Raw genomic sequence first — 72,089 nt, 5'->3', positions numbered from 1 at the left:
TGTGGTAAGAAAGGCCGAAGAGTAAGCTGTGTGAAGGGAACACATACAGAACAAATCATCCTTGGAGTATGCATCAACCCAAATGGAATTACAGCCTGTTATATAGACAGGACATTGGTAAAGTGTCAGGACCTACATCTCTAGTTCCTGTTACAATTAGTAACAGTTATTTGATCTTTAATTTAAAGCCATTATGATTTTTATTCAATCACACGAGATAATCTAAGTGTATTAGCTGCATTGTTTTAACAAACTGAGTGTTCCACTCATTCACCTGCCTCCCAGCTACTCGAATGAGGGCTATCTGCCTCTCCTTCTTGTCTTCTTCCCCTCTACATCAATCCTTCTTTTTCTTTCTGAGTTTTATTTTCCCACCAAACAAATAGAATGAGAATGCATGTCATAATGAATCTATGCAGATGTACATCCAAGTTGAATTTTCTATTTTAGATAGATCATTCTCTCTCCACATAGTACCTGCCTCCCTGAAAGGCAGGGGGTAGACTGAAGACCAGGAAATGCTACCATAATGATTTTTGTAGTGAATTTCACCAACAGGTTAATGTAGGGACATACAATCGATACATATTCATCATTCAGCAGCAGGTACATATGAAGCACAATTCCAGAATCTGTGAACGTAAAACAGTAAATGCAGAGTTTTCATTTATAAAGGAATAGCAGAGCAGAAGTGAGCCTGGTAACATCATCTGTCCAGTAGCAGTCGGTTTTATGAGAAACAATGAAGCAAAGGAAGTGGTGGGATTGGCCATCACACATTGGCTCTGTTTAGAGAATAATTTTATGCATTTCTGTTCATTCAGAGCCTTTTCCTTATCCACAGGTAGAATGAGAACAAAAAAGAAGGTGTAAGTGACTCACATATATTTTCCCCTTTTGAATGATTAAAACTGTCATTAAAATGTATAATGTACTTAAGTTATATATATGCATATATATTTAAATGTACATATATGCACTTTATATGTACACACATATAGCATCTAAATACATGCATGCACATATCTTGATGCTCTCTTAATATTATTATTGATTTCAAGTCATGACATTTTTCTTCTAGTGTGCATAGGTACTATTTGCAAGCCAAACTCCACACTGACACACTAGAGACCCCAATGCTGGCATACTTTCTGAGTCATAATTCTTAAATGCCCATCCTTCCTAAGTCTTGACTGCAGAGAAGTTGCAAAATAATTCTTGGAAAGTTTAGTCTTTCGGGTTTCCCACATGATTCACAAAGCCTTCAAATGTCCACCACTATATAATTATCTCACATGGTTGCTAAAAGGTAGTTAATTTGAAGAAAAACGTTATGGATTTTCTCTAATCAGAAAAAAAATAATCTCATCCTGGAATTTTACAAACAAGTATAATGATATCCAGGGAGTGAGACAGTGGCAGAGCTGGCAAACATTTTTAAGAGCAAATAAATATCTGATATTATTATTGAAGTAATGGCATGTATCAGTTGATTAATAAAATGTTTTTAATACCAGTGTACTATATATGCCTTAAGAAATACCAACAAAGTATTTTATAAAATTTTGAAAAAGGCCTCAAAAGAATTATATTGTTGATTGGAAGCCTGGTTCTCTAAACTTTGCAAATTCATGCTCTACTGCCCTCCCTTTGACTGGTGAAATTCACCATTTTCAGTTAATTTCACAATATACTTCTGCTTCACTTATTCAATATCTGCATAGAATTTATTGATGGTTTTTAAATCAGCATGATGGCTCAAATTGCAAGAGTTTAAACTTAATTTTCTCTCCATTTTACTGCTTCATTGTTGGTGGGTGACATTTGTGGCTATTTTGTTTTATTTTACTTAAAAATGAGACTCACTTAGTTTTCACCAGTGTTTTGAGGGAGATTTGAAAGTTTTAGTGTAAGAAACATATGGCTACCCATCTGTATATGGGGATGAGTGAAAAATAATGTAATAATTCTTGGGCTGATTGCACATTGGGTGTAAGCAAAAAAGAATCCAGTTGGTATTAATTTATTCATTTGTTCATGAAATTAATGAACATTCATGGAGTATCTGTTTACTTGCTAAACATTGTATAAAATGGGATAAAAATCCTAATAATCCTTTATAAAAGATCTGATTATGTAATAGGAGAAGCTAAGCTTTCTTTCCATGAAAGAATTCAGTAATTTTACTCAGAATGCGAAAGTAAAAGATCATTAAACAGAAATGAAATATCTGCAAAGAAAAGACAAATGTAATATTTTAATGGCCTTTTTAAGATCCAACAGAGGTTTGCCTTGCCAAACTTGCCTTAGTTTTGTTTATTGGCAGGAATTTTACTAAGAAAAGTCAAGATTGATGTTTTCAGTTATAAAGGAAAAAACTGAAGCTGAGATTTTCAATTTTTACATATTCTCCTCTGAGCTTTTGGTTGCAATTGAATTGTATAAAATATTAATTATAATTTGATTAAGCTGGAGTTTTGTTGATATTTAACATAGCAGATGTAAAACATTGAGGAATCCATTCATCTGTTTTACTGATCACCTTAGGTAATCCTCAATGGTATTTCAAGTTCCAGCTTTATAAAATGTGTTTTCCACTGTCCACACCACTAATTTCTAGTGGGAGTAACAGGTTTACTATCAAATATACATGATCAAAATACATGTATGTGGAAACAATAAGCAGGATCAAAGAGTGACTTTGGAAAACACAAAGGTATCTGTAATGAGATTTTGAAGTGGATACTTAAATGACAACTAATAATTAATGCAGAAGTGTGGGATAGAAAATTCTAATCAGAACTAAGAATAGAAATTACTGAATCAGCTTTTGAGCTCTTGTTAGCTTCAGATCTACTGTAAAATGGGTCTATCAGGCCAGTATGCTACTATTTTTCCTTGAAGGACAAAAACCAGATGGGTAGCATTCCTTGATGTATTTCTATGGGTCAGGTACTATTTGAAGTCCTTTATGCATATTCAGTTTCTAATTATCATAACAATTCTGAGAAGTTTTATCATCCCCATTACAGAGAATTAAACATACCTGATGACAATTAATAGTTCTTCTAGGTCAGATTCAAGTAAGGCTTTTGGCTTTATATTCCATACTATTTGTGCCTCTTCAATATCCAGGCTGGTTTTATCAGAAATCTGATGGGGCAGAAGAGAAAACAATAACATGAATTAAAATTCCACTAAGGTTTCCCTCTGCTATGTACTCCATTCTTGTCCTGCTCCAGGAATTAGGTTAAAGAAGACGAGAACATTGGCAGTACTGGTCCAAGAAAAAAAGGCTGAAGGTAGATAAAAAAACTAAGATATCATTTAAAAACAAAATGGTGTGTATACACAGAAATTATTAGCAAGCCATTTCACTTTGTATTGATTAGAAATTCACCTATGCAGGAAATGTGGCTTTGCTCAGAAAGGGCAACCGACGTTAGATTTCAAGTGTTAGCATATTTGTATGGTTTAACACAATTTTTCTAATTGATAATAGGTGTATAGAACAAAATCACTCACATTTACTGCCAAGCAACTGAAAATTTTGAAAGACCATCGCATTGTCTCATAATTTTATTGTTATTTTTATTTTAATCTACTCATAACAAAGCGAAACAGGGAAATCACATCTTGCTTGCACTGGTCCACTTCCCCAAGGTTCACAACAGCCAATGCTGGGCCAATAGAAGCCAGGGCTCAGAACGCATCTGGATCTTACTTCTGGGTGGCAGAAACCCAGGTAGATGAGTCTTCATCTTTATCTGCTCCCTCCCCAGATGAATTATCAGGAAGCTGGATTGAAAGCAGAATAGCTGTGTCTTGAACCCATACTCCAAAATGAGGTTTGTGTATCCCATCCATTAACTTAACCGGCTGCACCACAATACATATGCCTCATGATATCATTAAGACTTCGTAACTCAAGTTCCATGAATCATACTCTCATATTCCATCTCCAAGTACTAATAGCCATCGCTATTGAATCTGTGTCAAAGAAGAGCAAAGCATACAGGAAAATGGCCTCCCCCACATGTTATGGAATAAGTCAATGTGGCTGACTCCATTGGAAAAACACATTCCCTAATTTTTGCTCTGAGTTGACTTCAGAATATATCACAAAATTGCTCCCAACATACTAATATGTGCCCAAAAGAAAAGAAGCAGAACATGAAGACAAGAGTGTCATCTGTAGTGTGTAAAAAATGTCACATGTTCCTTAGCTTGTATCAACACCAAGACCAAAACCAAATGGGAGAGAATGAAATAAATAATTAACTCCACTTGGTGCCTGAGTGAGGCCTCAATATCGTATTTAAACATACAACGGAGTGAATCATTTAGGCAGTGAAACACTTTTCCAATCACTGTTTCAATAAAGTAAACACTTCCTTAAAGAACCCGAAGAGCAAATGGAACTTGAGTAAGTAGAAGCTGTCCAGTTTTCCATTCAGTGTGGTGCAGAAAGGCTGGGAAAGGGGGCTACTTAAATTAGAATCAGGTGATCCCGCAGATGTCTCTTCACTGGGAAGCTGAGGCCTTGTCCTTTGTTTTTAAGTCCCTAGGAAATGAATAAAATGATTCTACATGTAGGTCAAGAAGAATGTACGTTTTGTTATCTGCTTTTTTCCAAGTTTTTTTTTTTCAGCCAGAAATTGGTTTTACACCTTTTGAAAAGTTATTGTGTACAAGCAAGGACTGAGACTTCAGCTCAAAAAGCAGCCAATCTGCCAGCCGTGGTTAGTGGGAATCTTATTTGTTCTGGGAAACAAAACCAGTGAGGGGAAAAAGCAACTTTTGACAAAATACTAAGAAGAAACAGATCTGAGGAATCTGTTGAAATTGAAACATTTAATTCAAAGAAGATAATAATGACTGAATGGAAAATAATCTTCATACGCTCATATTTTTTTATTTGAAACACTGGAAATTCTTTTATGGTCTAGAATCGCTGCCATCACAGTAGATAATTGTGCTTGATCAGTAGTAACTTATTGAAGATATTTCTTCTTTTAACCTCAGGTTTACTGATGGCAGCAAAAGAATTAGTGGAGAAATTGTTTTAAAGATATCTCAGCCAGTTAGGAACTATGGTGTTCCTTGGGCTTCCATTGAAGGAAACAGAAAGATACAGGAGGAAAATCATAGCAGAGTTGGCTTCTAAACTCAGTATCTGAACTTGGTTCAGAAGAATGTCTTCCCAATGTTGGCATAATTACTAATGAACACGTTGACTTCATTTTTTAAAATATTTATTTATTTATTTATTATTTGAAAGCAATATTTACAGAGAGAGGAGAGAAACAGCTCTCCTGCCTGTCGCAACAACAGTTGGGGCTGGGCAGGTCAGAAGACAGGAGCATGGAGGGTCTTTGGGTCTCCCCCATGGATGTAGGGGCCCAAAGATTTGAGCCATGTTTTGCCACTTTCTCACGCACATTAGCAAGGGGCTGGATGGGAAGTGCAGAACCTGGACTCAAACCATAATCATATGGGAATGCTGGCACTGCAGGCAGAGGCTTGATTCACTACATCACAGTGCCAAGCCCATTGTTGGCTTGCCTTTTAGGGTAAATATCAGTGTAGGTTTTTGCCCCTTTGTAGTCCAACAGAGCTATGACATTATGTCTTATTGGCAAATGCAGTTGAAAGAAAAAAAAAGGCCAGGAGTCTGAATTGGATGCATCATATTTCTACTCATTGTGCATGCTCAGCAAAGTATTTTTGCTCTTTTCATTCAGTAGGCTCCTCTTCCCCAGTGAATATAATCTCTTGGCTAATATTTTTAGCAGAATTTTAATTTTTCTCAGAAGTCTCCTAGTCCTCCAAGAAAACTTGGAAAATGTTTTCAATTTTGTCTTTGTGAAAAGTTAAAAGGAAGTATAGTCAAACTTATGCCCCACTTTTTTCCAGAGAATTGATGCAATGATACCAATAAAAGTGTTGATTGTTCTCTATTCAACTTTACTTACTCTCTCAAAGTGATTTTTAAAATATTTCATTATTATAGAAGGCAGTGCTTCTGAAATTAACCTCATACTTAATATCTTTCTTTAAATACCTAGGAATCCTAACCAGTGGAAAAATTGCATTTCATGATTAAACAATGACAAAATATATTCTAAAGAAAGAACCTATTTGACAGAGCAGAAGTTAACAGTAGGTACGCACAGTTTAAAAATCTCCATCCCCTTAAATATGGAACACAAAACTACCATTAGTTATTTAAAATATTTTTTTAAAGATTGTGAAAATAACAATAGTCTTCGATTCCAACATGAATATAAAAATAGAATATATGGGCCTGGCGGCGTGGCCTAGCGGCTAAAGTCCTCGCCTTGAAAGCCCCAGGATCCCATATGGGCGCCGGTTCTAATCCCGGCAGCTCCACTTCCCATCCAGCTCCCTCCTTGTGGCCTGGGAAAGCAGTTGAGGACGGCCCAAAGCTTTGGGACCCTGCACCCGCGTGGGAGACTCGGAAGAGGTTCCTGGTCCCGGCATCGGATTGGCTCAGCACTGGCCGTTGTGCTCACTTGGGGAGTGAAACATCGGATGGAAGATCTTCCTCTCTGTCTTTCCTCCTCTCTGTATATCCGGCTTTCCAATAACAATAAAATCTTAAAAAAAAAATAGAATATATAATTTAAGTACAGTGCAATAAAATTTAGGTCCTATAGAGTTTTGGATAAATGCTATCTTGTTATTTCAAAGTCTAATCGGATGTCTGGAAGTAGACAAAGAATAGATAGTTGTACAACATTAAATAGAGATCCAACAGTATAAAAAGCAACATTTTTTATATTAACAGCCACCACTGCTGTGCATAAAAGTAAATGTACTGTCACTATAATATTAAAAATAGATATCAAATATTTGCCTTACCATCTGTGCACAAAAACATGAATTAGCAGAAAATGTACTCTTTAGGTAAGGGGAAATTGACTTAACAATGGAAAATTGTTCAATTGGAAATTGAATGGGAAAACTCTAGTAGTTTCGTAAAAATCTTACATAATTAAATGTAGATGATGATTTAGAAGTAGAAAAATAAAACAGCAAAAGATGTCTTATCTTACAAATACCAGAAGAACATATCTCAAATTAAATTATCCAAAATCCTTAACTTTATAGAACGATCAAGAACATATTAATGCAAAAGTGTTGGGTGATTTATTGCCAAATGGTAGATCCAAAATCTGCAGCATTTCTCCTGAAGTAACAACTGGTAAGTCCAGGTTCATATGGAGGCTGTATCTGTGGCATGGTTCGTTGGTTTTCTTTACTCCTACTATGTACACTTCTATGATCACTTGAAGGTTACTACCTGTAAAGCATAAAGTACTGTGACTGTTACCTTTGGAAAATTATTTAGTGTTTAAGCAGGACCCATGTTAGTCAGCTTTTCATTGTCTCAACTAAAAAGCTAAGAAAGACTGTTTAGAAATAAAATAAATTTATTTCTGCTTACAGTTTTGGAGGTTCACATTCTAAGATCAGACAGTAGTCTGGTATCTGATGAAGGTAAAATGCATGTAAAACAAGAATCACATTGTAAACCAAAAGCAGTGAGACACTGGGGGACATTCTTCCTGTCTTTGCTCTAAGTTGTCACTTTATAATGTCAATCTATTCAGTCATGGAGTTCCCACTAGTGATCTAACCAAATCCAACCACCTGCTAGAGGCCTCAACCTGAAACAACCTAATCTGATCCAAACATCACTGTACTCTGTCCACCATTAATCCATTAAAGGTTAATATTTGTATGAGTTTAAGAAGCTAGATCCTGTTCAAGTCATAATAGAAATATATTATTTCATATTTAGCATTTTTTTGTTGATTTGCCAGTTATGTCCAGACCTTATAGACAAAATTAGGTGGTGAAAACAGGTTTGAAGTTAATTTTATAGTTAAAATTCTGACCACTTGGTAGATACAACTCCTTTTTGTTATATTATGCAACTACTCATTCAAATCCTATTCATATTTAATAGATTTGTTTTACAAACACACAATAATTATACATTGAGGAACAATGTTTGTTTCAGTATTTTTATACAATGTGTGATGGTCCTAATAAGGAAGTTGGTACACCCATCATTTCAAACATTTGTCATTTCTTTGTGTTAAGAACATACAATATCCTTTCTTAGCTACTTTGAAATATACAGTTTGTGGTTGTCATCTCTACGTACTCAACTGTGCTATTGAACACTATGAGCTGTTCCTCTTACCTGACTGAATCCTGTGCTTGTGACTAACTCTAATGACCATCCCTCCACTAACCCTTCCCTGCCTTTGGCAACCACTCATCTTTTATCTACTTCTGTGAGATCAATTTTAGATTTATGGTGTGTGCAAAGCTGTAACCTTCCAATTAGCAGTGCTGTAAAGATGATGCCTTGCAAAAAAAAAAAAAAAAAACTCACACAATGATTAAAATTCTGTATGGAATACTTGTTTGCTTTAATACAGTCACTGAGCTGACACAAAAGGAAGGGCTCTGAAGCATGATCTAATCAGAGGGAAGCAGGTAGGCTCTCTTCCAGGAAACTCTCCAACAACCCCATCAGCGAAAGCCAGCTTGGGGGGAATGAATCCACCCTGCACAAGAAGATAACAGAAAAACTTGGCCAATTTGATCTTGGCACCAGGTGGTAAGAAAATAAAATCATCCTTGAGGATTTGTGACCACAAGTTAGCCCTTACACGACAAATGTTTCCACTCCAAATCTAGTCTGTCTTTGTGGTCTGAAAAATCTGAATTGTGGAACCTAAAGTAATTCCAGACTGTTCCTTTCCCCTTGGCACTAACTGAAGCAAAAGAAACTGCTCTTAGGGTAACCCAGGCCTCAGGTAATCTGCATATAAAGTAAGGATGCATTTGTGTGAGGTTTGTGTGGTACAGCGGAGGGAGCCCTTGTGTAAAAACTCCCAACAAAAACAAACTCACAAGTAATTCCAGTATTATAATTAGCAAATGTAGATCATTAAATAGCTACATTTCGTTTACTCAAGAAATAATGGAATTCTATTAATATATTTACATGGAATAAAACTGCAAATAATGACAATTTTGAGTAAAAAACAGTTTTATCCTTGAAAATAAAATTCAGGTGGTTTATAACTTTTAAAAATTATAATATATTTGTTTCTGTTTACTTTCTTTAATGATTCTGGATAGAGACACTTTCCAGGGGGTGTGCTAGAAACTGTTTATCATGCCTCATGCTTCACCTCTGTTTTGATGCCACTTTGCTAAACAGATATTCTCTTAAGTGTTCTTCTGGAAACTTTGTCTTGTTTTTCAATAATATGTCTTTCAATTAATCTAATTTTTATGTAATGTTTGAAAAGGACTCAAAAGTGTTGATTCATTTTTAAAAAAATTATTTACTTTACTTGAAAGAGTTAGAGAGACAGAGTTTCGGTCTACTGGTTCACTCTCTAAATAGCTGTAACAGCCAGAATTGGGCTGGCTGACATGGGAAACCAGGAGTTTCTGGGCGTCTCATGTTGGTCTAGGAGCCCAAGGAGGCAATCCTCCCCTGCTTTTCCAGGTCATTAATAGGGTGCTAAGTCAATCATCTAGGACTAGGACAGGCCCATGTGCCATAGGCTGAGAGGCTGATGATTAGCCTGATAAGCCACCATGTCTGGCTCTACAAATTCACTGTTAACCTTTGAGGAGCTACTAAATTCTTACACATTTTGATTTTTTCTGTTTATATTTATCTTGTTTTTTTGCGGTTCAATTATGTTGTGATTAAAAGAGACCATAATCTCTTTAATTGCATCTTTTGAAATGTGTTTAGTCTTAGTATTGTTTTCTGACCTATTGTAGGGTCCGATTTGGCAACTTATTCATTGACACATACATGGAACATTGTTGTGCACTGTCAGAGATGAAAATGTCCAACTGGATACATTATAAGTCATAAGTCTTATCGACTGATCATGTCTTGTATTGAATTTTGGTTGGCTGAATATTACTTGATTGCTGAACAGTCTATTTTTTCATTTAATTATGTCATATTTTGACATTGCAGCTACTTAATTCATGTGTAAAACTATAATTTTATGTCTTTCTGTAGAATTAAAATAACTCTTGGAGGTAATTACTAAGGCAGTTGTTTTTTGTTTGTTTCTTTAGTTGGATTTTGATCTGCCTTTTAGCTCTTTGTTTTCTATATGTGTCATCTCTTGTTTCTTCATTTTTACTTCCTTTCTTTTTATATAGATGTTATTTTTATGCATGTGAGAGGCAGAGAGAGGACAGAGACAGGCCTACAGGTTCATTTCCCAAATGCCTGTAGTGGTCCAGATGGCCAAGGGAAAGCAGGAAGCTGGATGAGGGTTTCCCACAGGGATGACACGGTCTCAGTACTGCATCCCATCTTATGCATCAGCCAGAACTTCGAACCATCAGCAAAGCCAAGATTCAAACCTAGACCCTGTATTATGTGCTGCAGGTGCCCCAACTTATATCCTCAGCTGTGATTAAACTCACACCTCTGAGCCATGATTTTAAAATTCATCGTTCCATATTAGTTTTTACTCACTACTTCTGCTCAACCTCATTCTTAAATATCTTTAAGAACATATCTGTGAACCTGTTTGTCCACCTAAGGAATGAATTATATTATTTTTTTGAAAGATTCATTTACGTATGTGTTTGAAAAACAGTGAAAGAGAGAGGGAAGGAGAGAAAAAGGCAGAGAGAGAGAGAGAGAGAGAGAGAGAGATTGCTCTTCTGTCTGCTGATCTTTTCCAAATGACTTAAATGGCCTGGACTGGGCTAATCTGATGCCTGGAACTAGAAACTCTACCCTGTCTCCCACCTGTGTGGTAGGCATTTAAGTACTTGGACTAAATTTATGACCTTCCTGGGCGTGTTAGCAGGAAGCTAGATCAAAAGTGGGACAGGCAGGATTCAAACCATCACTTTGCTCTGAGATGCCAGCCAGCATAGCAAGTGGTAGTTTACTGCATGGGATACACTATTTCTGAGTTACATTATTTTGGAAAAGATTGCAAAATTTAAAATCATTCTCATATTCTCTGTAATTTTCTAACATGTATTGTCTGTTATTGATGTTTTTTGTGTGTATTTGATTTTAATATGAGCAAAAGAAAAGTGCATACTAAATGTTCTTACCATACAGTTCTTAGTTCTGTTGGACACTTACCTGTGGCTATGTGACAAGGGCAGAAATGTTGTAGCAGCTTGATTACAGTCTCCCATAAAAACACCAACTATTTTAATAGCAAATGATTATACTGTGCAAATACTTGTGAAATGAAGACGCCACCTGGCAAAGACCTTGCAATATAATACAACCTATATTAGGTTATTTATGAATTGTAGGAAAGGATGCCAGAAGGTAAACACAGCAATAGGTACAGTTCAAGTATTGTGGTGCTCAAAAAGCCAAGAGAGTTGTTCCATGTGGTGAAAATTCAGATAAAGTTATGAAGATTTATGCCATAGAAGACAGACAGACAGACACACACACACACACACACACATCTGTAAACACAGGCCACATGCACACAGAGGTGGACACCTGCATGCTGGGATGCTTGGATAGTGAACATATATGAGACTACAGAGATTGAGGAGTGTGAGCAGGATAAGGCCCAGGTGATGTCAGGTAGCTGAGTCCATCTGTACAAAAATGTTTTAAACAGCAGTGGTAAGGTATAAACACACATGTTTGCCTCAGCACAGGGAAGATTAAAAGAAAAGTTGTTTGCATTTATTCATGAAGGATCGAGAAACAAAGCAAAGTATGTGAACAGAAAGTGATATATGATAATTGCTTTGAGAGAGAGAGAGATCACTTGAAACACTTAAACATCCTAGACTTAAGAGGTTAGCCAGGAACACCCAGCAAGGAGAATTTCAAGATAACCCTGAGGAACTCTGTCTTAAATGCAACAGAGAGGAAGCAGTACAGGTTCTTTGCTACAAGAAAATCACAAACATTCTCTAAGACGTAGCTTCCTTTGAGAAGTAGCAGGCATCATTCAGGTAGGTGTCTGCTCAAATTTCATTCATTCATTGGAGCCTTTCAAGTTTTTTGTTTGTTTCTTTTTATTGATTGCATTGCATTATGTGACACAGATCCATAGGCACTGGGATTCCCCCCGCCCCCCAACCTTGCCCCCATGGTGGATTCCTCCACCTTGTTGCATTACCACAGTTCAAATTCAGTTGAGATTCTTTCGTTGCAAGCATTTACCAAACATAAAGTCCAGCATCTTATTGTCCAGATAAGTTCAACGGTTTCTTGGGGAGACCATCTCTGGTCTGAAGGCAGAGCCGGCAGAGTATCATTTAATGTTTTTTAAAGAGCAAAATAGGGAATGGGAGAGAATCTTCCATTCACAGATTAGCTCCCCAGATTCCAGAAGCCTCCAGCTTTCTCCTGCATGGGTAGCAAAGACTCAAGAAGTTTAATCACCACCCACTGCCTCCCAGGATGCGCATTAGCAGGAAGCTGCTTTGGAAGCGAAGCAGGATCCCAGACCCAGGCACGCTAATATGGGATTCAGGTATCTTCACCGTCACACCAAATACTTGCCTGGACTGAGGCCTCTCGTGCTAACCACTATCAAACTATCCCCATTCCTTTTATTTTCTATCTTTTCCCTGCTTTATTTTTCTTTACAGCAATCATTTTGTTTGGAGGTTTTATTATGTATTTGGTAGTTTCTTCCCTTGCTTCTCACTTGTGAGATTCTGTTGAATATATGCACTTTGCTTGATTTTATTTTGAATGCATGGTACCTGACACATGAAATATGTCCAGTAAACATTTATGGAAGAAATGAATGAACTGGGGGGGAAACACAGACTTTAATTGAATAATCAGGATCTGAAGCCAGTGACCACAGATGGCACATTCATGAATCTAAATAATGAATGGTGAATAAGACAGTGACTGTGTGTGTGTGTGTGTGTGTGTGTGTGTGTACTATTCTGGGCTTGGAAAAAGACTGAAAATGGCAGAGAAATGAAGAATGACGGACAGAGCTGCATCCTAATGAAAGTGGCCTCCCACCTCTCCACAGTCTATTTTGAGCATAGCAAAACTATTAAACAGAGCAGTCCTTCTGAAATGTGTCAAATCATGGCACTTTTCTGCTGAAAACTTTCAATGGCTTTGTATTTCCCAATGAATAAAAGTCTAAGTCTTTACAGTCAGTCATCTGTCACAAAAGATGTGCTCTTTTGTGACTTTGCTGACCTCCTGTCTCTCTCTTCTGCACATTTGTGAACATGCAGCAGTCCTACTCCAGCGCACTTAGCCCTTCCTGTCTCCCTTCACAGGGTTGTTGCCTGGATATAGGCGCATGTGGCCATCTCCATCACATCTGTATTATTTTTGCTTGATTGTTAGCTTCATTATACCTTTCTTGGCCCATTATGTTAAATAAGAGCCTCCTCTTCCTGCACTTCTATGTATTCATCTGAGTTTTCTTTCCGGATATTTGGCCCATCTGACATATTGCCTACCTTACTTGTAAAATGTCCGATGCCAATTCCTTGCATTGTTTATCATGGTTCTGCCAGAGAACATTTGGATATTATAATATCATTCATGGACCATTCAAAGCTATCAGCATAAAAACTAGCCTGCTTTAGACCTGAGTGTTTCCTGCAGTTGCTTTGGCAAGGCCAGAAAGCAGGTTGCTCCCCACCCCTGCTTTAGATTATAAAAGTCCAAAGTTAGAGGTTTTCATCTCATTTGTTCACTGCATTGTTCCAAAGTCCAGCATAAAATGATGCATAACTGAAACACAAACTACATCCTGAGAAAATAAATGAGCATGTGTATAATTACCATGAAATACAAGCAAGAGTGAGTGGTTCACAAAGGAGTTGAAAGGATAAATCAAACCAGGTACTGTTGTATCTCATGAATGTCTCTTTTATCAGTTGTTCTCAAATAGACATATGATAACAGCCTTCTCCCTCCAGGAGGGTGTTTTAAAAATGAGGATAGGTAATTTTTTTGTCACCATACTAAAGAACCAGGAGAAATTTCTGCATGCTAAGTAGCTTTTAGATGGAGGACAACTCCTTACAATGAAATGAAAACACTTCTCAGGGAGTTCGACCTTGGGGCCTGGGTGCAGAGAACTTCCAGCAACCTAGTGGCTGTTGGGAGTACCCAAGCTAGGTCAGACTCAATGCTTAGGGCCCTGGCCACAGCCACTGCTGCACTCAGTGAGTGCTTGCCTAGGCCCAAGAGACTTCTCTCTTTCTTGTCAGTATGCTAGGAGGGGATCTCTTGGGAACAAAGGCCAGTATGCCAATTGGCACCAGGCTCTGCCTGCTGGCCAGTGAGCTCTGGGGTCTTAGAGGTGTGGAATTGCTGCCTAGGCACGTCCATGAATGAGACCATATGCGTATTGGTAAGGAATGAATCCTGAAGAACTCCCAACGACAGGGTAACTTTTACTGGAAGGTAAGCAAGGGTACTGAGACCTGGTGGTTTGGAGGGAAGAAACTGGGTGGTCAGTATAGGTCAGGTTGATACATGTGTGCCCTGTGTAGGACTTATGACCACCAAACAGTGCTGACCACCACATACCAGTACATGAGAAAGCCAAGGCTGGGGGCCTGTCTAGCAGGGCTAGATCCTAATACCAGACATGATATCAGATTAGGGGACAGGTCACATTAGGCGGGGCCATGACACTAACCAGCACACAAGAGAACCATGTCCGGGGGTAGATTCTGTGGGGGATGTGTGGGCCCAACCCTGTGGAACTACAAGTCCCACTGATTAGCTCAAGTTTTGGGGTGGCAATGGGCTGAGCTAGGTGTGATGAAGGAACCTGCCATCACTCACGGGTAAAGGGACCGACAGTGGGCTGGGCTGGTCCAGGAAGCAGCACCTACATGTGCATCCTTAAATGTGGTGTGGGGCAGGCCAGGCTGCAATGTTCACTAGCTCATACAAGGATAAGATGGATGGGCAAGCTATGCCAGACAAGGGCCTAACACCTGCTGATACGCAAGAGATCTGGGTCTGGGAGTGGGCCAAGTGGGGGAATGTAGGAAACTCCTCTAGTGAGTCACAACTCTGACGATCACATGGTCCAGGCCTGGGAGTTGGACAAGCTGGGCAAAGAAGCTTCAGCTGTTGGCTAATGTTTGGATTGGTTATGGAAGGGGGCAGATTGGGCAGGGCAGAGCATACCTTAGCTCACCAGCAAGAACATAGGTCATGCCGAGCTAGGCACTTATACCTATTGGTTTGCATGAGCCAGAGATGGGAACAGACTGAGCAGGGTCAGATTCCATCACCCATCAGCAAGAATCAGGACAGGGGCAGGCCAGGTCAGGTCAGGCTACAGCATCTAAGGCAAAGGCCAAAACAGGTGAGGGGTTATGCCAAGCTGGGTCAGAGCAACCACTGGCACGTGCGCGATCTATGGCTGGGAACAGGCCTGGTTGGGAAGCTAACGGGACACCCTGGCTGGGTTAGGGTTCCCACTGGTAAGTGCGAGGGCCAGAGTGGGAGTTGCATTCTGGTCTGGATATGGCTGCATTGTCCGTTGGCACAAGTGTGGACTGGGGCTGGGTGCAAGCTGAGCTCGACTCCAGCACCAACTGGTGCTCTAGAGGACCAGGGTAGGTGTAAGATGGGCTGGGTTAGGTCTCTGCCCCTAAAGAGCCATGTGTGAGCTATGTCTGGGTGTGGACCAGCCTTGGCTGGGCTGAAAAATCCAACAGTAAGAACCAGAATGGGTTGAAGGTCAGTTAAGAAAGACCACTGTTCCTGCTAGGACAGGAGGTTGACTAAGTAGGGCTGGCGTGTGGACCCACCTGTAAGCACAAGATCTGGCATTTGGAGGGGTTCTGATGGAGAAGCTTTGGAAATTCCTTTGTCAGGACACAGTCCCTGCAGGTGAGCACCAAAACCATGACAAGGAGCAGCCCAGAACGGGCCAGGGAATGTTACCCACTGGTATACTTTTGGCATAGGTTGGGGGCAGACCAGGCTGAATCAGATCACATCACCTGCTGGTGAATCTGAGCACCAAAATAGAGTGTGGGTCGGTCTAGACTCAGTCGCAACACATACCAGTACTCAGTATGGCTGTGACTGGGTGCCAGCTGTGCTGGGTTAGCCTGTAACCACCACCAGTAGAAGCTGGAATTAGGGGTGGGCCGGGCTGGGCCAGGCTACAACACCCACTGGCAAATGCTGAGACGAGGTGGGTCATGCCAGACTGAGCCGTAGCACCCAACCAGCACATGTGAGAACCAGGGGGTATGGGGGCGAACCTAGTAGGGGGAATGTGGAGGGCACCCCTGCTGGACCGCCACTCCCACTAGAGAGCTAGTTGGGATGGGGGCAGATCATACTAGGCAAGGCTACAACACTTATGGGTCTCATGTGAGCTAGATCAGGAAAAAGCCAGCCTTGGGCTAACTGTTTCTACTGGTGCAAGCATGAATCAGAGTGGGTGAGGGTTGATGGGGCTTTGCCACAGCATCAGCTGGCAGAGGCTGGCACTGAGGGCTAATTCTGCCAAGTTAAACTGCAGAACCACCTGGAGAGTGCATGATCAGGGAGTGGGTGCGGGCCCAGTAGGGAAATAGTGGGCACCTCCCTCTTGGGTTACCACACCCATTGGAGAGCATGAAAACCAGGACTGGGGCAGGCATGGCTGGCACCCATTGACATGTTTTGGGCTAGATAGTGGGGCTGGTTGGGTTGAACTAGGCTTCAATATCCATTGACATGTATGACAGCTGAATGGGATGTGGCACAGACTGAACCAGTCTGCTGTACATACTGGCAAGCATGGAAACCAGGACAGAGGGTGGGCCTGGGGGGGGGGGTTATTGTGGGTTGCTCCAACTAGGCTTGCAGCTACCACTGTTTTGTGTGAGAGCCGAGTGTGTGGTGGGCAGGATCAGGCTGGACTCCAATACTCACTGATTCATGTTGAAGGTAGGGCTGGAAACAAAACTGACACAGAAATTCCAATCACCAGGATGTACATAAGCTGATGGGGGCGACAGACTGTGCCGGACCCTGTACTGTCATACACACGCAAGAATCAGGTCTGGGATCACCTCAGATGAAGTTTCTTTGGAGATCCCCCAACTAAACTGCTGATCTCAGAACCCAGCATGATGAGAAGTGCAGGTTCCATGGTCTGCCATGGAGTGCCTGTGTCAAAGCTGAGCCCCCTCAGAGGCACATATGGAACAGTGGACAGCATATCCAGGTGCACATGGAGGATATAGCATTCTGTCAGAACCTGCAGAGGACACCTGGTACCACAACAGAGGACGGAGGACAGAACAAATTGATTATCTACCCCAGCCATGTGCTGGCAGTGAAAATCTGGGCAAACAGAGACTCTATATTGGACTGTGTCAGCCGGTGGATTCTGGAGAGATTTCATCGTGTTCAGTTTTAGTGGAAGTAATGTAAATTGGCTACCTATTACTTCATTTTGACAAGATACAGAATTCAGGTTCAAGAACTTGGTCTGGAGAGCTCTCATTGTGCTTGAATGTCGAGATTGGCAGCAATTCAGAACCATTGAACTCTCAAAACCACTTGAGCAATGCCCATCCCCTCTCAGTTGATAGGTATTCACTCCTGCCCACCTGTGACTCACCTAAGTGTTGTGGTCTAAGGAGCTGATTAGTGCTCATTGGGATGGGCAGCAATAGGAACTGGACTTGTAGCTAAAAACACCTAGACTAATAGGACTTCCAATGTGCTGGCTAATTTAGGATGAGGGGTGGCTTGAGGATGGAATTAACATTCCATTGCTGTTAGGACCCACCTTCATGACAGAGGGTAGAGAACACAGCCAAATTTCGTTTGCGCACTGTCAATGGGTGCTGGCTATTACTGACTACACCCCATAACAAGAGAAAAGCTTTGTATCTATCTCTGGAGGTGAAGAGAGGGAAGAATTCACTGAACAAACTCTGGGTAGGGGATGAAATTGGAAGAAATCAAATGAGGTTGGGGCAGAGCATGCAGCGAAGAGTGGAAAGAGAAGTATCAGAAGGCTGAGGTTGAAGCCATCCCCATAAGTAGTAGATTTTATTAAGAATGCATAAAATGTCACTGGAGGAATTTACACAGGAATCATTGTACATGATTCCATTAGAAATATCAGTCCAGATATAGTGCAGTTTGGACATCCAAAAGTGGAAGAAGACACATGAAGCAGCTTAAGTGTCCAGATATTTTATTTCCAAATTTTTAGTTAAATACCATAATTTGGAATCCATAGCGTAGTGCAGCATATTAAGCTACACTTGTAACACTGGTATCCCATAAAGGTATGAGAGATGGAGTCCTGCCTATTCTGCTTCCACATTGTCTTCCTGAGAATGCACCAGAGAAGGCAGAGGAGGATGGCCCAAGTGTTTGAGCCTTTATCACCCAAATGGAAGATAAAGGTAAAGGTCTGGGATCTTGGTCTCAGACAGAAATCTAGAAAATGAACCAGATACCTTTTTGTCGCTGTCTCTACTCCTGCCACTCTGCCTTTCAAATCAGTAAAAATAAATCTTCAAAATGTGACATCTCTCTTGTTAGAAAAATATTTGGATCTTGATTCCCATCATATATGATATAAATTATAGCACTTTATAATATATACTAGACATTAGGTGTTGTTAATCCCATGAGCTAATGTATAGTATAAATTATAAGTAACAATGTTAATAATTTTTAAAACTTTAGGTGTATTTTATGCTATCAGTGTTATATTATTAACATGTAGATGAGTGTGATTAGATAGTCATTAAATTTGGGAATGTTGCTTATATATAATTTCAAATGTCATTTACATTTATTTTGGTTTAAAATATTAGTCATGATAGCTTAATTGTCACTAGCTCGTCTGTCAAGAAAAATGTTTATTAATAAATAAATCGCTAATAGCACATTTGTCATTCCAAATAATCTTGGGTTCTTGGACCAGTTGGTCATATCTAATTGATCATCATAATTTTTACCTCATAATGTGGCTGACAAATCTTGTTACTGTAAACAAGGTAATTTTAAGCTGTTAAATTCCCTTGGTATTAACTTGTGTTTGGGAATTTTCTGTGACTATTTGTCAGTGTGAAGTGCAAGTTAATCCTCTTATCTGATTCACAGAGTTTCACTGTGAATAATCCTTGAATAGCAGAGCTACTTAGGCTGTGCAAGGGATGTGGCTGACTCAAGTTTCCCCTCATTCCTTCACTCACCTCCTCTTTATGGGACAAATGGTCCTGACACTTAACATCCAAAGCTAAGAAGCCTATGTGAATCCATTTTCTTCAGGGAATTTTTTTTTTTTTTTTTTTTGCTTTCTTTTTAAAATTACATAGAAATTGGGCCCAACACTGTAGCCTGGTAGCCAAAGTTCTCACCTTGTATGCACGGGGATTTCATATGGGTGCTGGTTCTAATCCTGGCAGCTTCACTTTCCATCTAGCTTCCTGCTTGTGGCCTGGGAAAGCAGTTGAGGACAGGCCAAAGCCTTGGGACCTTGCATCCATTTGGGAGACCCAGAAGAGGCTCCTGGCTTTGGATCAGCTCAGCTCTGGCCGTTGTGGCCATTTGAGCAGTGAATCTAACTTTTTAATAAAAATAAAATCTTTCAAAAAATTTCATAGAAATTAAATGTAATTAGCTTGATTACATATGTCAATCTTTCGATTACTCTTTCCAGTGGCTGTTTTGGCACACATGCTGTAAAGCCCAGATCTGACTTTGGACACCATTAATCTGTGTGAAAAATGATGTGAGGTTAAGGTGTATACTGGCTGAGATGAGGCCAGATCTGTCCTGTCCCAGTGAATGGTATTTCAGACAATAACCAAATGCACCTGTCTATTGAGTTGCCTCTTGGATCCTAGTGCTTTTCATTGTCTAGAAATTTAACTAGTTTTGAAAAGCAAATATTTTGAGACAATATTGAGATTTTAAATTTGTATTTCATAGTTCAGTTACTTAACTCTTTTGGAAATTATACCTTTTTTCATACAATGAAAAATTTTGGCTCTTAAAAGGAGTATCCTACTTACTTATGTTTTTAAAGATTTATTTATTTTTATTGTAAAGTCAGATATATAGAGAGACAGAGAGGAAGATCTTCCATCCTATGATTCACTCCCCAAGTGGCCGCAGCAGCTCAAGCTGAGCTAATCCAAAGCCAGGAGCCTGGAGCCTTCTCCTGGTCTCCCACGTGGGTGCAAGGTTCCAAAGCTTTGGGCCATCCTCAACTGCTTTCCCAGGCCACAAGCAGGGAGCTGGATTTGAAACGGGGACATCGGGATTAGAACTGGTGCCCATATGGGATCCTGGTGTATTCAAGGTGAGGACTTTAGGTGCTAGGCTACCGCACTGGGCCCTATCTTGGTTTCTTATTTGTATATTTCTTGATTTCTCACCCACTCAACAGACTCCAAGGTGAAGTTCAGCATATCCATGCAAGTATGTCCTTCCAGTAGGTTCCATTAATGACTTCTAAAATACTGCATTTGAAATTGCTCTGACTAGCAGAGTCAATAACGTGGACAGGGAGAGGGTCTGGGGATGAAGCACTGACAGGAGACCAGCGATGGTATTAGTGTAAGGAGTTATTCGAATATCCCACCCTGGACCCAGCACCATTTCCTCTTCCTCACAGCTCAGGGAATTCGTGCTGGTCTAGCCATCCACCAATCAGATGTAACCCAGTATTCCACCTGAGAATCCCATCCCCAATCTTTCAGCCCCTTCCCCAACCCCGCCCACTCACCAATCATCCCTAGGCATTCACCTGCAATCCCCTGGGGCATGCCCTCAATCTCTCCCAATCCCCGCCCCGGACACCTTGTAGACAAAAAGGCCCCCAGGCGTGACTGTCTCTCTCTTCTCCTTCCAGCCTCCCTTCCTCCCTCCTTCTTCCTTTGCCTCCTTGCCTCCCCACCACCACCATCCCTTTCCTGCCCCATTGGAATAAACCTAAGATCCCTTGTTGTGTCTGGTGTTTTCAGTTCATGGTAAAGAACCAGGTTGTGGGAATTAGCTGCACGTAAAATTTTGTATTATCGTATGAACTAGAACTCGAACTGTTAAAAAACAAGAAGTCTCTGCGAAGTCTCGTTTTATTGCTCCTTCACCTCTCCTTAAATACTCTTCCCCTCCAAGTCTTAATTTAGCCAGGAAGTTGAATGCAGATGAGTTCAATTAGTCCAGGTGTTTTTAGCTACAAGCCCAGTTCCTGTTCTTACTTATCCCAATGAGCACTAATCAACTCCTTAGCCCACAACAGGTCCCCCTTTTTTGTTTTAAAGCCGACTTAAATGCGCCTGTCTTAGGTTGTGAACTCTCAGGTCATCAGCCTTACCCATCATTGGGACTCTCTTTAGCATGACAGAGCCCCTGTCTTAGGTTGCTCCCTTAATAAGAAAAAAGGGGGGGGGCATGCAGTGCATGCACATTCCCCACAAAGCTGCCACTTAGAAAAGGCGGGAAATATCAGGACCTCAGTGCTCATAGGAGGAAGATAAAAGGGGGGTGTTTAACAATATACTAATATACTTATACAATATATAAAGGCCTAATATACTTGCTTGTCCCGTCAATCTTCTGACTCAGATGCCATTACCATGACCAGTACCCGAGCTTTCACAACTCCCTCAAGAATGCCCCATGGCCATTTTCATTTTCTGGAAAACACAAACCGATCCTCTCCCCCATATGAGGATGGGATCTGGGCCTTGCCACTGACCAGTCAAGGGATCCTTCCACTTCACGTAACCCCTCTGCTTCTAAGATGGATTCCAATGACGATCTGCAGCAGACCATCCTTCAGCATCCAATGTTTAAAGATTTAAGATAAATAATACAAGGTTCAAATAATCTAGGGGGAGTGCTATACTCCCCCTTTTTGTTTTAATAAGGTAATCCTTAATAGTATGGTTGACGCATTCCACAATGCCTTGTCCTTGAGGATTATAAGGAATGCCTGTAATTAGTTGTATATAGTGGGAGGCAGCAAAATCAGAAAATTTACTGCTGATATGGCAGGGGCCATTATCAGTTTTAATAACTTTGGGAGTTCCCAATATGGAAAAGCATGCATAGCAATGGGCTAGAGTGTGCCTGACTTGTTCCCCTGTCTGAGGAGTAGCTAGAATAAATCCAGAGCAAGTATTGACAGTAACATGCACATAGTTTAGTGTCCCAAACTCTGGCATGTATGTCATGTGCATTTGCAAATAATCTTAATATAATTCAATCAACCTGATTAACTGTCTCCACAAAATGGGAGATAAATCCATTGGCATTCTTGAGGCCTCGTAAGAATACCAAGGGAAACCTTAGAATTTGAAACTTTTGAATTTTTGATACCTTTTTAAAAAAGATTTATTTATTTCATTACAAAGTCAGATATACAGAGAGGAGGAGAGAAAGAGAGGAAGATCTTCCGTCTGATGTTTCACTCCCCAAGTGAGCTGCAACGGCCGGTGCTGCGCCGACCCAAAGCCGGGAACCAGGAACCTCTTCTGGGTCTTCCATGCAGTTAGGGTCCCAAGGCATTGGGCTGTCCTTGACAGCTTTCCCAGGCCACAAGCAGGGAGCTGGATGGGAAATGGAGCTGCCAGGATTAGAACCGGCGCTCATATGGGATCCTGGGGCGTTCAAGGCGAGGACTTTAGCCGTGAGGCCATGCTGCCGGGCCCGAATTTTTGATGCCTTTTTAAAGATTGCCAAAAATATCTGGGCTGTAGAAATTTTGGGGGTTTAATAAAATTCTGAAAAAGTTGAAATTCCAAATAATTAAACGGAGAAATAAGTTGTATTTTGTCTGGGGCTATAGGTAATCTTGCCTCAACTGAAGGGAGAGACGCTCAAGTTGCTCCTGTAAATCTGTCACTGCTGCACCCAGATTTAATGGCACCGATGGCACAGGCGGTGCAGAGGGCTCCGTGCTTGTCCAAAAGAGATTTTTGCTCGGCACACGCCCTATGGGCACATGCTCTACAGGTGGAGGATCCTCGGCAAACTCACTTCTATCCTCTTCACTTTCCTCCTCCTCCTCAGAAGATAGCAAATCTTTTTCGTGCAGTTTCTCCAGACTTTGTCTGGTCTGGGGTTCCTTTTCGTTTTTTATCCTGGTTTGGGGTCCCCTCTGTCTTCCTACTCTGGCTTGGGGTTTTTCTTACCCTGGTTTGGGATTCGTTCGTTCTTATCCTGGTTTGCAGTTCCCTTCCCCTTCTTATGGATAATTTTTCAAGGAAGGGTTGTACCTTCACTTGAGGAGGTGAAAAAGCATTTTTTACCAAGCGCCAGAGGGAAACGGTGGCTACAAGGAGAGCAAACCATGGGAATACGTCGCAGACAGTTTCAATGAACTTCTGCGAGGTTTTAAGCTTAATATCGGTGCCTTGTGACTGGTGCAGATCTCTGATTCCCTTAACCATCTGCACTTTAGTGAGTTCTTGCCCCATGATAAATTTTACTTATGCCCCTGCAAAATATTTAATTCTAAGCTTACCTCTGGACTTCCAGGGTTCCTCAGATTATCCCTTGTGCCCCGGGACAGGTAGAGGGTCTGGGAACGAAATCATTTATGCCCCTGCAAAATTTTTAATTCTAAACTTACCTTCATAGGTCCAGGGGTACCTCAGATTGTCCCTCGTGCCATGCCCCACATTGGGCACTGTTTGCTCTGACCAGCAGAGTCAGTAACGTGGACAGGGAGAGGGTCTGGGGATGAAGCACCGATGGGAGACCAGCAATGGTAGAAGTCTGCGAAGTCTCGTTTTATTGCTCCTTCACCTCTCCTTAAATACTCTTCCCCTCCAAGTCTTAATTTAGCCAGGAAGTTGGATGCAGATGAGTTCAATTAGTCCAGGTGTTTTTAGCTACAAGCCCAGTTCCTGTTCTTGCTTATCCCAATGAGCACTAATCAGCTCCTTAGCCCACAACAGAAATCATTTAACATTTTTGTCCCTCCATGCTATTCCCTTTTTGCCCACTAGAAGGAACAATTTTAGCCTCATCATTCCTGTTTGCCTCTTGCAAATTGTCCATTATACTGTTTTTTAGGTATAAGGATTCCTCCCTCCCCCTGCCAATCATTTCCCCCCATATTATTACAGTAGTATAGTCCTTCAGTAACAGTTACAGTTTTAGCATTCTGCTATTTAAGTATATCATGGCAATGATAGATATAGGTAATGATAGAAAATTGATTATCCAATTGTCAAAGTATATTTAACAGTTTCATTGGGAGTCCTGTTTTATTCGGGAATAGAGATGCATACTGCAGTGTGTCTTCACTTCCTGATATGATAGTCTTCATTATACAGTTCTTCGATGACAAAATATATATTTACTGATTTACCTACATGTCTGTTTTGTTTATGGAAAGAGAAATGGATGAAGAAAGTATGGTAGATTTATTCCTTGGGATACTACACAGTCATTCAAAATAATGAAATTCTACCATTTGTGACAAAATGGTCTGAATTGTAGACCATATACTCAATAAGAGTCCCAAAAGGACAAATACCATGTATTCTCTCTAACATAAGGCAGCCGTCCCCTGACCTTGCTCATAAGGCAGGCTAGCAGTTTCATGCCTTCCTGATTTTTAGTTTTGTTTCTGTTTTACTTAACAGTATGTCTTCGGCAACCATTCCATCCTAATTTCCATATGCATAAGTCTCACTTTGTGTTTAATCACACTGTTGTTATAGACTGTCACTATAAAATTCCTGTGTTGAAAACCTAACTGCCAATGCTGTGACATTTTGGAACAATGCTTTGGGAGATAAGTGGGTTAAAAGATTGAAGCCTTCACAAATGGGATGTGTGCCTGTTAAAAAAGGCTTCAGGGCCACAGCGGTGTAGCCTGCTAAGCCTCCAGCTACGGTACTGACGTATGCAATGGGCACCAGTTTGAGTCCTGGCTGCTCCACTTCCGATCCAACCCCCTGCTAACGTTCCTGGGAAGGTAGCAGAGGATGGCCCACGGCCTCGGTTCCCTGAATCACAGGGGAGACCTGCAAGCAGCTCCTTGCTCCTGGCTGCTGGCTTCATATCAGCCCCACCCCGGCCATTGCAGCCATTTGGGGAGTGAACCAGCAGATGGAAGATCTCTGTCTTTCCTTCCTTCCTCCTCTGTAGTGCTGCCTTTCCAATAAATAAACAAATCTTTAAAAAATAAATGAGAGGATGCTCAGTCTCTTTAGCACCATGTGAGGGTCTGAAGCCTGGGAAAAGCTTTAGAGGAAAAAAAAATTCTAAATTCATGCTGTTACTGCTCTGAGTTCACGGTCTCCAGATTTGTGTGAAGTACCTGTATGCAGCTTATAAACCAATTCACGGGCCTTTATTATAGTAACTTGAATAATAGCACTCTCTCATGTGGATATAAAATTTAACCAGTCCATTTCTGATAGAAATCAGAGATGTTTCTGTCCATTTACTGTCACAGTTGAACCTATTATGTTAACATTATACATGCATCATTTTATATTTGGTCAGTGTATTTCTGGGAAAAAAATTGTAAACGAGGAATTACTTGACTGTAGTATAAATGTAGGTACGCAGTTTTTAAAGACATTGTCAAACTTTAGAGTTCGGAGCGTTTCTGTATGTCTTTTAATTCTTAGAATTTCTCTCTTTTCATGTGCCTGCTCCTCACGATGGCATAAGCCACAGCTTTTATGGGTGGGGGAGGTAGATTAGAGTCATCACCCACTGTATCCCCATTTCTTCACCTTCAGGAGGGAGGTGTGATTTTGTTAACAGCAGTCAGGCCTAGCCAGAGGTGCTAGAATGCTGCATAAGGTACATCCAAGTGTGTGTGCGCGCATGTACACACATATACAAAGGAGCAGGCATGGAATCCAGTTTGCCCTGCAGGCAAATCTAAATCTCCAAATACAGGAACAGGAAAGTAACAGCATGGAATGGGAGGAAGTATAGTAAGAGATCTAACCAACAAAAGAGAGCTGACAGCTACATAGCTGGAGTGGAAAATCTTAAAAAAGTTAGAAAAATTCTCTCAGTGTATAATTAAAAAGTTCTGCATTGCAGTCCTCAGTGGGACTGGCCAGTGAGATCTACCATCTCACCCAGGGAGGGTGGAATTAACTCTGTACATGCAAAGGCCCTCAGGGAATGACCTGCTTGGGTCCAGCTAGTGACACAAGAAAGTGATCTTGACTTAGGCCCTTTGTTTCGGAAAGCATTAGGCATTTTTTTTCACTTGCTATTCAAAGCTTCATGCTATAATGTTCTTTGTCACTGACTCAATGAAAATGTCATGAGTTTGTGCTGAATTAATTAATGTAGTTATTTATTACTTGCAAAGCAGCCAGAGAGAAAGGAGAAAGTTCTGCTGCCCTCTACCTCACTCTCCAAATGCTTTCAACAAACTAACTTAGTCCACGCTTTTTTAAAAAAAATAATAAATTCATTTTGTTTTCGATATTTACCTAGTAGGAATGATACATGCCCATGTGGACCATGAATTAGGATGGAGAGGGCCAAGAAATGGGGGACAGTAGATGAGACAACTGTTTCTAATCTCTTTTGTTTTGGGGGAAAGTGGGGAGAGAAGATAAGAAAGCTGCTCCCAGGAACCCAACCGCATCAGTACCCAGGAATGAGGGATGGCCACCCAATGTCATCCTAGGGTCCCCGATGTGAGGCATGTTCCAAGGATACTGCTCAGCTGGTTTTAGTGGTTCTGAAATGCTGCTGATTTTGTTGCTCCAAGGTTGAGGAAATCCTTACAAGGTCAATTTGCTGATACAGTCCACCTTGGAGTCTCAGTTCGGCCAGATACTTGCTGTCAAAGCTTGTCTGGCAAATTGTCCTATTTGTTCTGCCCTGCATGGTACTAGACATTATCTATAGGCCTCAATGAACTGGTTGTCATGCACCCATGTGCATCTGGACATGCCGTTCACTTCACAGGCATCAGCAACCCGGGAGACCCAGTTCTGACAGATGCACTCCACAGATCCTGTGATTTTCACCATGGTTGAAGCTCTGAGTCCAGTGATCCAGTTTGGGGGTTCACAAAGAAACCTTGCCAGAAGTAACCCCAACCTCACTCTTATCTGTGCCAGTCAGTGCAGAGTCTGGCTCAGTCCATCACCCACATCAGCGAACACACACTGGTGGCTGTAGTTACCTGGTCAGTTCTGTTCCCAGCACCATCTCATATGCAAACTAATGAGTGCTGTGGCACAGCCTAACCCTGCCAACTACACACTTGGCCCTCATGTACACCAGCAGGAACTATAATTGGAGCAGTTCCAAAAAACTTCCCCCAGGCTCACCCCCAGCCCTGGTTCCTGTGCATGCCGGTATGTGCAGCAGACTGGGCCAGTTGTGTCCTGCATCCCATTCAGCTTTTGTACACATCAATGGGAGCTTCAGCCTAGCTCAGCCCAGCTGATCCCAAGATCCAGCCCAAAGTCATGTGGGAGTGCTACTGTCTGTCCAGCTAGGCCTGCCCCCCAGCCCTGGGTCGCATGCTCACCAGTGGCAGTTGCAGCCCATCAGAGGGATGCCAAGTTTCCCTAATAAGCCCACTCCCAGCCCCAGATCTTACACTTTACAGTTGTTTCTAGAGTCTAGGCTGACAGGGCTTGCCCCAGTCCCAGTACATGCTAGCAAAATCGAACCAGCTTGTACTTACTCTGGCTCTTGCATGTACCAGTGGGTATGGTCACTTAGCCCAGCCTAGCTCTTCCCCCTAACTTAGCTGACATGCAGACCAAAGGGCTTTGTATCCTTGCCCAGACTGGTCTGCCCCCAGTCCCAGATCACACACCTGTGGGAGCAGTGGGCCAGCAGGGCAGCTTCCATATGGCTTTGCCATGCTTCCTCATACCCATCCTGGGTCTTACATGTGCTGGTTGGAGCTGCAGACCAGACTGGCATGGTTTGCCTCACCTTGGCATTCACCAGTGGGTGCTGAAGCCTGGCCGGATCTGATCTGTTCCCAGTCCCAGCTCATGCTGGTGGGTGCTGCAGCCTAGCCCAGCCCAACCAACCCCACTCCTACCCGTTATATGTGAACTGACTGGTGCTGTGGCCCAACCTGGCCTATCCTGATCCTTGTCCTGGTTCTCATGTCTGCTAGTGGGTGCTATGAATCGGCCCAGCCTGGCCCACCCCCAGACCTAGTCCACACATGCTGCTTCCAGCCTTGGTTCCCTCAGGTATCAGAAACCTAGTTACTAGAGCTATCACCTGCTAGCTCCCAGGGACTGTACTACTAGGAAGCAGGACATAAGAGCAGAGCTGGGATAAGACCCCAGGCACTCCAATATGGGATATGGACATTCGAAGTAGCATTTTAACCACCAGATCATTCACCCTCCCATAGAAATATCTTTTATATTGATATCTAATGTATATATGTATATTAATTTATATATATATATATTGATTTAGTAGAAATAGAAGAAAATAGGGAATGGGAAGAAATAAAAATGGGAAATTTACTATGTTTCATTGATATAGTAAAGATAATCCTTGATGATTAGAAAAGTGCTTTGGAATTATTGTCCTCTAGTACTGAAACTACTAACTCTGAAGCAAGAAGAGGATTAGGTATACTTTAAAAGCCAAAACAATTCATTATAGTATTTTATTGAAAGAAAAAAAATACAGTGATGCTCAAAAAGCTACTTTTGTTGTGATTCCTAAGGTTAGCAGTTCACACATGCGTTATGTAACGTACACATTCATGACATTATTTCACCATATTAAATGCACCTTTCACTGCCATAGCAATAGGTAGTGAATAAGACTTATACAAATCAATGTTTCTTTAAAATAACTAACATTGTACAGTATATTTGAGATTACACAAACATTCAAAATACTTAAGCAACTTAAAAACATATTGTGCCTATGTGGAACGTAATTATCTCTAATTCTCAAAATATTATGGTACCAAAATAATGACCGTCAAAGAATAAAACACAAGCTGCTGTAAGTGTAACCAAGCACCAGTTTAGTCCAACATTTAATTCTCCACAAAACTGAAAGTTTTCTAACACAGGCAGATTGAACTGAGTAGTCAAAACAGCATCTAAAGTAATGGAGGCGCTCAGAATTGTTTTTATGTGTTCTTTGATGAACTGTTTTTAGAGAACATGATAAAAACTAGTGGTTTAGATTAAGGTTGCTTTAGTTGACAGAATTCTAGGGTTCAGACAAGACATTTCTTGTGTACTGGTGGTGGGGGAGAGATGTGGGGATGGAGAAGCCCATTTGATACGTATTTTTGTTTGAATCTTTGTGTATGATTTACAACACAGAAAGTGTTCTAAATGCTTTAAATAAATTAAAAAATATTGATTTGGCAAAAAGCTTTGAAGTAAATTTATTTGTTTACCAAAGTTTAAAAACTTATCAAATGAAATTATCATTCACACCAATTTTATAATCCAGCTGAACAGTCACCTGATCATATGAATAACTTTCTTTAATTACAGTTGCCATAATTCTTAACTTGCAGAATGGGAGCACTTTAAATGAAATGATGTCATTGCACTTTAACTGAATAGTGAATAATACAGTGAATATTTTAAAATTAGAACCAATGACTAAATGTGGAGAGACAACTCTTTAATGCATTGAATTAACTATTATTATAGTGTATCTCATTTTATCGTGTGTGTTTTGTCAAATCAAAATGCATTATCATTCCTGCAAATGAGATATAAGAATTAATTTCGAACATTATAGTTGTGCTTTGTAATTATAATTGTGCTTTGATTCATTACAATGATGTAAATCAAATAAAAATAAACATCCATATATGGGTAGTACTTCATTAAAAATATGTAAGAAGCACCTCAGAATTGGAACATTTTTTTAAAAAATTAGAGTGGGTAAAAATATAAATTATGAATTAAGTGTCTTTAATAGCTTTAGAAAGGTGAATCAACAGAATAAATCATTTTTACATACCATCATATTTAGAAAGATCTAATATTGTAATGTCCTTCAAATTAAACTTTGTGGAAAGCAAATGATTCACCTCAGACCAAGTGACCCTCAGGAAAAAATTTGTATCAGAAACCACCAGATGGCGACAGTGTCCACAATATGATTAATGCAGGTCTAACCTAACCTGTAGGTGCTACTTGAATTTGGACATTAGCAAAATAAAAAAAAGAATGTTTTAAAAAGAAAATTCATAACTTCTAAATAAATATATCCATAGCTTACAATGCCTAAATAGTATTCGACTGTTAAATTAGAACTTAGAATCCACTGGCCTATCTTTGGTGAATAATTTAATATAGAATTGTATTAATATTTCTGAATCAGGACTTGATAACACTTTTAAGAATGACTAAAAACACTACTAAATCCATGAACACAAAACACTTAGCACCATGTATTTAGCACCAGAATAGATATTAATAGTTTACAGTTAATGCAAAATTTAGTTTCCAAAAAACTTCAAAATTATACCAAGAATATGGTGATTTCAATTTATTTCCAGCACCATTAATAATTGAATTGTTAAACTTCTGAGTTTTCTATTGACCTTTTGTAAGTCAAAGCTAGACTATATAATAATTTTAAATCATTTCTATGTGTTTAAGTGGCTTTACCCACACATACAATGAAAATACATTTAAAAACTAAACCATAAAAACACAATGTTAGACATTGATAGAAATTTAACTGTATTCTCCCCAAACACTTTAGTAGGTAAAAATTTCTACCTGCTTCTAGGGTGGCATCGTATGTTATTGGAATGCCTACTGGACTTGTTATAAACTGTGAAATGTGAATAGGAATCTACACTGCAGTTTCCTTAGTGGATACATTCATTCAAGTTATCTGTTTACCTTGTGCAGTTATTTCAGTATCAGGAGAGGAACATAAAACATTTAAAAAATTGACTAAATTGTGCAGTGGATTTAGTTACATCACTGTTGTAAGTTGATTTAACACAAGCACATATAAAGGAGAAATTATGAAAATGCATAAAAACTTATGGAAAATAAATTTAAAATTAAGTTTAGTTTGATGCAAAATATTTTATATGTATGCAAGTCAGGGGTCTCCCAATAGGTCATAAAAAGTGGTTATGCTGGAAAAACTGTATCTATTTCAAAAACTTTTGCACAAGATAAAACTTTTAATTCCATCTTCCACAGACATTCTGAAGTAGCCTTGTCTGTGGTTTCAGTTCTGACATTCTGAGTAAGTTACATTGAACAAACTTGCTGTAGTGGTTGTCAGCTCTGTGCTAATTCTGCACGTTGGAACTGTCCGCTGAAGTGTGATAGGCCACAGCAGTGACCAGGCTTTGATTACGTAACAGAAGCACAGTGCTAACAATCGTCATGGTAACTGTTAGTATTATTTCTTCAACATTTCAAAGCAAACTTATCTGTCAAAAGCCAGAAATATTAAGACTATGCCAACACAATATAGAAAAAATACATAAAGAAATCTATTCACTTCATGGGTAAAATTGTACTTTCTTTCCTTTTTTTTTTTTTTAAGAGAGACACAAAAGTATTTATCATGATGATGGGTTATATTTAGTACTGAAAAAACGAGCTATACCATAGACAGGTCTAATTCTATAAAATGTGAATGCTAATTACTATTTGTTTTAAGTGAAATCTTTTCAAATGAAAACTTCAGTCCTGACTGTGAAGCAGCTCTTATGAAATGGGTTATCCCCAGGTCCTTTCTGCCTCTGGGAAATAACTATACTAGCACCATTGTTGAATGCTGTCAAATGTATGACCCACTGTGTTGGTAGTAGCACATTTCCATTTGCTTTAGCTTGGAAAATAAAATAGTTTACATGGCAATTTTATATAATTAAGTTTAAAAATTATAGATAGAATAACAAATATACCCGTTATATTTTAAGCAAAGTTGTTAAATTATAAATAAGCTTATAGGTCTAGTTGTGATTTTGAAGGTACTATTATGAAAGTATAGTTTACAAGTGTGTAGACCTCTAATCTAATCTTAATCATGTATTTGATATCAAAGCCTTTTATTTAAAGCACGTTTGTCTTAGTAAATCTTGGGAAGGTAGGGTTTCTCTTAATCCCTGATTCTAAACTTTTAGCTAATCGTAAAAATGCATTCATATAAACATTGTATTACAGCCCCTACATGAGAATTTGGGATAAATACAAAGAATTAGACAGAGTTCCTGCTAACGAGAGCTCATATGTTAATGAAAATTTTAATATTGATACATTTCTATTAGTCTGGTAAATTTACCTTTGTGGCAAACTATGAAATAAATAGCAAATTCCTTTCCACAGTTGTGACAGCAAGCTGTACAAAATATAGCAGTAGAGTCTGACGGGAGACTAGCGATCTTCTGTTGTGTAGTACTTGCCACTGTTTCCATAGAACTGCCTGATCAAAGCAAGATTGGAAGGAAATTATGTCTATGTAAATCAAGGAACAGTCTACCAATTGCCTAAGTATTTTAATTACTAATTCCCTCCAGTTACCTAAATAGCAACAGATAAATGTTGGATTAGGCCTGTTATTATTTAATTACTTCTGATATTCGTTTTATTCTCCAAAAAATATTTTTAAATAGGGTTTGGTATATACACAAATAGCAGTATATTATCAAAACATTTGGTTACAATATTTGTAAAGAAAATAAATAAGTTAATTAAAGCCAGTTGTTCACCAAGTAGACCCAATTTCCAATTGGTGGATTTTTGTCACATTGGATGGACTTAATTAACTCTGTCTTCCTTCAGTACATCCACTCTCAGAAACTGCAAATGTGTGTGCAGTTTCAGGCAAGTAGCCCTCTTGTGTCATTTGAACTCTGGAACTGACTAGATTTATTTGTTCCATTATTCTTCAGAGGCATTGTCTAACCTAAATGAAACATGCATACATTTGAAAGTTAATGTGATTAAGTGTCCAAGCCCAGATATATTCTCCTCTCAGAGAGATTTCATGAATAAGTCAATATTACATGTCCAAATCACCTAAGTGTAATTTTCATATGACTTTGATTTTTCATAGTTAATAAAGAGCTGAGAATTATTCTTTCACAGAAACATGAAATAAAATTGATAATGAACCTATATAAAATCATCTGAAGAGGGCTTGGTTGACAAAATTGTGGCTGAATATGGTGCGCTTGAAGGATCTTCATTAGGACACTGAAGCCCAACATGATGTTGATTGAGTTTCACCACGTAACAACAGGCAAAAGCAATGAAGAGAGGAAAGTATCCTTGGTATACAGCCCTCCTCCAGCCCTATCCTGTTCTGGGTCCCTTCACCTCTTGCTAACGGTCCTTAAGATGTTCCCTGCCCTCAACAATCAGCCCATCTCAACTTCTCCGCCTAGCCTTTTGGTGCAAATATCTTGTTTCTGTGACTTCATGACTTGCTGTCTGCTTGCCAAAATTAAAACTCTTTAGTTGGCTTCTGAAATCTCTGGTAGGCAGTTGTCAATTCTATCCTTGCCTTTATCCCTCCAAATGCTGTCACTAAAGTTTCAGAACAATCAGTGGCTTTACAATTTGTATAGAATGGCTGATCACGTATACCAGCTACAGGTGAATGCTCCTAGAGTGGCCACTTTCTCAACACTGTATAAAAATCAACTTGCTCTTTAGGAGGAACTGTGTCTCATTATCTTTGCACTATCAGAACTTGACCAACAGAGTGCCATGGTTGTTGTAAACACTCTACACATAGCGAGCTGATATGATTTGATATGATAATGATATGATTTGAAAGATTGTTACTCATGCATCTTCTTTGATGTACCAGATAAGGTAAAAATATCTTCAAAATTAAATCTATGGCTTCATATTAAAGTTATGTCTACATCTCACTGGGTGTTATTTTGTATTATAGATAGGTGATGAAGAACCTCATCACCTCACATGTTCTTTAGAATGTGTTTTTATAATTTCCCTCAAGTTAATTCCCAAATAATACTATCTGTTACATGGCATATTATGTTTTTATGTATATACATATGGATATGTATACAGGTAAAATATCCATTTTTATTCCGAAGGAACATATTGACATAATTCCTTAAGAATTAAAGTTTTGGAGTTGGATGCATCAATTATGTTATCATTACATAAATTACATTTTCATGTGCGATTAGAGGTCAAAAATAGAAATAGATATGTTGATTATCCCACAGAATTAAAACAAACACACTAGACAAACATTTATACAAATGAATTGTAAAAGAATAACAAGATAATCATAAAATATGTATAATATGTGCAAAATTCAATATATATTTATGCCTGTGTTCCCTCAAACCATTATCCCCTGGTGGAATAGTAAGCTTATTTAAACCAGTATAGGTAGTTTGACGTTACTCCTGGAAAACACAGGTTGTCAGTACAAGATCCACCATAACTTGGAGGACATGATGAACATGGTACCCCTACTTTATATGGTGCTTCACCAATCCAGTTGCCCCTAGAAAGTGAAAAAAAAGATAGCAATGGTTATACTCATTGTTTAAGATTTGAAGGATCTTATTTCCATGTATAAGCATGGAAAGATCTTTTTGGGAATTTTAGAAAAGCACTGAAAGTTATTTCTTTGTAATTTTTAAAGTAATATGCATATATCTTGCTTTTTATTTTAATACTTTGTGAATAAGTTAGTGTTGTCTTAATCTAAAGGTAAGGCTCTACAGTGCATGACATCATCATGAACCAAGTCACATCAGATTTTTCTTTTCACTCTGGCTCCTAGCATAGAAGACTTCTTCCACACATAATCAGATGGTTTTCATTTAAATGCAACGTCTTTTAAACTCTTTGTGGAGCAGGTATTTGGCCTGATAGTTTAACTGATGCTTTATATTGAATCTGATATCTGAGTGCATAGGTTTGATCTGAATCTACTATTGATTCCAACTCCCTGTTAATGCACACCCTGAGACAAAGTGGTAATGGCTCAGGAGGAATTTGGGGAACGGAAGAATTGACCGTAGCTAGCTCTGTCTTTATGTCTCTCTGTTTTAGGCTTAGAAATTATGTGGTGGGTGATAAGCCATCATATAAACAACCAAAAAGGTGTTATACATGTTTATAAGATTGATCTCTAAAGATTAACATATCTTAGCTGCCCAGTCTTCAGACAGTAAGATATGAAAAATTCTGCTCTTGGACTAAGAGAATAATGGCCCACACAGCAAAGGAAATGATGAATAGAATAAAGAAACGTCCAACAGAAGAGAAAAACATAATTACAAACCATCTGTCTAAAAAAATCTGTCTGACAAAGGATTAACTTCTAGAATTTATAAATAGCCAGAAAAAAAAACTCAGTAACTACAACAAACAAATCAATTTGAGAATTGGTAAAGAACTTAAATAGCTCTGAAAGGGAAGCACAAATGACCAATAGTTGAAAAGATGCTCAACATTAGTACCCAGCAGTGAAATGTAAATCAAACAACAATGAGATGTCACCATCATCAGATGTCAGGATAAAGAAAGTTGGATGATATACACAGTGAAATATTATTCAGCTAATAAAAACGAGTGTTATTCTACCACATGCAGCAAAATTTGCTCAACTGGAGGACATTATGTTAAATGAAATAAACTGGACTTGGAAAGACAAATAACACCTGTTATCCCTTATATGTAGGAGTTTTAAATGAAAGGAAGGGAAAGAAAAGGGAAGGGTCCAAATAATGACTTACCAGTGTATCTATAGAAAATGAAAATATTGTGATTAACCAGATTAACTACTTATGTAGAAGAAATTATAAGATGAAAACTGGCTAATGAACTGTTACATTACAAAATGAGATGAACTTTTTAGTGACAAACAGTTCATATTTCAAAAACAAGTAACTAGACAGCTAGAGAAATGTAGTTCAGAATAGAGAAAGCAGATGTTCTTTTGCTAGTTCACTCCCCAGATGCCTGCAAAACCCAACAGCCAAGAACTTAATCCAGGTCTCCCACATGAGTGATAGCAAACTACTTTCTGCAATCACAATCTCTTCCTCCCAGAGTGTGCATTGGCAGGGAGTTGCAGTCAGGCGCTCTGGGTAGGTTTTGAGCTCAGATAGTCTGAGCAAGACATCTTACCCTCTAGGTCAAACACCCATCCCAAGATGTGATCCTAAGATCCTCACCACCCCTAAATGTAAGAGTCTTTCAGAATACTTTCAATGATGTCATATAACTACATGAAAATTCAAAAGACCCATTCTGTAATGAGGACAGCTTATTCATTTATTCCAATCTTATCCTATTCCATATTCATAATCTTACTTAAATTCACATACTTAACCCAAACTAGCAAAGTATATGGCCCCAGTCTATGCTATCAGTCTCATATTTTTGAAAATATTGGATGTAAACCTTTGGGTAACAAAAACTTAGAAAATTTACTATATGTAAATACATTATATTACAATTTTAACATAAATCACAGATTCTTATTGAAATATGATATTCCACAGATTAGCCCACTTTCAATCTCATTTTTCTCCAGTTCCATCTGATTAAATTCCTTTTCTCTCTCTGAGAAAAACAACTGTTCTTTTTCCCACCAAAAAATGTACATTTGCGATAACTTCATATTAGTGTTGGAAAAATTATGTTCTGATACAAGTCAGCATTTTAAAACGTTTTTCATTGTCTCGGTTCCAGAAGAATGGATCTTTATCGTGAGTGACCTTTACATATCAATGTAATATTTCAATCTCTTAGACCTGTAAAGCCATAATATATCTCATTAATAATATTAGAAAAATCCCAATCATTGACTAAAGATGAGAATAGGTAAGCAAATGAAAGAAAAATCTTGTTGATCATTTGGTACTATTTGGCCTATTTATGATGGGGGAAAGGAGAAAGGCTTAATAATAAAGTACAAGATGTGAGAATCAAAATATCAAGCAAATGTACATCTCAAATGCTTTTTTATAATGCAAGTGTAGTCTGTATTCCAATCCTTCACTCTCTAACACTGATGAAGAGGGAACCATTGGAAAAATCACAGTACAGTTTAGCAGGAACACTGATCCTGGCAGAGCACCATTTCAATGAGTAATGCAGTTATTCATGACACATCTTCTCAGTTCCTCCCCAGGCTGGAAGAACTGGAGAAAATCTTTGCTTGGATTTATTTTGGAAGACAACAAGGGTGTCATAAATCCTTTGCACATTTTGGTATTTATTCCAAGTGGGAACAGACGCGTGCATAAATATTGGAACATTTTATCATCTAAAGAGTTTTTATTATCAAGAGGTCATTTTGGCAAAAATTGGCAAATGATTTTAATCTTCATATTATGAAGAATGCTTAAAAATATGAGAATGTTTTGCAATTATTAATACGTTTTCTTGAGACATTTTCTGTGTGCCTTAAGATAAAGTCACTGAATATATTCTAACTAAAAAAGCGATTTATTTGCAATATTTTGCCTTCCTAGTGAAAAAGGTGAGCCAGCATTGTAACACTGATAAATAAGAATATTGTGGTATTGACAAATTCCTTAGAATATTTTTTCAGTGCCTTGGATATAGCAATGAAAATCCTGTGAAGTACAGTGTTTATTTTATAGTCACTATGACTAAAGTTAGTTAGTAGGATTTTTTGTGTCTCAACTTATTTTGTCTACTATTTTAGACTAGAACCTCCGCCTTTGTGAAAAAAAAAAAGTACCAGTTTTCAGGAATAGTTGAGTAAGTGTGGAGTTGATGACTACAGTCCATTTTAGATCTTCCTAATATTATTTACCTGTGATAAACGCCTATCAGGCTGAAAATATTAAATACCATTAAAAGATCCAGGACACAAAATCCAAGCTGGTACTTACTTTGGGGCATAGTTGCAAACCAAGTACACTGCACGTCGCCATACAGACCCCCAAACATTCATGTTTTGGCAAGTATTAATTGCACATCCTATCCGATTGGAAGTGGCCCAAACCATCTGTTAAAATAAACCAGTATATCATTATTGGTGTCGGTGTCAGAGCTAGGAAAATGCTTATCCACCAAAATGATGAAACCCTTATTTTTAAAATATGCATGAAAAGTTAAAGAAATTATAGTAACCTGAGTATAATGTGTACACATGGGACCAAAACATCTCATCGGACATCTAGGGTTGCAATCCTGAGGGTATGGAAAAGCATAATCTTTCACTTCATCATACCATGGTTTGACCAACTGAAGAATGGAGCGGTACCTAAAAAGAGAGAGAGAAAGAAAAAAGAGAGAGAGAGAGAGAAACAAGTTAGAATTCTAAAGTGGAAACATACAGTGTATCTATGTTGCATTGTAAAATAAGTGTTCTTTCTTGAAAAATTATTCATGATGTTTGAAGAGTATATTCAACAGTTACAGTTACGAGCCTCACCAACTAGAGATTTCCATTCTTTAGGCAAGACCAAGAATGAAAATTCCCAGATATCAGTGTATATTCCTGTATTTAGTACAGCAGATGTCTAGTCATGTTGAAAAAAGAAAATGCAAGTATTTCAGGAATTGTTTATATTTTACATAATCTGAGTTTAAAATGTCCTCCAAAGAATTTTATAAGCAACCCAAAGTTAGTCATACACAAATTGACAAAACAGCAGAACCTGGTACCATATTTTTCCTTAAAAAGGAATTTTTTTTTACCAAACATTTCTTCCTCATTAAGAAGAGACTTTGGAACATTACATAATGACATTCCCCAATGGTAGAAAAGTTATCCTGTTAATGGAAAGAACTATGTCCATGGCTGTGCATATGCATGTGTGTCTATATGTGTGTGTGTCTGATTGTACAATATGCCTTTTAGACATATACATATCTAATATATGTCATACATGGGTATAATATATAGATATAATTACAAATATTTGTATTTTATATGCATATGTGTTAAATGAATACTCAATAATGGGAAAATGTGCATGTGTGTACACACACAGAGATGACTTCTGTCTCAGTCTGGGAATTTTTCTAGAAGAAGAGGAGATAGGATATTTCACATGCTTAATGCATTTGCTGAAAGAAAACATAGATACAAGGTGTGTTCCAAAGGAGAAAGGGGGATCTGGTATTATTGGGCCCTTTTGGCTAATTAAATAATTCTTGAAGCCATGTAAGATATTCATAGACTGAGCACCAAGCCTGACATTAGTGGAGTGCTCAATAAATACTTTATAATATTATTTGAAATTGGTGTCATGCCTTTTGGGTTTCCATAGTTACTAAATTCCCGTGAATGAACACTATCAGTGAAACTGTTTCATACCTTCCAGTTCGTACAGATAGATTTTGGCCCAAAAATCTCAGTAAATAAGAAGGTCCATGGTCCCAAATGCAAGTAGCTGCCCAAGCCTCTGCAGATTTTGCAAGATTTTCATCCCAAACCTGTAAGAGTAAAAAAGGTTCAGCTTTCCTGGTTTGCTGGCAATAAGCATACTATTTCCAATAGCTATTTTAAGTCTGACTCCTGAGACTTAACAGAAAGAAAGCAAGTTCATACCATGACTATCCTAAGTTTTGTAAGTTGACTGTGATTTTACTATCAAGTATTTGTCACATACATCTGACATCTGGGCTTCATATATAGCGTATGTCAGGATTGGGTACAGTTAAAAAGTTTTTTTGGAAGTTCTACAAATTTGGACTGAAACGAACTTTAAAAAGCACTTTATTTGGCTCATAATGGATTTATCTAGCAGATTTTTGTATCTGAACAATTTTTAATGGACTACACCTTTATAGACTAGAGATTGCTGTTGATCAAAATATGAAACAATCTAGGTAATTTACAAATGCATTCCAGATTGATTAACAGCATCAATAATTACATCTGAAAATTTTTTGAAAAATTTTAGTTGGTGAAAATATACAAACATGATTTGCATGTCAAACTAAAATATGCTCCTAGATTTGTGACTGCCAAAACCTCTTTTATCTTATTATTTTAAAATGTTAGAACATCATAGCACACTGACCTGAATATCACAGATCTTGTGTTCTAAACCTAATTCAGCTGTCAAGATCATTGGTGCCTGACGCTATGTCAGTTACAGTATGTCTCCCATTAACTCATCCATAAATCAGGAAGATGAGAGGATGTCTTATCCAGGGTCCTTTTCATTTGAACTGCTGAATTAAGCATACTTGAGTGGCCCCATGTCAAGGTTGGGGAGGTCTGTGTCCTGTCTGCCTGTGTTGTGCTCAGCTGTGGCCCTCTGCATCCTACAGGAAAAATCAGACCTAGATTCTTTCCAAAATCATAAAAAATATCCAAAACATTTATTTTCTTTCATTTCAGTAGCTATTTATATGAAGTCATCATGTTGGATACATGATATAGATAATAAAAACAATGAAAATAAAAACTGTTCAAGACATTTAGCAATTTTACAATTATTGCACCTTTCATAATCCCATCTTTATATTCTTTCTTGTATTTAAAACCTAAATACAAGGTATGTTACTGAGAAATGAAAAGAACTTCTTTACCCGAAAAATATTTCACAAGAGTATGTTTTGTTAATTCTTATTCATAAAAGGGATCTTAATACTAAGAAAATGTATGTAGCATTGCTGATCCAAGTATTTTTAGATGTTTCTGTGTAGAGTATATTAGGTTTAGGAGAAGGTAGTTATGGAAGAGGAGGGACAACTTCTTTCTTTATCCTCCTAAATCTACTTTTAGGAAAAGAGTCAGAAGGATTTCTGCCTGTATCCATGACCTTGAAAGAACATTCTGGAAAACCTGACTAACACTGACCACATCTACACAAAGTGGGGGACATTGCCTCCATGGGAGCAGGAACTTGACAGAACCTCTAATGCCCACTGCAGGGTAAATCAGAAGTTGCTGTGTGCCTGCATGCTTTGTCTGAATGAGGGGCTCCCTCAAACCTTCTAGAGAGAGAAAGGTCCTGCTTCGGTAGGAGGTATTGAAATGTACTCTGCTCAAACTGAAATCTGACCTTACTATCTACCTTGCTCCATTGATTTCACTTCCTGAGAAAAGAAGTATAAATTATTTAACCTATTTTTCTACACTGGTATTTGTATTTGTTAATATGATGAAATGAAGTCTCTCAGATTTAAAAAGAACAAACAATGTAAACTTTTAAAATAACTATAGAACATTTTGACCAAAAAGTTGCAGTCTGAAATATAATGTAGCCTGTCCAAAAGCACTAAGTTGCAGTGCTCTTTGCCAGTGAATTTTGCCAGTATGATCATCTGAAAGAACGTAAGAACTTAGCAAAATTCAGGAATTTGTGATTTGCCTGACCATTTGACTTACTTATAAATTCCTGGGTATGCCCATGTCCTATATGCAAGTGCCTGGCTTTAGTCCTGAGTACTGTACCTTCTGATCCAACTTTGGAAGCAGTAATTAATGGTCCATGTACTTGGGTTCCTGCCACCCATGTGGAAAACCTGGATAGAGTCCTAGCTGCTATCTTTGGCCTGACCTAGCCCCAGTTTCAGCAGACATTTGAGGAATGAAAAAGAAGGGCCCCCACCCACCTCTCTCTCTCTGCGACTGTCTTTCAAACAAATAAATACATGTATAATTTTTTTTTCTGGATACTTGAAGGACAATTCAGCTGTACAGTTTTTCTGGCCACCTGTGAGATTCATTTTCAATCATTTTAATAATATACACTACAGTTTTATCAACAGGAGAAAGAAGAGCACCAGAATTCCCTATTTCTATGGAATATCAAGCAAACAAACAGTTAATATTTTTATTAGATAAACTTGTTATTTAGTTAGCTTTTATTCAGTTACATTCCTGTCTTTCTGAATAAATGCTTTCACAAATAATTTTCTTGTAAACACTTAAATCTTGTCTCCTGAGAATGAAGCAAAAATTAAAGATGTGTATGAATGCATAAAAACACTAGCATGACCAAGTAGAGATATTATGACTAAATTAGGTAATTTACAAAACAAAATGGCTCATTAGATATGTCAGAGCTTCCATATTTTTGGAAGTCTGCATTGTTCTCCCAAATTGTTTTCACCCATTTTTTGTTATTAAGAGCCATTTACTTAGCTAATAAAATGATTGACTTAGTGTTGGCTGAAAAATGTTCATCGTGATCCATTCTGTTTACTAATTTTAAGATAGTTTAAGTTGGACACAGTATCTTGCTTTTAAATCACCAGAAACTGAAAGTGCATAGTCAAATGCAAGGGAAAACTGTAAAATTCAAACTGATGTCGTTTAAATATCTAGAGGTAGGTGACCCCAGGAGAGAGGCACAGTAGGAAAAGCATACACAATATCCATTAAGTTCAGGAATGTTTACAACTTGAACTAAAGAATTACAAGATTGAGCTGGACAATGTGGGAGAAGGGTGTTTTTGTAAGTTGATAAAATTGGATAATGATGTGAATCCAACCCAGAGATGAGTTTCTCTCTCTTTTTTTTAAAGATTTATTTATTTATTTTATTACAAAGTCAGATACACAGAGAGGAGGAGAGACTCTCAGAGAGGAAGATCTTCCATCCGATGTTTCACTCCCCAAGTGAGCTGCAACGGCCCATGCGCGCCGATCCGAAGCCCGGAACCAGGAACCTCTTCTGGGTCTCCCATGTGAGTGCAGGGTCCCAAAGGTGTTGGGCCGTCCTCGACTGCTTTCCCAGGCCACAGGCAGGGAGCTGGATGGGAAATGGAGCTGCCAGGATTAGAACCGGCGCCCATATGGGATCCCGGGGCGTTCAAGGCGAGGACTTTAGCCGCTAGGCCACGCTGCTGGGCCCGAGATGAGTTTCTCTTAACTTCTTCTTAAGTGTTGAAATCCACAATAGGTGTGGCAATAGCCAGAAAATGTAGCACAAATGGCATCTGAAGCTCCCTTCTGCAAATCTCACCAGTATTTCTGACCAATCAGAAATGTAATCTAAGTGGAAGACAATTCTAAAAATATCTTGGGGAGTTTAACTCTAATTTTTTTTGCTTAAGTGGATACTATTTTTAAATTTGAAAGATAATGTGCAGAAGCATTTAATGGGATCCAAATTAAAGTTTAAAAGTAAGGACATTTACAGCAGAGAATCTGTGCTTATTTTCTGTTAATAATACTTGCAGTGATTAAGGGAATGTGACCTGAACACTAAGAGTTTAGTTTTATATTTTCAAATTAAGATATGGAAATGAATAATTTCTTAAATGTGTGGTTTTATGTTGAAAATAAGAAAAAAAGGTTACATTTAAAAAATTACTGCCACATTTAGGAGAACCTAAGAGTCAGTTTTACATAACTGTCATAAATATCTGGAAAAGAACAGTATGAATATGCTCCCTTCTAGATACTAGAAGAATATTAATACTATTCTTCTAGATACTAGAAGAATATTAATAAATCTGTCAAAACAAGTATTTTGTGAAAAGAACAAAAGAATTTTTAAATTGAAGCTAAGCATTTAAGGAAGAAATAATTTTATGTGTTAAAGTGACTGCTGAAAAAATCAGCTCATGTGGTAAACATCTTAAAAGACATAGAATATTAGAAATGCCAGATTGAAATTTTGGAGGCACATTTAGACCTGGTTACCGGCATGGCTCTGATAGCAATGGCATTTGAGACAATATTACATGTACTGTGAACGTTCATTTAGTCTCTTACATATTTATGTGGCTATTTCTCATATACATAGGCAAGCATGATAGCAGTTTCCATGGTCAAAGATTTGATTTTGTTTTAATAGCTCAGTTAAGACATTTGATCTTTTACTCAGACTGGGAAACAATACTGATGGACAAAAGTGAAAAATGACTGTTAAAAAGAATTAAATGATGATAAAATTACTTCCCCTGCAGGCTGCTTCAAAAGCTTTAAAACACTTCATGGACATAATTGTGGTTCTGCTTTAAAATTAGTGTGTTTATGTTCATTAGATAGAAATACTTGTTAAATGCTTCATGATGGAGGCAGAGAGCTGAATAGGTAGGAACCACTATTAAACAGGAGGTTGCAGACAAGCATTTGGTGGAGCAGTTGATACGCTTCTTGGGATGCACTTATTGCAGTATCAAAGTGCCTGGGTTTGGGTCCCAACTCTGCTCCTGATACCAGCTTTCTGCTATTATAACTGCAAGGCAGCAGGTGATGGTTCAAGTAGTTGGGTCTCTGCCATCCCCTGGGGAAGCCCAAATTTAATTCTTTTAAGGAGCAGCTCTGGCTGTTGGGGACATTTGGAGAAGATAACACCTCTCTGTCCCTCCCTCAGCTGCTCCCCTCTTCATTCTGTCTTCATCTCTCCCCTTGCATTTCAAGGAAATATAGTCTAAACATGAAAACCAAAATTAGTGAAGATGCAGTACTGAAACTTAGGCCTGGAGATGGATGGCTTGTAGAAAGAGAAACAACTGCCCCAGAGAAATTCCAAATATTTATAACTCTACTTCTGAAACCAGCTCCTGGAGTGTTTCTCATGTTTCTGAATGATGATGCTTTTCTTCTAGTTTGGCAGTCACTAACTGTGGCACATAGGCCACCTTGTCCATTACTGTGACTGTTTCTCTGCTGCAAAAGCAGAGGTAAATAGTTACAGCACAGACTATTAAGGCCCATAAATCTGAGCATATTTGCTCTTGGACCTGTATAGTAAAAGTTTACTGACACACTTATTCCTGGTTGTTCAGGCCAAAAATCTAGCAGAGTCATCTTTGAAAGGATATTTAAGTAGAGTGTTGATTAAGAAATCAAAGACAAAAAGACATAATACTTTGTGTCAAGTGCTTTGAAATAAACAAAGATCTATTAAAAACGTGCAAATTGTAATTATTGACTTGGGAGTTGAAAAGTAGGAGAGCAGGATTGAGTCTCAGATGGGAAATGACAAGTATAACTTGATTTCCAGATTATTTAACTAAAGGCAAAAAAGAGAGAGAGAGAGGGATAGGGGGAGGGAGGAAAGAGACCAATAAATTAGTAAATTTGCTCCACCAAAATATTACTCCTCTCTAACCAGTTGATTCCTTTCCAAGAAGGAAATGGGACTGATGGCTCTAGACTTTTAGACTTTACCACTTTGGATAATCTGCAAATCCTGATGTGTGAGGGTACGACAAACTGTTACGGAGAATGGAATTCAAAAGAAGTTTGAAGTCATCCATATAAGGTTCTCAAAACTGATAGAAAATGCATATGATCAAAACCTGTTAATAACTGTCAGCATTTTGCAACAAGAAAAAAAAACTCTACACAATTTGTTGTGGCATCCTCATATGTAAACTCAATTAACCTCTCCCTCTCTCTCTCTATATATATATATACACACACACACACACATACATATATGTGTGTATGTATGTGTGTGTATATATATGTATATATACATAATCCTGAAAAAGAGAATTTTAAAATGTAAATCAATCTTTTTTCATTAACAGTATCCAGTTTACTTACATATATATATGTGTGTATGTGTGTGTGTGTATTTTAGGAGAAAGCAAGATTGAGAGAGAGAGCTCATCTGCTGATTGTTACTCCAGATGTCCAAAAGAGCAGTCTGAACCAGGCCGAAACTGGGAGCAAAAACTCCACTCAGTTTTCCCACATGGGTGACAAGGAACCAGATACTGCAGTGATCACCTGATGCCTTCCAAGACATGTAAGCTAGAGGAGGAAGCAGAGCTATAACAGGCTCTCTGATACAGGACGAACTTGTCCCAAAAAGCATCTAACCACTGTGCCAAATGACCATACCAACTTTTAATTTTGAATCGTTGCAATAATATATCAATTATTAATTAAAAAATCTAAAACTATGCAAGTCCACATTATGCAGCACAAGCTAAACATGCCTATTTTAGCATGAATGTGCTTACAGTTCATGGTCTCTGATGGAAAGTAGCCTTGCTCCATTATGCTCATTCAGATGAATTATTTTTCTCCTTTTAATAGTATTAATGGAGAAACGAGAGAGAGTGACCTTGAAACTGTTTTCTGCCCCAAATCACCTTACAAACCTGCCAAGTAGTGACTGTTGCTTTATCTTAACTAAAGAAAAAGGGAAGAAAAACAAATTTCCATATAAATGAGCATAATTTTGTATAATTAAATCATTTGTGTGCCTCATAAATGAGTATTTATTAAGAAGCAATGAATAATGTGAATACAACCATTTTGGGCCTCTGCAAACATGTGGGAGACCTGGAGGTAGTTCTAAGCTCCTGGCTCCATTCTGGCCTAGGTATTGCAGATCACTTGGGAAATGAATCAGCAGATGGAAGATTCTCTCTCCCTTCTTTGAAATAAAGGTAAATAAATAAATGTAAAAATAATACTAAGCAGGATTGATATACACTGAACCTTACAAAGCTTAGGAAAGGAAGTAAAAATACTATAAATAATAAATAGATAGTTGTACATTATAATGAATTATATGAGTGTGACTATTTTATATATACTATGCAAGTATAATCACATAATACAGTATGTAAGGAAGATACATAAAGGTAGTATGCTACTTAAGACTCATTTCTTTGATGTTTTCATTGTCAATCAAATACTTTTCCAAGAATCATTCCATGTTCTGGACTTAAGTATTTAAGCCATAGCCATAGCATTCACTTACTCCTTTAAGGAAGCAGGTGTTTAAGCAGATTGGATTAATACTGAAGTTAAATTATACCGCAGTAGGGGAGTGATCTCTCTGGAATAATTGTTTTGATTTAACTTGTCACTTATTTAGAGGTATGCTCTGTGGCAATTAAGTGGATACTTAACCAAATGACAATTTTTGGGGGGCTCGAATTTTTGTCCTGAATCATTATCTAAGGTAATTCCTAAAGTGCATTCTGGAGTTCTCACCAGAGAAATAACTCAATAATATTCCATAGAACTTTTGAGAAGGAAAATGGCTTAACCTAATTTTTGACCAATCAGAGTTAACCAGGGAAACATCAAGGGTTGGAGACCTTCAGTATGTACTCTTGCAGTGGTTCTGAGAATATCATATATTGCCCTATTAATTAAAATATCAGAAGTAACATGTGGAAGAAATATGTATATAACTTTCCAAAAATCCAAAATCCTGAAGAAGAGAATTTTAAAATGTAAATCAATCTTTTTTCATTAACAGTATCCGGTTTACATTTGAAAGACACATTTGACCCACAAGTAATTTAGTTTGTGAGGATAAAAATAAACAGAAGAATGTGCAAAACAAATCAGCCTAGTAACTTTGGAAGATATCCACAGAAATGGAGAGTAAAATATGATCTCTACTGTGTTTAGTCAGGTCAGGTCAATCCCAGACACCTCACTGTAAGAACACACCAACAGTGGGCAGGTCAGTCCTTATTCAGAAACAAATAGCTTCTAATTCTTCAGATCTCACTGTGGATAGAGTTAAAGTATGCACAAGTGGAGTAAGGGGTGAGCATAGTCCCCGATTTTCTATTCTATTTGTGATGTAGCTTTCTATCTTTCCCAGGATTTTCAGAAGATAAGTATCTTTGTATAACCTTTCCTAACAGCCTGTGTTGGCAACACTGTACTTGGGAGAGCTAATATGTGTAGCTGTTTAACACAAAAGGGTCAGAAAGAGTTTGTCAATGACATAGAGGATTTCTTCCCTCTTCATACCCACACAAAAGCTTGAAGTACTGTTGTAGTACAGTTTTTTTTCTGCATAGTTTTAAAAGCAAACAAAATAGAGGGTGAAAAATATGATTTCCTATGAACAAGTTCTTTCTGACACACAAATAGAAAATTCTCTAGTCAGTGGGCTTAAGAACCGCACAGTTGAACATATGAAGAGGAGCATGTATTGTGGTGATATTTCAAGCTTGATTTACTTGCTCTGTAACATTGGAGAAGTTACTGGCACTCTAAGTGTAGGGTACTTATCTCTTCACAAGGGAAATTGTCACCATCTCTCCAGCCTGTTTTGAATATTAATGATCAGTGACTGGAGGATATGAAGTGTAGCTCTAATAAGGAAAGAATATACTTTAAAAAAAATCAAAATTTAAACATTTTTATTAATGTGTAATGTTTATGTATTTTGACAAGCAATTGGAACTACTGTTGCAGGGGTTCAAGGATGATGATGATATTTTGAGCTAGATAGTCATGTAAAAATAGAAATCAATGTGAAGTACCCTTTTATCATGTTATCAAGCATTAATACCAACTAATCCTTCAGTCATATAAAGTGAAAAGGATATACCCTGAATAACCTAAATAATGAGAAATAGAATAGTTTAGAAGTTTAAAAATTTATTATTTTGTCTCTTTATATGCTGCATTAGCTAATGTCTGTTTATGGATTCTAGCACTAGTGCTTCTTTCCAGGCAACCATTTTATCCACCAGCTATCATCTAATACTGGAATCATGACTCAGGAAGCCATTCTAACATGTGGTTATTTTTTTTTTGGCTTCTCAGTGTTACAGTTTTCTAAAAATGGACTTCCTGATTATTAAATGTGGTACACATACAAGTTTCTTATCTTTCTACTGCCCACTCAGCCAGAAGAATGCTTTTCCACCTACACTGCCTGCTAAAAACATGATCTCTCTGGAATGCAGAGACATTGCGTACAAGGCTCCTATTTAACTAGATTATGAAGTATGGATTTGGTTAATTTTATATTCAAAGAAAACACTGTGTCCTTAAGTAACATCTTTGGACTGTTTCAGGTTGGGGCAGTTGGTATGAGATTTTACCAAATTTCATGAAAATTTAGTCTAAAATATAATTTGTTGGGTTTCATTTATATGTGTGTCAAAAAAAAAAACCAGCCATTCTTGGAACCTGATGTGCCCTCTGTGTCACCCTCCCCACACCTTTAAATGTTCCATCACCCTAACACTGTGGTCCCCAATTGTAGAAGCTATGTATAATGGAGACAGGAAGTATTCAAATCTTATCCCTCCAAACCTTAGTTGGAGATATTTTTTTTCATATATTTTCCTTGTTCAGTGCAAATTGATAGTTATCTATCTGACCCCAGTCCGAAAGTATTCTAAAGTTCAAACATCAAGTTCACACCAAGTCCATAGCTATTTAGTTGTCATTGATTGATAAGTCATTTTCAGATATATTGTATTCATCACACCAAACTTGACAGACTATTCAGGTTCTATTTCTCCTAAAGTTATTTGAGTAGTTTCCAAAGACACTTTATTCTGAACACGTCAAGAAAACTAGGTAGGCCTGGATGCTGCGTAGGTCCTGAAACAACTTTGGATGAGCTGTGATTTGTACTTTAGTGCTTGTTGTAAAATAAACTGTATTTTTATCTTGTGAAAATTTTTGGTTAAATTTCCAGGTATAAAATCATCCATCCCGGCTGACTCCATAACATTCTCCTACCATTGTTGTGCAAAGTGGCCCATTTTAACTACCAAAGCATATTCCAAGCCAAAATTCTTGGTAGTAAAAGAATGTTCCTACCCACACACTAGCTACGTTTTTCAAACTCTATAGATGTGCACTCTGGATGATAAGCCTGCAATTGGCTCTCTGACACTTGGTCTTTTGAATTCTGTTACTCAGTTGCTGCCCAATTGTTTTGGTTGAAAGCAGAGACATCCGCCTTGATTGCCTAATAATATAAATCCTCCATTTCATATCAATAGCTTATTTTTGTAGAATACATCTAAAGTATTCAGTAGCTTTAATTCACTTGATCTAATTATTTGATCCCCCCTATGTCCCTATTGCCTTTAACAGTTGAAGTTTCCAATGTATTTTACAATAGCCACTTGACAATCTGCCTCTCTCCAGTGCCTTCCTCAACCTGAGGCCAGATGATTTTCTTTTTCTTTTTTGAATTATCTGTTTGTTTAGTATTTAAAAGGTGAAGACACAGAGTTCTCATTTTCTGGTTTACTCTCCAAATACCCTCAACAGTTGGAGCTAGACCAGTCTGATTCAGGTCTCCCATGTGGTGTTAGGGAGTCAACTACCTGAGCCATTATCTGCTGCCTCCCAGAGGGTGCATTAGCAGTAGGCTGGAGTTGGGAATGAAGCCAGGATTCCAACTCAGGAATTTTGGCATGGGATACAAATATCCCATGCAATTTCCTAATTGCCGCATCAAATGCAAGCCACCAGAATCACCATATGAAATGTAAATGTGATCATATAACTTCCCTACTTAATAAGAATTGTTTTTGATCTTTCAGTTGAATTGAAGTAAGTATTTTAGTGTCTTCCCCAAATTCATAAAACACCATTCTTCAGGCCACACTGATTTTTTTTTCCATGCCTTCAGTATAGCGTATACCTCCTTACAACATACTACACATTCCTTCATTCCTTAATTCCCGCTTTCATTCATTGTTTATGTTTAGCATTTTAAAGGCATTCTTCTAGAAACTTTCACTCCTACTCATTGTTCATGTCTGCACAAGTTTCATTTATGCCATCCGAAAGTGCCCTGTGTTTATGCTAGTTCTGCACAGAGCACACTGCTTTGCCCACTTGTCTGCTCATAATACTTCCTATCAAGGAGCGTCTCTTTCTTTGTGTTGGGTCTCTCCATCCAATGCCAGGCAGAGGAAGGAATATTGGGGAAGGAGTGAATGTAGATTTTTGGACATGGCCCACTAGATCTCCACAATTAAACATTCTAACTAAAACCATTACAGAATTTCATCTAGTTGTCCTACAAATATTTACCCAATCCTCTGTGAAACAGGCGTGATGTTGGGTTCTACTGAGACTCAGTGGGAGCATAATAAATTATTTTTCTATAGCATTGTAGGTAACTTAGTAGTATCTGATATCAAAATAGGCAGTGTTAAATACTAGGAAGTGTAGTCACCATATTCATGGCCTATATGTGATTCATCGATTTTTGTTCTCGCCCCTGATTCTGATATTTCAGAAATATCTTGTATTAGTCTTTTTACATTTAAATTTCTTACACTGTGTATTGAAAATGGGGACAAAATGTTCTTCCTTTAGTTGGCTCTGTATGTGAAGAGCTGAACAAAAGGAAATAGCCTTCAAGGATACAACCTTATTTGTTCATATACAAGAAATACTAAGCAACATGCTCCTTGGAATGAAAATCCTACAAAATGTGCCCAGTCTACGTTTGAAGCCAAGGCACTCAAGGTTCTACATTCAGGACAGCAGGAATGCAGGGTTCCAAACATGCTGGAAAAATGCCTGCCTGTCAGCAGTCTTTCTCAGTTCACTGCTAGTTGGCAGCTCTTCTCAGCAGGCCTTCTAGTAGTCACAAAAGCATTCATTCAAGAGATTTAGGTTAGACACATCAAATTTCTGTCTATAACAACAAACCCTTCCCAAATGAGAGGAAATATTTCATCTGTGACAATTTGAGTATGTAACTCCATTGAGAAACATAAAAAGCCCAATAAATAAATAAGGATAGACACAAATGTTTAGTCAACTATGGACTGAAAGGGAAAAAAATCCAATATACATTATCCACTTTACATTACCCATTATTCTCTTCCACATGGAGTCCAACTCAAGAAGGTCAGAAGTATACTTTATTCTCAGGTCACAAATTGCCAGTCTAGGCAAGTAGCCTATTGGCATTCTTGAAGATGGCTTCATCTGTTCTCCATTCATTTATTCAATATTTTCTGTTACTCTACAAGCTTCTGTGACTTGATAACAAGTACTTTTCTATTTTACAGGAAAGCATAGGAGAAGTCATGGCCTGATCTTTGCAAATTGTATTTGCAACAGGTCATATTACTAATATAGCTAATTTTGCTTTTTGAAATTTCATCAAGAAGCTTTTTTTTTTTAAATTTTAAGGTACTCAGATATTTATATCATTTTCTTCACATTGTCTCTTCACCTGCCTGTCTGTTGTTTTCTATCATCTGTTAAGACTGTAATACCATGCACAGCAATTTGATTATTTGTTTCCACCTGTTACTGTATATAGGTTTAGCTGAACAGTTTTTCCTTCCCTTAGTCAACAGTCACAACTTCACTGGACTCTTTCACAGCCAAAGTCAGTGCCAAAAACTGTTGAGGGGAGCCATTCTAAAACACAACTCTAGCCCAACTATACAACTTCACAGGCTCTCTAGTTGGTTTTCTGTTACATAATACTCACCTATTTCTCAAACTTTATATATATATATATATATATATATATATATATATATATATATATATATATATATATGGCTACAGTGTTGTGATTTTTCTCTATTGGGGATTTTATTCTTGCATTGCTTTGCCTGCTGTAACCATCAACTCTGAGTCTTCCTAAACATCTATGCTTTAAGATCCTTTCACAATTTGCCTACCAGAGATTATCACTTCCTTCCTTGACTTCTCTGCAATATTTGTCTGTACTTCTTGTATCGCATCAATTTTTCTTTATAATGGATCATTTATAGTATAAAAACAAAGAGTTCTGTCTTTGAATACCTCTTAATCTCAAAGAGGCCTAAAATTTTTTAAATTAATTTGCTCAACTGCCTTGAATTCAGAGATCATCCTACAAATTTTACTCCATGTGTGAATCTTATAACTTCATTGTTTGAGGAGATATTTTTATTCTAAGAAACTAGTGTGGTTTGTGGTTTGTAGTCATAGTTTAAGCTACCCCTTGGAAGAATGAAAAACAGTTGGTGTCCAAGGAGCTCTGGAAATTAGTCAATAAACTGATTGTAGATAGAAGTCAAAAGTAAAGAAGTGTTATTTGCATATTGCAAGCTTTATCTGTTATTTTTGTGTAAACATGCTGTTATAGAAAGCTAAGTATTTCCCAGAATTTGATTTTTCTTTTTTTTCTTTTTCTTTTCCTTTTTTTTTTAGCCAAAATCATGGACAATATTTCCAAAGAAGGTATTTTATAATTGTAGTATGAATGTCAACATTCTGGTGTTCAATTTTTTCCTTCTTCATTCCATGAAATGTATACTATCTAATATAACTAAGGAAGATAAAGTTAACCTTAATGGATATTTTTGGATTTGCAAAAAAGTTATTTTGGGTGGGAGGGATAAAATATGTAATGATAAAACTTGTATTGAAATGTTTATAATGTCAAAATTGATGCTATTAATAAACATACAGGAAATTGATCAGGAATTTTGAGATAGGAAAAGGTGATTTGGCAGAGCAGTTTAAGACACAAAGTGAGGTGGGGTTTACTGCACGCTTTGTCAGTGCTTGGGTTCAAGTCCTGTCTCTGTTTCTGATTCCAGTTCACACTGATGTGTCCTCTGTGAGACAGTGGTAATGGCTCAAGTATTCGGTTTCCAATCACCCATGAGGAAGATCCAGATTGCATTACCAGATGCTGGTACAGCCCAGCTTTGGTAGATATTTTAGGAGTGAAACAATATAGGATCTCGCTCCCTTTTAACTAAATAAATAACATTTTAAAAGATTGATAAACATAGACTTAGTATTTTGAAAGTTTAAAATTAGAGAGTTAGCAAGAAATGTACAAATTTAAATCCTAATCTGTGATAAGAAGAGACCAAAAACTTGAAAGGCTACAGCTATGCAAGAGAAAGGGAAATTATATGTGATAAAAGAAATACCAAGAAGTGGCCCAGGATTCTGATTTATAACACTCGAAGGGTATCATTATTAATAGAAGGAGTAAGATAAGCAGAAAACATTAGAGGGAGAGAAAATTGTAGGTGGAAAGGATTACAAACGAGGCTAGTGCAATGTGAAAAACCCTGGACCAACGACAGTCTTCAGGAGGCCCTTTGGGTGGTATCACTTACTGATGAGGAGAAATTGGACACAAAGCTGGTGATTCAGAGAACAAATGTTTATGAGGCAGTCATAAGTAGGGGGTGTCCTAGGTTTGTGAAGTACATAGTACAGGTTAGGAACTGAGCTATCTTTCTAGTTGTTTATAGCTCTGCCAATGTTGAGCAAATTAAAGGCAAAGATCTATTTTTCACCTGATCTAAAGAATTACTCACTTGCAGTGTAAGCTAACTGTTTTATTGTATGTTCCTCCTAGTTTTCTCTGGGTCTTTGTGTAGGCTCCAAATGATGAATTCCATATGTTGATTAACTTAGAGCCTTTGGTCTTCCCTACTATTATTGAGGCTCACTCCCTTACCTCCTTCAGGCCATTCTCAATGACAAAGTATTAAATATGGAATCTACCCCACAACCCACTTTATTTTTCTTCATAACCTCATCACTTTCTAATATACTGTGCGATTTATTATATTACTGCCTACTGGGGTTGGCGAAGAGTCAAAGAGTCTGTTTTTATTCACGAATATTTTTATGATGCTTAGAAAAGTACCTACCATATAGTAAATGCCCAGTGAATGTTAGATGCACAAATTACACATGTGAACAAATTATATTTAAATTATTTATAGGGATATTTGAGACAGTTTTGATTTTATTCATGAAGATTATTGCATGGCCACTCTTTCCCATATCATTCACTGAACTGAGGAAGCTAATCAGGTATGTGTTATATAATTAGTATTGTATATGGTTCTTACAAAACACATTATTTGCGGTGGTTCTGACAAATAGAATATGAATGCCATAAGATTTCAGTTGGCACTTTTAGGAAAGGAGAGAAAAATATCTTGATAACTATAGGGGTTTTCCCCCTGGGACATTTATTAGCTCTAATAGTTGAAAAGATGCTCTCCAAAACAAGGATGGGTTGGTGAATAAGATAAACCTACATTCTAATTTCAGTTGTTCAACTCATTATCTCTACTAGGGCTCCTCATTAACCTCTGCAGGTCTAAATGATTTTATTTGTAAAATGAAGATCATAATCTCAGCCTCACAGGAAGTTTGTGAGGTATCAAATGATCTCATCTAGGGAAACAGTTAAGTTTTGGCACAGAGAAGTAATTAAAACATGAATGTGGAATGAACTGAATTCATTATTGATAAGTTGAGGAAAATGTGTTTTTAAAAATGTGACTGCTCAAACTCTCTCTCTACTGTTTCTTACCCACCTATCAAAAACAGGTTTTGAACCTGTTTTGATAAATCTGTTCTCATTGCCATTAACATAGTGCACTGTACTGTTTGTTTATTAAGTGGATATTAGGTATACCATTATCTCTTTTACAGATAAGACAACTGGGTTTTAGACACTTTAAGAAGCTCTGTGGAAAAACAAAAAGCAAATGGTTGACTTAGTACTGGAACCCAGAAGAGTGTTCCTCTAAAGTTGACTCAGCAATCTAGGCCATGACTTTATTCTCCAGGACATAATCCCTGCCAAAGTATATTCTAAATCTGAAGCCTGGGATATTTTGCCTTTTTGAGCTCATAGAATATTATGTATATTCTTTCATAATTTATAGTAGTTTAAAAATATATTTGTTCCTCTTCTTTTTACATATCTACTATGCATTCTTAAAATACCTCCTCTGTGTAAGTAAACTTTTTTTTCTGTTTTTAGCTATTGAATGGATTTTCATTAGACATCTTTCGCAAGAAATCCAAGCAAATGTGTGATGACTGTCTCTTTAGCCATAGGTTCCTGTCTAATTACTCTTTAGTGCAGCCATTCCTCATGACAACTCTGTATGTCAGGTATTATATTTATCTTCCTATTAGAGGCGATAAAAATTAAATATAGTGAGATCATACAGTTTGTATTTCAAGTCTTGGATTTGAGACCTCACATTTGAGTCCAGAGTCCATAGTTTTAACCAGAAGTTCATATTGATCCTCACATACCAGGTATGATTATTTTGTTTTCATTAATAAATTCTTGGAAAATACAATTTCATAGTATTTGAATTATGTTTCTGTAAACTATGACTCTCATACATTGTTTGAAAAATCTTTATTTTTCCTGGGACGCTGGCATCCACAGTTAGTCAAACTTGACAACCTTATTTATATGAAATAGATAAATCAAAAATTGAACGTAAATCCCAAATTTCAGTTCAACTCTTAAAGCATTGTTAGTGGTATCACTCCTCGCTTCCTTCTTTGGAAATACTACATTGGAGGTCTCCAGTACTGCAAACAATCTGCATGCTTTAAATCACTAACTTGCACAAATTCAAAACCAAAAATAAACTTTTACAAGACTCTTTCCTGTCTATGCCGACTTAGGTTTAATTTTTTTCACTTCCTAAGTAGAATGATTTAAACATAGAGTCTATTTTTAAGAGAGAGAAAAGGAATCTGTGCACAGCAAGTTGGAACAGTGTGTAAGCACCCTGGCTTCACTGTTATCTGAATGACAAAGCACTAAATCACAGGGTGGAAAAAGTCAGTGTGTTCTCTTAGAATACAAATAGATTAGCATCAGGAGAAACTTTGTCCAAGAAAGGGAAAAGACATCTACCAAAAGAATAAATCATGCACACTAAACCTATAATTTTAAAAAATAAGAAACATTTTAGCTAGTAAATGTAACTATCAGATAAAGAAACACAGAGAAAGTTCCATGTGACATTTTGTAAAGTGTCCTTTCCAAGTGTCATCAGTCAACATAACCCTTATCTTTGGGTCTTTATATCCTTTATATGATTGATCAATGACTATGAATTAAGAAAAATGTGTGCCTGGTCTCTCTCTCTCTCTCTCTCTCTCTCTCTCTCTCTCACACACACACACACACACACACTCTCTCTCTCACACACACACACACACACACTCTCTCTCTCTCACACACACACACACACACATGCTACTCCTTTTAATTCTATGGTGGAACAATATTTAACATTTCTAGGCATGTAAGAACCTTTCCTAAGCTAAAATGTGTTAAAAACCAATTTTCCATGACATGTTAACACCCACATTCCCTTTAAGTTCTTCTAATATACAATTTAAAATTTTCTCACTCAGAACTCAAAGAATAAGTTTTCCTCTTACCATATATTCCATGTTTGCTGCTGGTGGAAACACTTTTCCCCGAACTTGATTATGATAATCAAGAATGGCGATCATGTCATTCTGCGAAATGTAGCGTTTCCGCCTGGCTTTGGGGAGATCCGCAGAATCTAGCTGTGCTTGTAGAGCTGCTTCAATATCAGTGAAATTATTGGTTGGCGGGGATGAGTCAGTGGAATTGAGTAAGATGACGGTACTTGCTTCACAGAGAAGGGAGAACATGAGCGCACTGCTGACGGCAGAGATTGCTATCATGTTGAGGGGTGGAGAACAAGAGGCCACCGAGTTTACTTTGCTTTAAATCAGAAAGGCAGAGTTAGGATATATGGGGGAAATAGAGCCAGAGGGGATGAATTTACAAAGTCAACATTAGGAAGCATTGCTTGGTCTGACTTTCTCCAAACCCAAAAAATTGAACTCAAGCCTAGGAGACAATTATAGTGAAATCTACCCATTTTGTTGATATTAGGAGGCAGACCCCCAAGAGGGACTTCCTAGAGCTAGAGAAAAATAAACAGCATGATCACTAACCCTGAATAAATGTGAAACATTTGTCCCACAAAATGCAATACTGATGATTAATTTTCAGTAACATGTTTAGAAATTGAAGTTCATCTTGAGAATGAAAATAAAAAAGTTCATCACAGGTGACAACAGAGAATGTGTTGATATTTTCTCCCAGAATTATATGTACACAAATGTGCACAAGTGGTAGAACACATACAAAAAAGTAATAGTCATCTAATTGCATTTCTTTAAAATATGTGGCTTTTAAAAATCAATGCATGCAATACAAACATGTTGAGCCAAGCAGCTTACCTGTGCACCGTGTCAAAATGAATTAACTGTTCTTCCAAAAATTAAGTTTTTTTGCTATGTTGTAGCATTAACTGTTGTAAGAAGAGTATGTCTTATTAGAAAATCTCAGAGAGCAAAAGTCTGCAAGGTTTGAATGCTGCTGGCTACAGAAGCAGCTAACAGCTTTTATATGTCACAGTTTGCAACGTCCAGAAAGGGCAGTCTTTCTAAGGGTCTCTCTTAGCCAAAATCAAAGGGGAGGGGCTTTGGATAGAAAAAAAAAAACAGTGATTGGGTGGCAACCTTTTTTATGTGGGTGGTGAGGAAATTGAGTCACACCCACAGCTTACAAAGTACAAACCAAAAAAGACAAACCCTTTTTTTTTTCTCTGGGCTTCCACCTTTTCTGAGTGGCTAATTTTTTTCTCATTTAGTGCTTTCGAGTTCCTGGTTCCCATACAAAAAAAAAAAAAAGAGGAAAAAAAAAAAAAGGACTGTGGGTTCTTGAAAACACAGATGGCTGAGTAACAAGCAGTACTTTTTTAAAGGCAGTAAATGACATGGGAGCTGAAAAGAGCAAGCTGATATTAAACCAAGAGATCAGCTCACATAGTTAATCTGGGTGGCCACAAGTATGATTGAAGAGAGATGCCTGACAAATCAGTTGTAGTCAAATTATAGAATCTGATATTAGGATAATAGATGCTTAACTAGTTGTACTCTCCATGTGGATTTATTCCTCTAATTCATATCTTATTTTTTATCTAGCCCTTCTTTTTCTCATTTTACCTTTCCTCCTTTTTCCATTTCTCCACAGAGAAAGTTCCACAAATTATCTGCCTTTTTTTTTTTAACCTACCTTCTGTATAGTGTAAATATAGAAACTTATGGCAAATGACAGCAGCCAAGGAGACATCTGTTTCAGGTTTAGAGGCTTATAGTTTAGATATTAAGCAGAGAATAGCTCAGCTTCTCAGAAACATATTGGAGGGCATAGCAAAGAGGCCATGAAAAATGTAACAGCAGCACCAGCTGCCAACAATCAGAAGTGCCTTGTTAAAAGGGTGCATTGGAACAAAATCCATGTTAGACAAAGTAGAAGTCAAGAATGTGAATATTAGAACAAGTTGTATCGAAGGGACCCTCAAAGTAGCTATGTGTCATAATCTCATAAACAAAATTTGGGCTATGGACAGTCAGTAGCAAGAGGAATCCTGGAGAACATACACTGACTTACTCAGTTTTCTAATGAGATTGTCTTTTGCCTGTCCTAACAGGAGAAGTGGTATGTGAATTTTCAGGCATCAGAAAGTATAATCATGTGGCACACCAGACTGTGAGTCAAGATTCCTCAGATACATTCCCAGTTGGATCACCAACAGTACGTGTGGCCCATTGTACATTGTTTAACTCTTCATTGGTGCATTTAAAAATTAGAGGGGAAAGGTGCATGTACTACAGGAAGACAGACTTCGAGAGTCAGCAGCATGCTTTGAAAGCAGAAGTGTTACTGGTGTTTAACATACAGTAGTGAGACAGACTAAGGCAGCGGTAATGTTTGCCATATTCTGATAAGTATTAAGCTCCTTACTAAAATGAAGTCATGGAGAGGGGAGTAATTTAATTTGCAATATGAAAAATGTTTAACACTGAATTAACACTGTAAACTTGAACAGGCAAGAACATATCATATAAGCACAGGAAGTGGGTGAGATTACTGTGAAATACTGGTCATAGCTGCAGAATATTAAATGGAGCTGTCCAACTAGTGTCTCACCCATTTGGAAAGTACTCCTGGCACCTCGAATGAATCTCTAGGATGCTGAGCTAAGGATTCGAAAATGGAATAGAAGGTTAAATTGGGTATCCTTCCCACTAAGTTCCCTCAACTTTTTGAAAAATTAATGCTAGCATACATTAGTCTATGCCTTCTGCATATCTCTTATTAACGCTCAGCATTTAGAGCACAGAAGTAGTCCTAACACTTGAAGAGTGAATATGAACTTTTCTTTGGAGTTCTTAAGGTTTTTCCTAGCATCTTGTAAAAATCAACGACTGCATTCAAGATTAATTCCTTTGTGACATATACAAACAGACATTGTTCACCTCCCGGGGTTTGATATGGGGATTTCCATAGGGATAAAAATATGATCCTTCAGAAACTTGTTCAGAGCATAAATGAATTTCCTCATAAGAACTGAGAGATGGAACAGGAAAAACTTCAGAGATGATACCACACAGGAGACCAGCTCAAAAAGAGCAGACAGTTGCTTAATCCTGAGACCCTGAGGCATGTCAATGATTTCAGATGTCTTTCAGCACACATGGATTGTATTGTGGAATTTCGGACTATTAAGGAAACCCACAAGGTTACGGAATCATAAAAGACCTGTGGGAGGAGAGTTGAGAAAAGCAGATGTTATTGCCAAAAGAAGTATTTGAAATATATTGGAAGTAATTTTAATCTTAAAATACTTGCAAAATTAAGAGGCATGCATCCAACTTGTCAGTAAGAGAACTATTAATGAACAACCAGCAATGAGGTAGTTCTTTATGAGATCTCTCCTTGAGAAAGACCATTGACATGTTTTGAAGCCTTTAAAGGGAATTTCTTGCCAGCAGAGACAGAAGTGGAATTGGAATGCAGTTACAATACTGAAAATAATATGCATACAATTGGCAGTAGCTTGAAACTTGTGGGAAAAGGTTTTTATTTTATAATTTTAATTAAATACATTATACACATCCCAGAATGGCATACCCTCTTAAACAAAGGCACTTTGGGATATTTATGTGTTTGTTTTTATCCTAAGTTCTTTATAATTAAAATCTTTTACATTTACATAACCTGGGCTATTGGTAGAAATTCAGAATTTCAGAAATTCAGAAATCGCCCAAGAGCCACTGAATCAGAATCTTCACTTTACCAGCTAGTCACTAAATTTTGAGATGTACCACATAAATCACTCTGTTTTCAGAAACAGATACACAATTCACTGTGCACACATTTGCCAAACTACTGGAAAAGTCCATTTATCTAGTAATGGGGACAGTTAGACAATATAGGTATACATGAAATGTTAGAAGAGGGGAATGCAAGTGAACTACTATTGTAAAAAAGAAAAAGGTGGCTTGGAAAGTACTTACATAAAGCAGCTTGCAGAGAAGTTATTTCCTGGTATTCGAGCCTTTATCAATTGCTCTATATAACTCTATTTGTTATTTCATACTTATTTATCAGAAAGCTGTTGAAACAATGGAATGCCACATATGTAGAGGACCTTATAAGCTGTTGCATGCCACGTAAATAGAAACTATTATTTTTCTCTGTCATCTTCTAAACAGAGGCCCAAATTATTCTTTGTTCCTCATGCATTCTTTGTTTGCCTTAGTCAATAACTGAAGAACAGAGGGTTTTTTTTTCTGTGAAATGTTTTACCAGTCTGCTCCTTTTTCTTTTGTCGATATTAAGATTGCTTAAGCATAATCCTGTTTTATTTTCTAGGATTAGTACAATTGCCTTCTAGCTGACATTTCTGATTCCAATGTTTCCCCTGCCATCGATTAACCACATTGCTTTCAGTGACTCTTTATAATAGATTTTAGGTGCCAACTTGATTAAATTTAAGTATTGCTTATGGAACATATGCATTATCAATCATTACATTAATTGTTTTCACTGGTTCAGTAGGCACTGAGTTCATCCCTCTTTTGTTGAAAGGGAAATCCATGTAGTCAAGTATTTGATTAGAATGTTTGAGCTGGCCTATGTGTGTTATTTCCAAACAATATTGGAATATGATTCTATGAGCTGAGTAGGAAAGATTTATATACATGTGGGGAGCAATATTCACTCAACTGGTGGCATGGATGGAACAAAATGGTAGAGGAAGAGGGAATTTCTTTTTTCTTTTCTGTAGCCAGTCACCTTTCTTTCCCTCCCATTTGGTGTTCAAACTCCAGGTCTCCAGCTCAAATTCCCAGATCCATGAACTCAAACTGGCTTCTACCCCATCCATCTCTGTGCAGTTCTATTGCCTTCAGTATCAAACGGAGCGATATGTCATTAACTCTTAGGACCTATGGACTTGAGATACTTCCTATGACCAACAGCTCTGGTTCTCCAGCTTACAACATATCCTGGGGTTTCTCAGAATTCATAACGAAGAGAGACAATTCCCCTTGCAATTCTACCTACACATCCCTCCTATTGTTTCTGCCTTTCTGGTGAGCCCTTACTAAAGCACCTTGCTATAAAATAAACAGAATCATTTTACTCCTCTACCTGTTGATCATACTGACAATCATACTGGCAATCTCATTGGATCTCCATTGCCTGTACAGACATGTCCATAGAGGCATGTGAGAATAGAAGTTTTAAGCCTGATTTACCATAATTATCCATTTATATTTCTCTACTCCTACATATTATGCATTAGCCATATTTAATCACTCTGGTTTTTTTTTCATGTTAGCTTCCTTAAACTACGCTTGTGTGTTTCTTTACTGAGTACATGGCAGCCATCTTGCCTGATAATTTAATTATTGCTCATAATTATGTATGTTTTTTATAGATGAGCCTAATGAGATTGCATTAGATATGTATTAACTTCCTTATCAAATTATTTTCTTAGTAATTATAACTATCATACAGAATTCTAGAGTCATCCACATTTACAGATACCTCTGTGAGCTTTACATAAAATAATTTTCCACCAGTATATCCATTAACAATCACAAGTAAATCACCAATACGGGAAATAATTTAATGAAAGGTAAAGGCTTTGTAAGAATGGGAGAGTTTTGATTTCTAAAATGTCAACATTTGTAATGTCAAATTTTTTTATGGCCAGAAAATATGTGAATTCTCTTTATGAAATCTGTATATTAACTCTGTTTTCAATGTACATTACAAAAGGTGGCTAGAAATGTCATATAACCTGTGTGTAATTGCTCCAGCATTTAAGTACTTTCTCAAGAAAAATAAAACTACATTTTTATGTTTTCTGTGTAGAGAAAGCATACAAATTTAATTGTAAATGTGGACAAACTTGAGATTTCACATTGAAAGTAGTTCTGAAAATGTGGTTTTTTTTAACTTTTTCTTTTTATTGTTTTATTTACATATGGTGGTTATGTTTCACTTATTTTACAATATAGATTTAGGGGCATAGTGATACTTTCCGTACCCCCTCCCAAATACCTTCCCTCCCACCCTTCTTCCTTCCTTGTTTGTTTGTTTGTTTTTAAATTTTTGCAATGGCATAATTTCAGTTCACTTCACATTCATTAGCTTTGCACTAGATAAAGAATACAGCTAGCAAGTAGAAAAAACACTGCTGTTCTAGAATACAGACAAGAACTTTGAATGATCTCAAATCTCAAAATGTCAATTTTGCTCATATAGATTATATTTTTGTATTCTGTGTATTCATTACCACGGAACATGGAAAACATGTGATATTTGTGTTTTGGGACAGACTTATTTCACTAAGCATAATTATTTTCAATTGCATCTGTTTGTTGCAAAAGGCAGGATTCCTTTCTTTTTATAGCTGAGTATTATTTCATAGTTATATAAAAGCATCCTTTTAAGTACCTGAAACAACATAATCCTAAAATGAAAAATGTATTTTAAAAATAATTGAAAGAAGTAGTTTTCAATAGAATATTTAATGTGAGTAGATTAAATTGCTTCACATTTGTATGGTACCTCAAAAAGTTACCATCAATGCATCATTCGGGGGAGCAAGATTTGTTGAAAGATCTGCTATAATAAAGCAAGCAAATAAAGTCAGTCAAGTAAGAGATGAGTATTAAACTAAAGAAATACAATGTGAAAATAAAAACAAGGTAAATTCTAAGTGATGATGGTAGCAGGAATGCACAGGGCCAATGTTTTGTTGTAGTAGCCAAAAACTACCCTGTCTAGATTGGAATGGGACCACAGAGAGCTCAGAGATAGAGTTCTACCAAGGGGAAATGATACTGATAGATCTCATATCATCTTAAAACATATTTGTAGCAAATTTATAAAACATTGTAGGAGAATGGAAATATAATCACAAAATACTATTTGACTAGACTATTGGATGTTTATACATATAACAATATAAATAACAATTAGTGCCATAACCAAAAGGTAGGAAATTAGTTTTTTGGAAAGATGAAGAAACAAGTAAAAGTGTAAATTCGTAAGTTTTTTTGGCAGGGAGTTGGACTTAAATGAGAGCTAATATTCAACTATTGTTGTACGAACTGTATAGGTTATCAACTACCATATATCAAAATTTCACTTAGAGATTAAATAATAAACACATCCTCATGTGATTTCTGTGTGTCAGGAGTTGGAAATGGCTTATCTAGGGCATCTTGTTCCAAAGTCGTTATTAAAATTTCCATGAAGATATCAACTAAGCTTAGGTGAAGTTGGAGAATTAGCTTCTATCATAGATACCTACCTGGCTGGCAAGGAAGTTTTACTGTATGGACCTCAGAGCGTTGAAGTTGGCTTTCCCTAGAATGGATGATTCAAGAGAGAGCAGGATATGAGATGGTAAAATGTTCAAAAAGTATAAATGGAATTTCTTCAAAAGACCTACAAATGACCGAGTAAATTAAATAGTTCTCAGGATAACTCATCATGAGGGAAATGCAAACCAAAACCAAAACTTCACTCCAATTAGGATGGCTGTTTTAAAGCACAAAAAAGAAAAAAAAAGAAAGAAGTTCTGATGAAAGAACTTGGTGAAAGGAGAACTTTTGTATACTGTTCATGGAAATGTAAATTAGTGTAGACATTGTGGAAGGCAGTGTGGTTAACGCTATAGCTATCATGTGACTTGGCAGTTCCACTATTGAGTTTATATCCAAAGGATGTGAAATGAATCTGTACTCCTGTGTTAACTGCAACACTGTTAACAATAGCAAAGAGATAAAAACAACCCGTGCTAGCATTTTGAAACAGCAGTTTAGGCTGGCAGCATCACATGAGTGCATGAGTCATGCTGTTCCACTTCTGAACTATCTCCCTACTGGTGTGCCTGGGACAGCAGCAGAAGACAATCCAAGACTTGGGCCCTTGCCATGCATGTAGGAAACTAAGAAGGAATTCCAGGCTTTGAATTTTAGACTAGTTTAGCTGTGGCTGATGCCGCCATTTGGAGAATGAACCAATAGATACCTCCTTTTCTTCTCCCTCCACCATCACTCTCTCTGCAACACTGCCTTTCAAATAAAATAAATCTTGAAAAACAAAACAAAAAAGAAACAAGCAACTTAAATGTTCATCAATTGAATAATGGATATAGAAAATGAAATACATGCACACAATTAAAATAACGTTTAGTCATAAGATGGATAGAATTTTGTCATTTGTGGCACCATGGATACATGTGTAGGTCAGTTTTTCATGAAATTAGTCTGGCACAGAAACATAAATGCAGTTTGACTTCATACATCAAATTGACAAGAGCTTATTTTACAGAAATTAGAGTAGAATTGTGATTTACAAAGGTATCGGGGTATAGAGGAGAGAATGAGAAGGTAAGGATTAGGTAGTGATTTCTAAGGTAGATAAGAAAAAAGTTCAGGTGTCCTGCTGTAATAGTAGATTAACTGTAGATAATGGCAATATGTTGTGTATTTTCTGAAGTATTTCCTAAATTATAGGCTGAGAGGGGTGGGCAATGCTGTTGCATAGCATATAAAACAGTCATGCACAATTTCAGAATTCACTTTCATTATCAGCTATTGTCCTGGCTGCTCCACTTCTGGTGCAGCTCCCTGCTAATGGCATGGGAAAAGCAGGATATGTCCTGAGCTGTTAGGTCCCAGCACCTACTTGCAGACATATATGAAGTTCCTGGCTCCTGGCTTCAGCCTTACTTGGCTCTGGCCATTGTGACTATCCAGGATATAAACCAGGAGTTTTAAAATTCTCTCTCTGTGTTTCTTGCCTGCCTCAACTCCATAACACTTTCTAATTAATTAATTAGTTAACTCTCTTTTAAAAATAAGAGCTAAAGCCTGGCGCAATAGAGTAGCAGCTAAAGTTCTCGCCCCATCCAGCTCCCTACTTTCAGCCTAGGAAAACAGTATAGGACAACCCAAAGCCTTAGGCCCCTGCACCTGCAAGAGAGACTTGGAAGAAGCGCCTGGCTCCTGGCTTCGGATTGGCTCAGCTCCAGCCATTGCAGTCACTTGGGGAGTGAACTTCCTCTCTGTCTCTTCTCTCTGTATATCTGCATTTCCAATAAAAATAAATAAATCTTTAAAAAAATAAATAAAAACTAAAAGACTTTTAATGTCCTCACTATAAAGAAAAGATAGATGTTGGAGGTCATAAATATGTGTAACTTGATTGGACATTACATAATATAAACATAAGGTACCCCAAAATATGTTCATTTGTATTAAAATTTCAAAATTCACATATGAAAAAATAAAATCCAATAGATATCTTCATATCCGTATACTAAGAGGATTTAAAGTACTTATTTGTGGCATCATTCCAAATGTTGCCTATAGTAGGCATTCAAAAGATGTTAAATTTGCTAAATAAACAAATGCTTTATCAGCATGCCCTTTTCTAATCCAGTACATGGGCAAACAGCCAGAATAAACGTAGGCTCTCCAAATGGCATCTGCACTCTAGCCAGAGTCATCAATCCTTCCCAGTCCTTTCCCTGCAAAGAAGGGCTGAATAAACGTTGTGGGAAAATCTCATCAGCTTCCCAGTAAAAACTTAAAAATGAACATATGTGATAGTGGTATTAGGATTCCCCATGCCAACAGGCATATTACATGTCACAGAATCCATCAACTGTCATTTACAAGTAGAAGGAATAGAATGATTAGGTGTACAATAAATTTATTTGTCAAGGGTGATAAAAACATTAAAATCTCAAAATGAGTTGTTACTATATTTGATCATAGCTTTAGACTATCCGGGAATCAATATTTACGAAAGATTTTGTTGAGTAGAATTATATATGATAGTTTTGCCCTAGGCAGTTTACAAAAAAAAAAAAAACAGATTGAGTTGATAAAGAATAGAATAGTCTGTGTCTAGAATCTTGAATTCAGATGATTGGCACCCAAGGACCAAGGTTAAAGCTTGGCAGTGGTTTGTAGGTAGAAAATTGTCCAGGATCAATGTCCGGGCCTGTAGATGAAGATCCCCAGGGGACAAACACCTGAGACCACTGAGCCGTGTGCTTTAGGAATATCCTTGAGACAGTCATGCACTGACTTGTAACACTTGGGTCACACGATTGTTTCCTGATCATCCTGCATTTGTTGGTTAAAATGAATATGGGGCATGACTACTAAAATTTGTACCACATCAGTTCCTTTATTTTTGCTCCCTGAGAAATTCAACACAAAGCTGATACAGTGAGTTTTGGGGGCTCCTTTCTTTCATAAAGAAAGGAAACTTCTGGCTGCATGCTTTAATCTTTATCTTGTATCTGCATCTCCATTTCTGTTTTTTAATTATTCCCACCTCCCTCTCCAGCCATGTTCATGGTGTGCAAGTTGCAGCAATTTTCAAGACGACAATTGGAAATAGATAATATGCATCCTTTAAGTCACACTCCCATTGCCTGCCATTATGGCCCTAAGATTGGAATTTGCTTCATATTTCAAGAATGAGAAGGCTGGAGCTGACATTGTGACATAGTACATTAAGTGGCTACTGTCAATGCCAGCATTCCATAGAAGTCCTAATTTGAGTCTTGGATTCTCTATTCTGCTGATGTGTTGAGGAATTAAACAGACAATGGCCCGAGTGCTTGTGCCCCTGCCACTTGGTGGGAGACAGAGGTGGGTTTCTGTGTTCCTAGCTTGATCCTGGCCTTGCCCCAGCCTCTGCAGATGTTTGGATAGCAAGCCGGTGGATGGAAGATCTCCATCTCTTCTCTCTTTTTGTAACTCTGCCTTTCAAATAAGATAAAACTTAAAAAATAAAAAAGAATGACAAGGCCATCCCAGAAAGATATCCCTTCTAGATAGTACACAAAGTGTTGTTTTTTCTAGTGTAGAAAAGGATGGGAAAATCAGATAGCAGCCACAGCCTTGTAATAACCACTTGTGAGCTTGCAATTTTGAGATGCAAATGATGAAAAGTTCACATCCCAAAGCAGAGGGATTAGCTTTTAGGAGAATACATTATGGGGTGCCTTATACCCACATGTGCTTCTCACAGCTGAATACAGAGGTGGCTTTGACAGTGTGCCTTTTCTGAGCAGAATAAAGCAAATGTGAGGACATACCAAATCTCTTTCCAGTCAGTTGTGAATAGAACTCTTCAGGATACTAGAGTACTGGAGAATGTTGGAGGGTAGAGGATGGATAACAATGAAGTATGAGTTTATTTCATGAAAAGGCTATTGGTGAAGTTGAGAGATCCAAGCCATGAATGGGGAAATATACCCTAATCCAATTCAGAGTATCTGCTGTGCCCGTGAAAGCTGAATTGAGGCAAGTCAGCCTGGAAGGACCATGATTCTGACCGTTCCAAGGATATATACTTAATCCTCATCCAGGAATAGGTATTAGCATAATGTTTCACTACTAAAAATACAAGGGACTTTTCTATGAAAGAATATTAGCATTCTGGATGTAGGCCAGTCTCACTGGAGTTGAGTGTAACCTGAATGTGGTTTTCAATTGTATTTCCCTGATAGCATTTTTTCATATGCCTGTTTGCCATTTGAGTCTCTTCTTTTAAAAAATTAATGTTCATTACCTTCGCCTGTTTCCTCACAGGGTTGTTTGTGTTGCTGCCGTTGAGTTCATTAAGCTCTTCATAAATCCTAACCAAAATCCTGCAAATATTTTCTCCCAACCTGTTGGTTGCTTCTTCACTTTGTTGATCATTTCCTTTGCTGGCATTCTCCTTACCTACAAGTCAGGAAGTACTTAAATAGCAGAACGATGGACCTATGACTGTTTTCTGAGACTATCTTATTGTAATAAAATAGGGGAAATCAGTGTAGGAGGAGAAGAAGTGACAGTCCCAGAACCTTTGGGACTATATTATAAAATAAATACATTTAAAAAAGAATATTAGCATTCAAGGGCTATAAAGGTAGATACAGATTGAAAAGCTCTATTCTCTGACATTGGTTCACACTTCCTCTATTTATCCAAAAGATATTGAGTTAACATGTAAGAGCCTGAGATTCCCTCTCTTGTAAATGACTACTTACCATGCTAAGAGTTTGGATGATGATTAGGAAAGAGAAAGGAGCTAAAATATTTTGAGAACAATCTTGAATTGTGATATGTAAACTTGCAAACACACCGTGGATGTTTATGTAAGATTATTGGAAGACCTGTCTAGATGTCTACTTCAGCAGAGAAAATAGGCAGATCTGCAACAAGCAGAATCCAGGAATGTGAAACTTTGTATGAATCTTCCATGAGGTTGACCAGGGCCATTTTCTTCTGCTTTTCTCGGGCCCATTAACAGGGTGCTGGGTTTGAAGTGGAGCAGCTGGGAATTGAGCTGGAACTCTGGAGGGATACCAGCTGTATGTCACCAGGCAACAGCTTAAATCCCTGTGCCACTGGGCCCGGCGGCATGGCCTAGTGGCTAAAGTCCTCGCCTTGAAAGCCCCGGGATCCCATATGGGCGCCGGTTCTAATCCCGGCTGCTCCACTTCCCATCCAGCTCCCTGCTTGTGGCCTGGGAAAGCAGTCGAGGACGGCCCAATGCATTGGGACCCTGCGCCCACGTGGGAGACCTGGAAGAGGTTCCTGGTTCCTGGCATCGGATTGGCGCGCACTGGCCCGTTGCGGCTCACTTGGGGAGTGAATCATGGGATGGAAGATCTTCCTCGCTGTCTCTCCTCCTCTGTGTATATCTGGCTGTAATAAAATGAATAAATCTTTAAAAAAAAAAATCCCTGTGCCACCAAGCCAGCTCCTATCCCAGTTTTAGAACACAACTTTCAATCTGTTGTAATATTGCTTTTAGTGATTTGTTCATTGGTGCTGTGCCTATCGTTATCTAAAGAGAAAAGCTGTTATCTCAAAGATTCAGGAATAGTGTGAAGGGTATTGAGGACCACATCCTTCAGTGTTTGCACTATAAAAATTAAAAGTTCATTTGCTATATTAAGAGCTTTATTTCTCTGACAGAAGTTGTGAGTTTTTCCATTATGATCAATGTAAATGTTAGAGATGCTTGTGTTTTGTCTATTCTTGGTTAACTGAATTTTGATAGCTTATATTAGCGTCTGTCACTAATTCCAGAATTGAGTATCTATATGTTCTTATTTTATGTCTCTGGTCTGTTGTGTCTATGTTGGCCATGATTTTAAATTGGTTCTCTGTCTTTACTACTATTTTTTAAAAAAATTTTTGTATATTATCCAGTATTCATTAATGATAGGTAATAATGATAAAAATAGTAGTTGCCATAGCATATTGAGTCTTCCAATGATATAAATTATTCTAAGATCAAATTTTATCCTCACAAAAATGCATAAAATAATTGAAAACTTGTATTTGTCATTGTTTTCCTGTTGAGAAAACTAAGGTCTGTAAATTTGGCAATTTATCAGTGCTGTCAAAAAGGTAGGAATGCTTGAGTTAGGATAAAATTTAAAAAAAAACTATATTTGAGGGCAAAGACTTACATGTTGGTTACTATAATATGCCCTTAATTTAAACCAAAATGAGTATTCTAAAAATAAACATCAAGCATGAATTAGATTTACTTAGTTTTAAAAACTTTGTATGCTAAAGAAAATACCAGTGTCAATAATAATAATTATAAAATTCTATCCGTCTATACTCAAGGGTCTTATAGTTGTGGAGAAGCACATAATGGATTATTAAAAGCATAGAGATGGGAGTAGATGTTTAGTTTAACAGTTCAGTTGCCTGTATCCTGCCTGGCAGTACCTGGGATTGATTCCTAGCTGTGACTCCTGACACCAGCTTCCTGTTGGTGCAAGCATTGGGAGGTAGCGATGATAACTCAAGTATTTAGGTTCCTGCTACCCATGTGGTGCCCTGGGTTTCATCATTGGCTCCTGGTTTTGGCCTTGTACTTGTCCCGGTCCAGCACTGAACATTCCAGGCATTTGGGGAATAAACTAATAGATGGGAGCTCGCACTTTCTCTCCTACACTTTTGCTCTCTTTTTCCTTCTGCATCCTTCTGACTCTATCTAAAATTATTAAACATTTTTAAACTTATACACTAACATTTATGACTAGATATATGTTTACTTACAGAATTGTATAATATAATCATCTGGAGGTTTGACATGGAAGGAAATTTGGAAATATTAATTGCGGATTTATTTTCAGGAAATGGAAATTCAGTGAGTTTGATGGATGCTAACCAGAAAATTTATAGTGGTAAAGACAGAGTATTCTACGAAAAGGAAATAGCGATACATTAAGCAAAACATAGAAATGAAATACAGTATTGCTATGGACACAGTGTTTAGGTGGGCCGAATGCATAGGACTCAATGTGTGGGTTGATAATATGGATTATATGCCTCAAAAGTTTTAAGCTTAGATGCTTGGAAAAATTCTTTTCATCATAAATGTGGTAAGAAAATTGCATTTGAGAAATAAAAGGAGAAGCTTAATTTGCACATGTTGAGTTTGAAATTATATCCAAATTGGAAATATCAAGTTGTAAAGTTGGAGACACTGAATTGGGAATTGGGTAATGGATAGGATTTATTACTCTGGGACAGATGAAAGGAGGACATAGGCAATATTACAGGCAAGCATTTGTCCAGAGGCCTGTCACCAGCAGAGAATTATTTAATGTGAATAAGTAAGTTAGTATATCCTTTTAGGCCATGCAAGAAAAGAGGTATAAAATTTAAGGGTCATAGATGGGGGGAAGAAGAGAAGTAAATGTAGGGAAAGAAAATGAAGAAATAAGAGTGGAGCATACAGTCTCTCCATTAGGGTTGTATTTATGTGTTACTAGCATGATAGATAAATGTGCACATTTAGAAGTCAACAAATACAGATTATAAGAGATTTCATAGGCTGTTTTTACAAAGAGCACTGAATTTCTAGAAATACACTTAGAAGACTAGAAATTATATATGTAATCTTTAGATAGGCTAATAAAGCTTTTGAAAGCATACTAGTCAATTGGGACATAGTGGTAGAGAGAACAATTTTTATAAATGTATTGAGAAAGTGAAATAAGGAAAATCAAGGTGAATCATATGTGATATATTTATCAAGATGATCATGTACATTGTTATACTTTGTCTAATAGGCACTAAAATACACACATATGTATATTAAAATAATGAAATATAATTAGGTATATAATATAAGATGCTGGAAAATAAAACCTTTGAATGGTTCTGAAGTGTCATTTTGTTGGGCTACTATTTTGGGAATATAGAGTGTTGATTATAATGTGATTTTCAA

General features: G+C 37.6%; 1 protein-coding gene across 1 annotated transcript; it reads right to left on the bottom strand.

The window, feature by feature from the left end:
- Positions 1–34,163: 34,163 nt before the first annotated feature.
- On the bottom strand, positions 34,164–57,834 carry PI15 (peptidase inhibitor 15). Its single transcript, XM_004588059.2, has 6 exons — positions 57,686–57,834; positions 56,849–57,161; positions 39,308–39,426; positions 38,116–38,248; positions 37,875–37,990; positions 34,164–34,501 (listed from the first exon to the last, which is right to left on the bottom strand). The coding sequence occupies exons 2-6, from the start codon at positions 57,119–57,121 to the stop codon at positions 34,366–34,368; spliced, it is 777 nt and encodes a 258-aa protein (XP_004588116.1). The 5' UTR covers positions 57,122–57,161; positions 57,686–57,834; the 3' UTR covers positions 34,164–34,365.
- Positions 57,835–72,089: the final 14,255 nt, after the last annotated feature.

The sequence above is a fragment of the Ochotona princeps genome, chromosome 9 (genome assembly GCF_030435755.1).
Source record: "Ochotona princeps isolate mOchPri1 chromosome 9, mOchPri1.hap1, whole genome shotgun sequence".
In the NCBI taxonomy this organism is placed as follows: domain Eukaryota; kingdom Metazoa; phylum Chordata; class Mammalia; order Lagomorpha; family Ochotonidae; genus Ochotona; species Ochotona princeps.
This window is presented reverse-complemented; position numbering and strand designations above follow the sequence as displayed.

Bases quoted from the DNA above. Each gene is read 5' to 3' on its own strand.
- PI15 (XM_004588059.2), bottom strand. From the start codon at position 57,121: ATGATAGCAATCTCTGCCGTCAGCAGTGCGCTCATGTTCTCCCTTCTC. The intron at 37,991-38,115 runs GTTACTATAATT...TTATTTTAACAG, and splicing joins TGTGTACACATTATACTCAG to ATGGTTTGGGCCACTTCCAA. The intron at 34,502-37,874 runs GTAAGTACCAGC...TTCACTTTCTAG, and splicing joins GTTTGCAACTATGCCCCAAA to GGGCAACTGGATTGGTGAAG.